At 41.0% G+C, this 72,089-nt stretch overlaps 2 protein-coding genes across 3 annotated transcripts; both read left to right on the plus strand.

The window, feature by feature from the left end:
• Positions 1-845: 845 nt before the first annotated feature.
• On the plus strand, positions 846-28,274 carry LOC143319773 (uncharacterized). 2 transcript variants are annotated; one of them, XM_076728984.1, is made up of 4 exons: positions 846-1,344; positions 10,150-10,226; positions 10,829-10,943; positions 25,249-28,274. In XM_076728984.1, exons 1-4 carry the CDS (start codon positions 1,068-1,070, stop codon positions 26,280-26,282), a joined length of 1,503 nt encoding a protein of 500 aa, XP_076585099.1. In that variant the 5' UTR covers positions 846-1,067; the 3' UTR covers positions 26,283-28,274. The 2 variants fall into 2 exon arrangements, with proteins under 2 accessions (XP_076585099.1, XP_076585100.1); XM_076728985.1 differs by having other exon boundaries at positions 875-1,344; positions 10,832-10,943; positions 25,249-28,268.
• Positions 28,275-36,397: 8,123 nt separating this feature from the next.
• On the plus strand, positions 36,398-58,887 carry LOC143319771 (uncharacterized). Its single transcript, XM_076728981.1, has 8 exons — positions 36,398-36,918; positions 38,648-38,751; positions 39,025-39,142; positions 43,470-43,645; positions 47,414-47,495; positions 49,489-49,604; positions 55,095-55,515; positions 58,149-58,887. The coding sequence occupies exons 1-8, from the start codon at positions 36,624-36,626 to the stop codon at positions 58,859-58,861; spliced, it is 2,025 nt and encodes a 674-aa protein (XP_076585096.1). The 5' UTR covers positions 36,398-36,623; the 3' UTR covers positions 58,862-58,887.
• The last annotated feature ends 13,202 nt before the right edge of the window (positions 58,888-72,089 follow it).

Raw genomic sequence — 72,089 nt, forward strand, 5'->3', positions numbered from 1 at the left:
TAATTTACATTTTGCAGTAAAAATTATTCCTTGTATATTTGGTACATTTACAGTGCAGTGCTCATCTTTTTTTCTTTTTTTTTTTCTTTTTTTAAATATTATTTACAACCTGTATACTCAAGTTAGAACACATATAATAATGTATCAATAGAAACAGAATAAATAAAATACATTTCTGATTAAAGTAGTTAGACAAGGTGATGGAATCTGTACTCCAGGTAGTTTAAGTAGAAGACAAAAAGTAAACTTAGTTTGCTTTGTAAGGTTTGCAATAAAAAAAAGTTGACTTTTTTTTTTCTTTTATCAATACAACTACCAAATAATTACTGATTCAATTTTTTAGCTTGAGTTCATTCTCAAGATGGATTTCTAGTTTCATCTGTGTTGTGACAGGAACAACATTTAAGCTTTATTAAACAATGACTGAATCAACCTGGTTATATTTTTTTCTATCTTATACTTTGAAACTAAACATTTGTAAGGGGAAGTTTTGTTCTGTCTATACCAATGTGCAAATTATTAAAAAAAAAAACTAAATATAGAGGGAGGTTTACCAATTGTTGCTCTCTGTATTATGTCCGTTATACGTAAACTGGTAGTTTTTGATTTTGGAATTGCGATGCGCAACTCGTGTGGCTGATGGATTGCAGATTATAATTGCAGATTCAATTTTGGTCTAAAAGAATGTTACACTCTTTTAGAATATGAAAAAAGTAAACATATGGATCATAAAATGGTTCTGGACACACTTCATCGTAAAAGTTTACAACATGAAGCCACCAGCACAAAGCTTTTCAACTACGGACATGTGATCCGCTGCCTGTGAAGTGATGCTGAACAACAAACTGACGTCATCAGGAGGCGACTTTCGCACCTCAAAGATCCACAACAGTCTCCAACACATTCAAGAAGACAGACAGTGTCAATTAGGCACTAAGCATTTTGCATGTCACCAGTTACATATCGGTGTGTTGATCTGTGGATCTGTTCACGCACGTGCACCGCAGCAGCAGCAGGCGTTGGCCGCGCGCATCTGTCTGTGCAGGAACAGACAGACAGACCTGGCGATGATGGCGGACAGTGTTGGCTTTCAAGCGCAAATCGCCTCTATTATAGAGATATTGGCCAATTCGGCAGTGACAGAGATCTGCAAACTGGTGGACGATAGCTACGCTGCACTGCGCTCCCAGATGGACCAGGAGCGGGAGCGGAGCGACAAGGAAAACGATGCCCTGCGGCAGAAACTGCGGGAAATGGACATGAAAATGCGGAGCTACGAGAGTAAAATGAGGAGACGGAGTCAGCGGGAGGATATGCACGCCGTTCATTTTAGGCTACCCGAAGGTAACCAGATGGAGATGGCAGAAGGCAGGGCTGCAGCTCACCTGCTGCGAGGCAGGAAACATTAAGTCATGACACTGACATATCCTCATACATACATCTTATTAATTATTTGATCAATATCAGACCATAGACTAGCTTGAAGTGGCTGTCATTCTGTTTCCAGACTGCTCTAACTTCTCCAGCGCTGCTGTGATGACTGAACACACACACTACTGCGCGCCAATGGTTCCTGCACTGCTATGGACCTCAGCATCATACAGGCACACATTGTCATGTATGTATGTCAATCAGTGCGCTATATGACAGGCTGGCCTTACCTAACGGTTACATTGAAGGAAAAGTTTGATGCCGACTAGCAACGTGGCATAGACTGGATTTGTGTCAGTTCAGGTCAAAAACAAACTTGCCTTGCAGATAGTTTTGATCTGTCCATGTTTGGAGATATCCAAATAGCCCTCTGCTGCTTCTACTAGCCCCTGTTCCTTCCGCTCTTTGCTAGGTATGTATAGTTTTTCTCGGCTGGAGTTCCTGTCCTCAGTTTGCCTTGTGGTAAATTGATTACACACATCCATTTAGGAATACAACAACAACAACAACAACAACAACAACAGCAACAATAATATGTTTTATTTAATTTTATTTTTATAGCACCTCTCATAGAAGAAATGCAGCTCAAAGTCAAAATCACAAGCACAATTAACACAAAACCAGGGATAGAACATGGATGTAAAGATGGAAAATAAAACCCAGTAGATCATAATATAGAAAAATGAATGAAAATAAAGACAGTACATAAGATGGAAAATAAAACCACTGAATAATAATACTAATAATAAAGGTAAAATTAATAAGAAGGTAAAATTCTATTCTATAATAATAATTCTATAATAAAAAGGTAAAATTCTATTTTTTAATAGAATCCATAAAACCAAGCAAAACATGTTTTAAAAAAGTGCAGCAGTGCATAAGTGCAAGGCAAACTGCAAAAGTTTCAGGCCTGTATTAGGAAAGTCATAGCTAGTTAAAGGCTAAAGTGAAAAGATAAGTCTTTAGCTTCAGAGAACTGGTTTCCCTGATATCTAATGTGTTCCAGAGCTTTTGGCCTAGTTGATAAAGGCTGCATCCCTGATTTTCTTTCAGCTGCTGCTGGAAACCTACAGTAAACCAGCAAGCAGATCATCGCAGTGTTCTTGAAGGCAAATAGTGGAAAAGGGTTTGTGTACAAGGAGGAAGACCTTAAAATCAACTTTGTTACAGGAAGCCAGTGTAGAGCAGCTAAAACTGGACTAATGTGCTCTCTGCTCGTTGTTCTGATTAATAGCTGAGCTGCAGAATTTTGAAGTTGAAGTCTCTCAGTGTTTTTTTTTTTTTTCGGAGGCCACTAAATAGTGCATTACAGTAATAGTAATTCTTGAAATAAAGGCATCAATCTGATTTTCAGCATCATTTTGATTTATAAATTGTCGTTCTTTAGCTATGTTTCTAAGTTTTTGTCACCTTGTTGATGTGGGATGTGAATCTTAGATCTGAATCTGGGACGACACCAAAACTTGTAACCTCAGATTTAATCCAGGGAGTTAATTTCCCTGGTTTGTTAAACAGCGTTTCTCTTTTTGTTTTAGGGCTGACTAGTAGGATTTCATTTTTGTCCTCATTTATCTTCAAGAAATTTTTGCTCATCCATTTATTTATTGCCAAAAGACAGTTAGTATTGGAGTCTATAGCTGCAGCGTCATTTGGTTCAGCACAGGTGTACAGATGTATGTCATCTGCACAACTATGGAAATATACATTGTTCCCTCTAATGCATCACTAAGTGGTAGCGTGTGTAGTGAGAACAGTAATGGACTGAGGCAGCTCCCTTGTGCAAGCCTGAAAGAGATGTCATGTTCTCGGACACATGATCTTCGAGTGTTATGATTCGTACATCAACGTATTTTTTAGAAAGACCCGAGAGGCAGATAATCAGCAAGAGAACCAAGGGAGCCGTTGAAACAAACGGTTTATGTAATAATAACAAAATAACCAAAACACTACAACAACCTGATAAGCAAACCAACACAAAATCAGCCCAAGAAAACAAAACATTTGCTACACTGTGGCAAGCAGATAGGAAGGAAAAACACATGACTAACGACAAAAACCAAACCTTGGACACTATACTATAGAAAACAAAACAAAGATTCGCACGCAGGCGACTATGGAAACGAGGCTAGGCATCACAGAAGCTATGGTTGCAGGACAAATGGCTGGAAAGTCTCGGCAAGTTGCTCTGACAATCTGGCAGCGCTGCTTAAATCATGAGATGAATCAGTAGGGATCAGCCTCAGGTGCTCCGCCTGCTCGTCGCACTGCCAGGCCACACCTCCACTGCAGACACGGAGAAAAAGGGTTAACAAAAACACAAACAACTAACACGGAAAGACAAAACCAAATCATAACACAGACTCTAACACCAAGACTGATGAAAAACTTTCTTTGATGTTTGTTTTGAATCAATTTAACACAGAGACAGAAAGACCAACCAACTGTTCAAGATGATTGATTAAGATGTCATGGTCAGTTGTATCAAATGCTACTCTTAGGTCTAAAAGGACAAGAATTCCAAATGATCATTTCCAGGGAAATGTTGAGTATACATTTTTTAATAATTCAAAATGCAAATTGTTTCTCAAAGTAATTTCAATGAAAGAAATGTAGGACAAAAATGTAGAAATTACTTTTAAAGTAACATGACCAGAGAGACTTAAACATATCGGATATCAACAGATTTTCCCAGTAAAAAAACAAAACACAAAAATGTGGTCATTAGACAACAGAAACTGGCAGTGTGACTCCCATCTGTCATGCAGTGCTTTCAGGTGTTTTTCTATAATCACATAATAATTTTCACAATCATATATATGATTTTTTTTACAGTTCGAATATGGATTTGAAAATATAAATATTGATCGGCTTTGGTGCTTTTCTAATTCTTCATAGCTGCTCTGTCAACTCCTTGAGACAGGATGAAATAACTAAGAACATTAAAAGTCTTTGAACTAGTGAAGTAGCTACCAGACATTATCTGTCAGTTTAGCTGCAGTCGGATGACAAAAGGTGGAAGAGGTGAAGCATTAAAAGTGGGCAGAGTGGATTAAGGTGAATTCCTTTAAAGGAGCCACAACACAATCATGTGCGTCAGTACTGATGGAAAAATAGATCAAGAATGCTCACACATCAGTGGAAAGTTGCATACTGCACAGAAGGTTTTTTTTTTTTTGCTACTCGACACTTTCAAATTTGCAGACAAGATGGAACCGGTATAGACAGCTACTACAGTGTCACGTGAAGGCTTTCATTACATAAGCATGGTACTGACATGGGTCACAAACAGAGAGTTAGAGAGATACAGTGGTTTTCAGAGAGTTTCTAATATTATTGTATCGCTATAGTACTGGGTTTGATAGATAATGATAGTGATGATGATAGATAATGGTAAAAGGTACAAGGTAAGAGGCAGTTAACTGAAGTTAAGGTGAAAAGATGAGTTTCAAGTTTGGATTTAAAGGCCTCAACAGAGGCAGGAAAGATATTCCACAGAAAGGAGGTGCAATAGGAAAAGGTTCTACAACCTGCTGACTTCTTTTTAAGCCTGGGGACAGACAATATCCCTGTATACTGACAGTGGATGGGATGGAATAAAGTATACGATACAATGAGATCAGACAGGTATGAAGGGGAAAGACTATTTACAATTTCATAAGTCATCAGATGTAGCTTAAAGTCTGATCTGACATGGATAGGGAGCCAATTAAGAGAAGCTAAGTTGGTGTAATGTTAATTTTCTCGTATTAGTTAAAATTCTAGCATCAGCATTCTGAACCATTTGAAGACTATTGGTACTAGCATTTTGCAAACCTGACAACATAACATTACATTAAGTCTGGAAGAGAAGTTCTAAAGTAGGGTCTCTGCTTTGGCCAAGGACAAGTCTTGGAACCCATCGGCTAGGAAAACTGATATCCGGGTCAAGACTTCCTCCTCCGTACGCAGTCATTATTTAAAGTCCAATTAATAATTTGACTTTCAAACTCAACAACTCAACATTTTGGCTAATCTCTATAAAAGTATCCACATATGAATAAGATTTTTTACAAAAGCTAAATAATTGCTGGTAGGTTCTGAGATTGCATTGTGGCCAATTCTGCCTCTTTTGTTCTGCACACAAACTGTTAAATGCATGCAGCCAAAACCTGCTCAGATGTGATTGCTCAGTACTCCTTGGATTAAAAACAGACTACAAACAGAAAACAGATTACTTCCAAGACCAAAATCTTGTCCCTTGCAGATATCTGTTTGTAGAAATTATGCAAGCACAGAAAGACCTAATTTTAATTTGCATAGGTTAAAAAAGGCATCTTAATGATTTCTCTCATTTGTAATATGTATTATTAATATGTAATTTTATAGGAAAAACACTGTGTTCCTTCACATAGGTCCAGTTTTAACCATGCAAGAGCCAGGCCAGAGACACCAAATTGATTTTCCACTCAGACATTCTGAATCAAGACTAGTCAAAGGATTTCCTGCCGAGATTCAGACCAGTGAACTATGCTTACCTCTCTCACACACTCACATTTAGATGTACATCTACTTCAACAGAACTTACTGTAATGCTAATGGAAGTTTCCATTTTTACCTTTTCTGTTATAGCAGGTATTACTGGTATTTGATTTATGTACATTTTATTAATTAGAACTTTTTACTTTTTGTACTGAAACATTCATTGCACCTTACTCAATACTACTTTTACTTCATTGTCTCTGTGCTTGTTTTGTCTTTTTTATTCTATTTATTCTTATTGTGTAAACTGAAGAGATACAATTTTGTTCCTCTGTAAACTGAATATTGGACAGAATAACAATGAATTCTACCTTGTACTTTTTACCTTACAGAAGAACACAACTTGATGACAACTGAGCGTGCACAGGCCATATGCTAAAAATGTGACTTAATTTAATTATTAATGTACAACACATGGTTACATAATGAAATCTAAGTTGTTGCCCCTTCATGCTACACACATATAGAACATACAGTATATACAATTATTCAAATTGGAATAGAATAAAACAATATATATAGTTAATTATATACATGTACTTTTGTATGTATATATACCTTGACACATCAACATCCTGAAAGTACGTACAGTATGTGCAAATGTAAATTTCCGTGTTATTTATGGTGGGATGTGGAGGATAAGTTGAGCAGTCTCACAGCCTGAGGAAAGAAGCTGCCCTGTAGTCTGGTTGTACAGCAGCAGGTACTTCTATGTCACTTGTCAGGTGGCAGCAGAGTGGACAGGCTGTGGCTGGGGCAGGTATTGTGTTTTAGTATCCTCTAGGCTCTGCGCAGACACCTCACCAGTATCGCTAATGCTGAGAAGATGGAATCAATCATGTTTTTGGTGGTTTTAATCACCCTCTGCAGAGGCTTCCCATCCTGGGCTGTGCACATCCCATGCCAGTTTGTTATTTTTTCCAATCAGGATGCTTTCTATTGCTCTTTTGTAAAAGTTAACAAGAACTTGACTCAGGAATTTGCTTTCCTAAGTTTCCATAAGAATCACAGTTTTTTTTTAACTTTATTCACCAGGGTGGAGATGTGTAACGACCACTACAGGTTCTCTGTGATGATGATTCCTGACAACCTAAAACTGTTAATCTGCTTCATCACTGTCTTTGTCTCTTTTTTCCCCCCAATATCAATGATCAAGTTATTGGTTTTGCTGTTGTTGAGCAGTACTTGTTTGGTGTGTGCCACCCTACAAGATCATTGATTTCCTCCCAGTATGAATTCTCATTGTTGTTTGAAATCCAGGCAATGATGCTGGTGTCCACAACGTGGCTCCATTTCTCAGCACTAGAGAGGAGGAGGAGTGACCACCAGTCTGAGCTGTCTCTGGTCTGTTTATGAGGAAGTCCAGTTTCCAGTTGTAGAGTGTGGTACTCAAGCCCTGAGTGCCAAGATTGCCAATCAGTTTCGTGGAAGGTATGTGGAGGGCAGTGAAGATGGCATCCTGTGTAGATTGGTGGGCTCCGAATGTAATCTTGTGAGGGGCCAGGCTGACTGGGATGTTGTTTTTAGCTGCAGAACCAGTTTCTCAAAACACTTTATGAGAATGGGGATGAGTACCACAGGGCGGTAGTCATTTAGACTTGACACTGCAGACGTTTTAGGTACAGGAAGGATGGTGGATGTCTTGAAGCAGGTGAGAACACTCTCTTGTGACTGATATGTTAAAAATGTGGATGTGATGTTCTTACATGTACTACCTAAATGGCCAGGTATGTTATCAGGCCCAGCAGCTTTGTTCACATTCCCTTTCAGCAGGGTTCCTCTCACATCTACTATAGATACTGACAGTGGCCAGTTCTCTGAAGGCGGAGTGGACTTCACCACTGACAGCTTTGCTGTACAGCAGCCACTGTGGCTGCAAGACCCAATAAGATAATGGTGTGATAAAAATGGAAATGCTAAATGTTGCATAACACTAGCACAAACAGAGACATAAAGTCAGCAAAGTGATTCACCAACATCAGTTCCTCAGCAGTATCACATTACATTAACCGCCATAAGGTACACATCATTTCAAAAGTCTGATGAAACATTGTATCAGAAAAACTTTTGAGAAAGGGTGCATTTTGTTGTTTATGAATTAAAGTTAGAGGAAGACTGTGTTCTTTCTTTTTGTAAAAGTTACACAGTAACTTTAGTTAACCTTTTCTGAGCTGACTGTGGAACTGCTGTTTCGTTTTAGGGCATAAAGGACCCAAAAAGCCACGCTCAGACAGAGGAGACAGGAGACTGATGAAAAGTTAACAGTTTAATGGGTATTCATGGAATGTGCAACAGGTGAATCCCGACAAGGCAGAGAATCCAGAGTAACTGAGTCCAGGAAGTGACAGGTCCAGTTTCTTAGGTGAGAGCAGGGTGTGGATGAAGACAGGTGGGGATTGGGTACCTGAGCACGGGCACACAAAAAAAGGAGAGCCAGGAAGACAGGTAGCAGACAAGGTGAAAGCTGACAAAAAGTGCTTTGTGATTTTCTTGGTCTTGGTCATTACCACGCAGGTATTCTGACGATTCAACGAGTACTGGCTGAAAACCTGATGCTCATATACTGTGTAGGCAGGTGCGTCTTGATTGCTTGATTGAGCGCAGTTGTGCTCAGAAAGAGAGGAGGCTGGGCCTAACCTGTCAGACAGGGGAGAGACAGACAGGAGACAAAAGGAGAGACAAAACTCAGCAGAAAAAGGGGAAGAGGGGGGACTGCACATATCCACAACTGCCCTGCTGCTCCGACTATTCATGCATTTTGAGTGGACAGGATAGCTCAGGGATATTGAAAAGGCTAAGTGTTTATGCATCTAGGAAACACTCAATATGGGATGAAATCTGATACATTCTCCCCATATGTTGAAAATGTGTAAATGCATCTATCTCTCCACAGCGCATACGTAAGCTTTACTCCCAAGTATAATGTGAGTAAGCATTCTCTGCAAGGCCTTTCCCCTGTGATAATTAGCTGAAATTACACTGAAATAAGTTAGTTTGTGAATATCAGACATTTAAATGCAACCATTTTCATATCTGATTTCTCAGCCAATCAGTAAGCCAGTGTTTATCTACAAGACACTGTGTTTCTTACCACGTTGTAAAGATACATTTTGTCTATGTTGTCTTTAAACTGCATTAAATGGTAATGCCTCATTGAATATTAGACAGAAAACTATTGCTGCGCTGCTGCAGCAGGTGCTTTGCCATCTCGGTAACTTTGTTTCACATTACCTCCTCCGTCAAATAAAAGCAAGAATGCCCAAAAATATAGTTAAAAAAAAAAAAGCGCAGTGGAGACATCCTGCTATTGCATCAGTGACAGGTGTGTGGCAGTTTCCTGCCCTCTGATAGTCAAGTTGCATTAATTCTTCAACATCATAAACTTTAGGACAATTTGTCAGCTTTGTAAGTGCTTAAGATTTGATTTTGGGGGAAGCTGATGGTTGAGTGTTATTCACAATTTTGTGTGGTGTGAAGTTTGGATGGATTTTCTCCAGGTGATTAACTTTTTTATTTGTCTAAACACACACAAATCAGCTGATTTTGATCTCTAGATCCTCTAAATTCTAGCAGATGGATCTACGTTGTTTTCCTTTATCCTTATCCATTGCTGGAATGTAAACAAATACAGGAGTTAGAGAATTGATTTTCTTTGTACCCATGGGCAGTTTTTAGGCACTTTTTCAAGCCGCTGGTTCCCTTTCTGCCCTTCTCAACTGATGGTTGTATGTATGCCAGCCACAGCCTATTCACCCTGCTGCCTTCTGGTCAGCGATACAAAAGTATCTGTTAGACTACAGACTACAGAACAGCTTGTTTCCCCTGGCTCTTCAATTCAGCTGTTGCACTCTACCAGAGATAATAGTTTGTTTTCCTGACTTATTAATTATTTATCCATTTATATATTTTTTGTGAGTAGCATAAGGGAACCACAACTTGCATTTCATTGTACAACCCTGTGTTGTAGAATGATGAATAAATTAACCTTGTACCTTGTAGTATGTTGTGTTTTTTTAATGCATCACTACATTTTCCCTCCCAGACTGCAAATCAGATGATATTATTACATAAGAATGGAGCATTCAAGATCAGAAATCAGATGGTACAATGTGATGATGACACAGCAAAAATCCCACATCTTTAACAGGCAGCATAACCTGTGGACAGTATTTGCTCAGTGTTTTGTGCGATTTTTTTCAGGATGTGAGGACCATCAGCCTCTGGTGCCACCTCTTCCTACCTCCTCTGAGGACAAACCCTTCCATTGCATTTCAAAGGTAAAGCTTTATCAGCAGAATATTTTTGAATGAAATCTTGACAGCACTTCACAGCTTTTTCAGGGCTACACTGTTTATAAGGCATCTTTTCTACCCTCTGAGCACATACAAATGAAGGCAGTACGGAAGACATACATACTCGCAGGTGACCTGGACACTGTAACCTCTCTGTTGTAATGTTTACTCAAGTAAACCAAACCACTAAATCCATATCAACACAAAGAACACACCAAGTTTATAAATGTGAAATCTTTATGACAGGGAGCAACAAGTGAGAGATGTCACAACATGAATGAAATCCTGACTTTCCCAGCCTCAGATGGTGTTGCCTGATCTATTTTTTCTAACTTGGAGGTTGAAATGTTCTTGAATTCCTTCCTGCTGCTTGCCACATAATGTTGCAAAGCGCAACGTGTAGTGGAAGATTTCTGAATTGACCCTCATTCCTGCTATGACATCTGCATTTCAGGTAGCCCAGATGTATGAACATGATCACAGATCTGAGTTCAAGGTTCATCCTGAACTGTGTGATGAATGATAAATGAACCTGATAAATGCAGATATATATTGTCATGTTCCGTCTGCTTTTCATTGTGTCACAGCAGGAGGAAATCAATTTGTTGCCAGTCGTGAAGCAGGAGAAAGTGGAGCGAGATGACTGCAACCTGGACCTCAAAGTGGAGGTCAACATCAGGGCAGAGTGTGGCCTGTCCACTGGTGAGTGTGGCTCTGTACATGATTGAATTAGTGTTTGACTGATTCTTCATGTGCTTTCAATGTTTACTCTGGCTTTAATACAAACAAAGCAGAATATGAAGATAAACTTGCAGGATAGCTGATTAAATGCTTACACCATATTTGGATTTCAGTCGACTCGTGAGTTGTTCTCTGTTGATAATCACCTTAGTCAGTGCAACATTATTGTGATAAAAGATTCTAAACTCAAGGGTCACCTAGTAGCTTTTTAGAAGCCATGCTCTTGATCAGGTGAACTTTGAGTTTAGAATATTTTGTCACAAATATGTCTTTCCAATGTCAACAATGCACCACTGTGCTCAAGCAAACATTGCCAAGCGCAGTGTAGTGACTAGTATCAGAAACAAAGCAGTCGCTGAAAGGCTGAGGCTAGGGTGTTTGCTAGTTGTCTGACACGCTGTACAAACAAAATATTTGCTGAGATCCAAAAAAATGTGTTTACGGTTTTTATTAAAGAAATAGAACCACTTATTATAACACGCACAAAATATGGAAAAATCAATCACAGCGATCAAAAGCAAAACGGCGGTCAACAAAAAAATCCGGCCTCCCAGCCCCTCACCCTCCTTTCTTCGTTACCCCCCGCCATGCCAGTGCACAGGTGATTATATTAACTAGATGTTACCGCCCATATCCCCGTGACCCAATTACTGTGATATCAAAAACATACAACAACCAAAATAACAAAATATAACAACCAAAATAACCCAAATATAAACCACAAAATTATCTATTTATGTTCATCATAATAAATCTGTACCAGCCGCTCCACATCCAGCATCGGCCTCCTGTAGCAGACTTTGGTTATAAGCCGGTCCAGGCAGCTACTCTTCATTTTGATGCGCACATGACGCACAAAGCCTATCTATTTATATTCATCATAATATATGCCTTCATGGCTCCTACACGCAGGTGTCACTAATACAATAATAACATTACGAGTTGTTTTATTGCATTGTAATAATGGATATTAACGTTCTCAGACACATGATCTCTAACACGGAAAGACAAAACCAAATCATAACACAGACTCTAACACCAAGACTGATGACAAACTTTCTCCCTTTGATGTATATCTTGACCAATTTAACACACAGACAGAAAGACCAACCAGCTGTTAAAGATGATTGATTAAGATATTATAGTCAGTTGTAGACCTTCTCCTAGGTCTAAGAGGACAAGAATTGAGACCTTATTTTCATCAGAATTTAGTCGCTAGTCACTGATTATTTTAGTAAGAGCAGTTTCAGTGCTCTAGTATGTTCTAAAACCGGCTTCCTCCACATTATTGTCTTCATTAAGAAAGGAGTTAATTTGTACTGAAACTATCTTTTCCCATATTTTACCAATGGATGGAAGGTTGGATATCGCCCTATGGTGTGTTAATACATTACCATCTAACTTGGGTTTCTTTAGTAGCTGATTTGAAGGCATCTGGGAAGGTGCCTGTTTACAGAGATGTATTTATAGTCTGAAGAACATGACTTGAAACATTGTGGAGGAACAGCTGCTTTAAAAATGCTGTGGGGACAGGGTCAACACATGAGGTGGAACATTTAGACTCTGTGACAGTCTTGCAGAGCACACTTAATGTAATACAGGTGAATTTTCCCTTGATCACATAATTTTTACATGTTTTTTTTTGAGGTCATCTGTAGTGATATTATTTTGTTGTTGAAGAATGATGCAAGTTCTTTGCAATTTGATGCAGAGAACTGCAGACCAGTGGGGCTAGTGTTTAGTAGCTGGTCAGTAGCAGAGAACAGTATTCTAGAATTCTCAGCATCCTCCATAACAATTGTGGTGAAATTGTGGTGGAAATTCTTGTGAGTTCAAGGAAGGAGTTCACCAGGAGACTTCAGTTGTGTTATGCAGTAGTATTTATTGCAGGCTTGATGCTTGATGATCAAGGAGAAGCTGATGAGCAACACAATGTCCACAAGCGAACCAAGGTAGTGCCACATCAAATTCTGAAGATGTCCCTTTAAAGGGGTGTATTATTCCGAATTTGGATATGCTATACCTACCTTCTACATTTGTGGTACTCTATTGGATAGTCAAAACCAAACAATAGCTCCTACCATACCAACGTATGCCCTGACATCCAACCCTCTTAACTGAGGACACTTTGACTTAATTCCTTTAAAATGTGAACTCGAGCAATCCTCCTAGAATTGGTCTGATCTGTGTCTGCACAGTTTATCTATTAGACCTTGGCTACCTCCGTAGTAAGAACAGGGGGAGAGACTTCCTATCTGCTGTCTGCTGGAATAGTCTCTAACTATTATGTTAATGTATCTCTGTCTGAGGTGTCTGTGTTGTCCAACCTTGAGACCTTTAGGTCTGTAACTGTACAGAAGGCCTGTGACAGAAAATTCCCTCACAACAATATTTGAAAAGGAATCCTTTATTTTCAGATGTTTTACTTTGTTATAGACTGTCATGACTTCTTTATGTATGTTACAGTGAACTGTGAGCCCAGTTTTCCTCCATTTTCTTTCAGCTGCTCGACAGATTCAGTTAAACTCGTTAACACAGCTACTGTTTAACCATTTGCAGCAACAGTATTTAAAACAGATGACAAGGTATTGTTGAAATTTTCAACCATGTCATTTAAAGAGCAGTCATACGTGTAGGACTCAAATGATCTCTATATACTACTCTAATATTACACAACTTTGCTTCAGCCTTGCCATCAAGGAATCTCTTTTGAACCAAAAATTCCCTTTTAGCCTTTATTAAGATTGCTGTCGTTATTACCAAGTCCAGAATGTTACCATGCTGGTGAGTGGCTTCATTTATACATTAGATGACTTCAAAGCTGTCCAGTAAATTCACAAGCTCGATGGCTTTGGAGTCACTCTTTTTGTCGATATAAATATTGTGATCCCTATTCAGGATTCATTTATTATAACTAGTGATACTAAGCTCTGAGAATTCCTGCATAAACAGTAATAAACGTCTGACACAGTGAAATGATGTGCACCAATAATTCTGCTTTGAGCTCAAGAGCCAGATATTCAAATGATGTAAAAATCACCCTGGTCAAACTGTGTCGTAAAATGGCTGCAATCCTTCCTCCTTTCCTGTTTTGTTTGGCTGATTGATTAAATTATAATTTGGAGGAGCAAACTTCTGTCAGTGTAGCTGCTGTTTAGCCAGGTCTCAACTAAAAACAGAAAATGGAAATTCTTTTCACTTATCAGCTGTAGGGATTCTGTGACACGAAAGGAGACTGGCCTGTGATTGCTACGATGTGTTTGACCATGCCACGAGCTGTTTAAGATCACCAGTATAAGGAAGTGGCATGATGTCTGTCTCATTTCTTATAGACACCTGAGTGACGTTTTGTTTTGTTTTGTTTTGCTTTATTCATTTGCACATAGGTTGACATAAAGATATTACACACAAAGTTAAAAGCTGGGCAGGAGAGGAAAGAAGCCTAGGAGGGCTTGTACAAGTTGTTGAAGAGATATTAAAACAATAAAACTAACAGTACAACAACAACTACTCAAAAAACAAACAAATACAAACAAACACACAAACAACAAACAAGAACAATAAAATATGTCCAGAGAGAAAAAAAAGAAAATAATCATGATAGAAATAATCAAGAAACAAATGATCAAAAAAGAAATTTGGAGACTTAATATGTGTGAAGTGAAATTGTGGCCAGTTATCTATTTAAATAGGAGATATTTTTTAAATGTGATTTGAAAGTTGTTAAAGAAGATGATGACTTCAACTGAATGAATTCCAGAGACAATGGCCTCTAAATTTGATGGAAAACTGATGATTTGAAGTGCGACAGTAAGGTAAATGAAAGTCCTTTGAAAGTCTGGTTGAATATGAATGGATGTGTGATGATGAAAAGAAGAAATTCTGAAATTTATCTGGAAAGTTATGCTAATGATACGTAAATTTAAACATAAACACACATGTGAAATTGATCGTTTTTTAATTTTAAAAAAAAAGGGCAAAAACCAGCACAAAAACCAGACAGACAGACACACAGAGTTGTAACGAATAGTGAGGAAAAAGAGTCTGAGGAAGCAAACGAAAATCAGCATGAAGACACCGGAGAGGGGACGAGCAGGCAAACGTCGGGTGTACCCAGTAAAAAACAAAAGGTACGAAGCATACAAGATGAGAGGCTCGGGTGTAGCAAAACTGGTCTGTAACTGACCCTCTTCTCACCTCTTTGCATTCCTCAGGAGAAGTGGAGTGATAAAACAATCATACTTTTAAGAGTTATTGACCATTTGGAAGGTTCACAGGAAGGTGTTAACTCAGGCAGAGACAAGATGTCTGGTTGTAGAACAACTCTTCACATTCTTTCAGGGCAACAAGAGTCACTGATAACACCTTCACTTCAAATTTACATCTGCTCAGGACATTCTCATGGAGGTGCTAACTCTTCCTTGATAGCCCATGGGAGTTAAGGACAATAAAACTGCCTGGATGGACAAATGCCATGTCTCAAAGGAATCTACAAACCAGATAATGCTGATGGGTTGTAAATTAGACATTCCTGAAGCAAACTGTGCTGTATGTCTGTGTGCCTTTTTCTTAACCTACCAGAGTAACTAATTTTCTGTTTGATTTAACTGTGGATGTTTTTACATCACTAAGCCCGCAATCTGTATAATAACAATGTTTTCCTGGTGTTTCTAACTTACAGGGTGACGAAACTGTGATTTTAACTATTTTAAAGATTTTCTCTGAGTTTCTACCATGGAACCATACCGCCATCTAGAGGTTCATAGCGGTTAGGTTGAATGTGTTTAGCGGGAGACATTTATTAATAAGTAACCATAATAGCGATAATCATTTTGGCAAATATAGTCTGCCCTTCTTTATTCCTTCATCATATTAAAGTAGTTATACCCTTAGTCATCATGTTTATTAGGATTAGTATCAGGAAATGTTACCATGTTTATTGTTGAATGTTGTCATTATTCATGTCTGATACATGCTGTGAACAATGTTGAAATGCCATTGAAAATTGATCATTTAAAATATATTCGATTGACCATAGTGAGAAGCAGATGAGCCCTTGTATGAATCATTAATTAATTCTCGCTCTGTGAAATGAAATCACGTTGCATGTCCGCGAACCATCCCACATGCGTGACGGCTTATCGATTAGACACGCCCTGGAGCGATGATAAAGTTAGCAGCGCGCAGCAGACTTAAGTTCAGTTGTGTTAAGTGTTTAGTAGTAATAGTTCGTGTGTTAGTTTTTGTAAGTTCGTGCATTGATATTTCTTCTGTCTCTTCCGCTGAGTTTCTTTAAGTCTTTGTCTTTAGTTTTCAAGTTAATTTTCCGCTCCGTCGTTTTCTCAGTCTTTTTGTTGCTGCTCACAACTACGCAGAGTGGCTTGATTTAATTCTGCAGAAAACGCACTTTTCTAATCTTCTTCTTGAAACTTTAATTTTTGCTCGCCACGCCAAGCCGCATAATTCCTATTTTTGTTGTTAAAGTCTAGTCACGTAATAATAACTTTGGAGACATTTTCGACCGGCCATCGAAGAGTTTCTCAATCTTATTATTAGCAGCCAAAAGCCTTGCCAAACGGTCGCCAACCAACTGACCGCACCGAAGACCTGCAGCCAGCTACTGACCCGTTGGTTCGGGTGAAATAACCATCAGAAGCCGTTCCTCGTCTGTAACCGACACCGAAGACCCTCAGCTCCTGAGACATACCTGTCCAACACCGGATCTCAACCGTGGTTTGCTTGATTCGTCCGGCAGACTGCTGCGCAGATCAGAGTGACGGACGGTAACGCGGAGCCTCTTCGTGTCAGTTTGGAGCAGACATCTACAGGAGCGTCGCTGACAAAGTAGGCATGCTTAAGCGGTTTTGAATAAGAGTTGGTCCGTGAGGTTGAGATACTGTCAACTTGTTTAAATTCTCTAAATTGTTCATTCAACAAATTAACTTTATATTCGCGTCCCCATTTTCCCTTTAAAGCCTACTTCTCACTATCGCCAAACTCATTTTACCATTCTCTTGCCATAAGTTCCTCTGTGCAGTGTTTGTGTTAATCCATATCATCCATATAATCTATCGTATTATCCATGATTCATATTCATTTCATTATTGTGTTTAATAAATAATCCTTTTCATACAAATCGTTGTCAGACAGTGTCCTTTTGAGCTGGGTATAAGCAATCCCTGTACTGAGAATTTATGCCTTAGATTATCAGACTGATCTACTGTTGATTCATTTGTTTTCACTACATCAGCATTACAAGACATGATATACAAAATCCTTCTTAGCTGAGGAAGGTTGGTGCCCCTGCTCTTACTAATGAATGCAACATTAATTTAGAGGTTTAAAACTAATTCCCCTACATGGGGTCTGCTCTCATATCTTATCTGTAATTCCTCCAGTGCCCTTTATGCTTCGTAATAACATGGTTGTAGGGCGAAACTGTGTCTAGTGCATACCATTTCCCATTACTTCTGGGCAGTTGAAATTCCCCCTGTAGTTCACCTCTGAACCTCAACACTTTGTCTCCTTCCTCCCTTGCTTCATTCAGGGGATACTGCCCATTCCTGAATATTCTCCTGGATATGGTGGTGGGTCTGGTCTAAATGTGTGGCTGACCTCTACCTCTTTTTGACTCATTCGACTCTTTCCCATTTTTCCAGAACTTGCTCCATGTGATTATGTTATGTTCCACTGTTACAGCTTGATTATTTCAATGTTGCTCCTCTACCCCTGTATTGTCCCTCTTTTCCTAATCAACACTATTATCCTTTCCCCCAGTGATTACAATGTTGTACCTCCTTTTGAGAAACTTTTACACTACTTTATTTTGCACTCCTTTCTTGTTTGACTTCCCCTTTGCACCCTTGTGACCTGTAGTGATACCTGAGCTACAGTCTACATCTCCTCTGTTCCTTTCTCCCACTAGAATGGGCAATCAAAAGATGGTTTTGTAGGTGAAATAGTCTCTCTTCTTAGGCCAGTGCAGAGGTGTGCCAATACCCACCTTGCTGATGTTCGCAATTCCACAGCTCTCAATAACGGACACTACTATATTCCTGGCAATTGTGTTTGTGCCTATCTCACCCATTTTCTTATTTGTCACAACCCAGGATGTGATCAAATCAGCACTTTAAGAATATTCTCTCTTACTTTTAGCTTGTTATATTAACCCCCACCAAGATTATGTACTAGCACCCCGAATCTTTACTTTCATGCACTGCACTGCAATGTCTGCCAATACTTGTGCCTCACCTTGACCACCTGGGACACACAGACACGTCTGTTTTATGTTTTTACTGTAGTTTCATCTTCTTGAGCATCATGCTGCTCACAACTATTTATAGTATATTACTTACAGCTCAGCATTGATATTTAACAAATGAACTATCTGCATTCCTTTCAACAGCGTTAACCCAGTATAGCATTACTTCTCCCTTTGGTAAAAACTCTCCTTTTTCCCTACCCTCTATTTAACCTTCTTTACGCACTCAGTCACCTACTACCCATGAGCTGTATGGTTTTCGTTACCCAAACTGTTGTCTTTGACAACTTTTAAGTATGCCAATCAACAGTACTGTTGCAGTTGTCCCCTGTGGGACCTTAACTACGCAACTCCCTTAACTTTAGATTATCCAAACATTCTAAGGTTGGCCCTCTCTTCAAATAATAATTTGATACTGGCCAAACAATATAATTTTATGCTCCAATTTTCTCAGTTTTATAGTAGCCAAACAATGTCAGTTCCACATCCTGTGCAGTGCAATCTGGTGCCAGAGACTTAGTGATTGCAGATTTGAATAGGTTCTGCTTACCTCTTGCATGTGGCCACCTGCCTAGGTCCCAAGGATGCTCCTGGTCACCTCCTGGTCGCCAATGAATGTTGTGGATAAGTCTTCAGATGGGCCAGTTGATCTCCACAACATATACCCTTTAAAATCTGTTTTTTTTTTTGTTTTTTTTTAACAAACACACGAAACAAAACAAGAATACCAGAGTCCTAGTGGGGGTCATTATCTATCTTTATGTAGTCCCAAAACCTGTCCCAAGGGGTCATCCCCTCCCCATCATCACTTAATCTATTAAGCACAGATTCATAGGATGCAGTTTCAGTCATAGCACAGACCCATTCTTTCACCTGTGGAATTTCTGGTGCCTTCCAATGTCTTAAAATGACTCGACAAGCTGTTGTTGTACCCACCGAAATTACAGAGAAGTTACATTTGGCTATATTGAGTAACTGAGATTTATCCTCTAGTAGGCAGACCTCTGGATTTGAGGAGATTTCTGCTCCGAGCCAGTTACTTAAAATATTTAGAATCTGAATCCAGAAAGATCTGATTAAAACACATTCCCACATACAGTGGAGGAAAGTTCCAGTTTCCTCTTTGCATTTCCAACACAAATCGTCACCCAGTAGTTTCATCCTATACAATCTAAATGGTGTGTAATAGTATTTATGTAATCAGAATTAGAATCAGAAATACTTTATTGATCCCCGAGGGGAAATTGTTTTCGTTACAGGTGCTCCTTATAAGAATCGAAGCGATAGAAGAGATTGATGTAGAACAAAATATATATATTATCAATACGTACATATATATATATATATTGAAAAAGTCCAAGGGCCATTCAGAGGGAGGAGTTGTACTGTTTGATGGCCACAGGCAGGAATGATTTCCTGTGGCGTTGAGTCGTGCATTTTGGTGGGATGAGTCTCACACTGAAAGTACTACCTAAGTAATACATTATATTGCGTAAGTTTACCCCTAGCCTCACTCACATATTTACCACATGCAGCCACAATTATTGCCCATCTATAACTTTCAATCTCTCCACCAAGGTCCCTCTGCCAAGTCATCTTTAACTGGTCAGAGTCATTGCTGAGAGAAGAATTAGCAATTTTGCAAAATTGTGAAGCTTTTACGAGTTTCATATGATCTATCACCATATTATCTGTAATATTGTATTGATTTGAGATAATGCAACTCCTTATTTGCAAAAATTTCCAAAAGTTATACAGCTTATCATATTATGAAAACACCCCATCCTCAAATAGTTTGTTAATGGTGCTTAAACCTCTAGAGTGCCACTGTTTCCAATACACAGATTTCTTCCCAATACAGACATCAGGATTATACCACAATGATGAGTATCTTTGTAGAGTGTGTGTAAGTTCAAACATTTTATGTACTCTGCTCCAGACATCCTTTGAATGTAGAAGTATTGGATTTGTGTTATTAGACCTTTTTTGTGATAAAACTTCCATAGGTTGGAAAGGCAAGCATATCTCCTTTTGTACCTACAATCAAGCTGCTTTATCCTCTGTAGCTTGCCAGTGCCTTACTATTTTGGCCATCTGAAAAGCTAAATAATACAATCTAAGATCTGGGAGGCCCAGCCCCGCCTTCTCTTTATGTGCACATAATTTTCTTAGTTTTATAAGTGGTCTTTTCCCACCCCATAGAAAATGTTTTATTACGTCATCCAGTTTTCTAAAAGTGGTGGATGTATCTTAATTGGTAGCATCATTGCTACATAACTGAACTGTGGGGCAATTATTGTTTTTACAACAATAATTTTCCCCCACAATGTGAGTTGTAATTTTCCCCACTTATCAAGGCTTTCTTTTATCTTTTGAAGTAAGGGGTTAAAGTTTAGTGCCACTATTTCGTCTATATCCTCAGAAAGTTTCATGCCAAGATATTTCATTCCCTCTTGTACCCACCTAAAATTAAACTTCTCCACCATAAATGAAATACATGACTTGAAGAGAGGCATTGCCTCAGATTTGCTCCAGTTGATGGAATAGCCTGAAAATTTTGAAAAGAATTGTAAAGTGTCCATCAGATGTGGCAGAGAAGTTAAAGGCTCAGCTACTACTGCTAAAATATTATCAGCATATAATAGTAATTTATGTTCATTATCTCCTCCCCTTACTCCTCTTATTCCAGGGTGTGTTCTAACAGACACTGCTAGAACCTCTGAAAAGATGATGAACAATAATGGGCTCAGTGAACGTCCTTGTCGAGTTTCTTGGGTCAGATCAAAGAAAGGGGAGATTTGTCATCACTGCTGCCTTAGGTTCTTTAGACAACATTTTTATCCATTTAATGAAGTTGGAGTCGAAGCCAAAATGAGCCACTTCACCCTATCAAAGGCCTTCTCTGCGGCCAAAGAAATGGCAGTTATAGGAACATTTTGGGATTGACTCAGGCACATTAAGTGTCGTAGGAGTCTAACATTATCAGTAAAGTTCTATTTTTCATGAAACCAACCTGATTGGGGTGGATGATACTCGGTAAAACCAATTGTAAACGTGTCGCCAAAATTTTTGTAAGAATCTTACAATCAAGATTAAGCAGACTTATAGGTCAAAAATTGGAGGGGTCTGCTGCGTCTGAGAGCTTCATTAAAAGTTGGAGCTACACGACCCTTATCAAATATCTGATAAACCCTCTGTAATACTGGCACAACGATATCTGCAAAGGCTTTATAATATTCCACTGGGAGAGATATGGAAAATGTGTCTAACTTTTCATAGTATTGTTGGAATATGCTATTTATATCTTTAGCAGCGAAGAATTGTGTATCCCCCTGTTTTATAACTGGTATGGTGTTAGCAAAGATGTTTTCTTTTAACTGTCTAGTTAATAATTTCCCCATTTTCTCTACGCCTTCATAAAAGCTTGTTTTTGATCTACAAAGTGCATATTCTGCTTTTTTATTATATATCTCATGTAGAGAGTATTTAAGCTTACAGAGTTCTTGATATTTCCTATCACAAAAGTGTTTCAACAGATCTAATTCCTTAACTTAGTTCTTTTTCCAGATCTTTAATCCTGGTAAGATTCTCTCTTTTCTTTTTAGCGGCTTTTGCTATAAATTTGCCTCTTATGTATGCCTTTGAGGCTTCCCACACAGTAGTTATTTCTTCAGTGCTACTAATGTTGATTTCAAAATAGGTTTTTAAATCGTCTTCTGTTGTCTTACTTAAAGTTGAGTCCGACATTAATCCAATGTTTAGTCTCCATCTACCTCTCCATTCAGCTTTTAGATTGGCCTTAATAATCAGCTCGACTGGTGTATGATCCGTAATGGTAATTGCTTTTATATTACAGTCAGTCGCAATGTCTGCCAGAGAAGTACTTATTAGAAAAAAGTCGGTAACACTTTAATGCATTATAACTATACTTACAATGAGTTATAATGAAAAATAAGAAAAAATACTCATCTTTTAATCTACGCAAGAACAACACAAAACATTGCAAAAGTTATTTTTATTAGCAAATGTGACTCCTTCAAAAAACTGTATGTTTGTTGTACTTTCTTATATCATGAGAAAGTATCTTAAAAAAAAGTAAAAGAAGAAAGTAAAAAAGAAAGTAATCTTGCAACAAAAAACGGCTAGCAAGGGACCAGCAATCGTGAAGTATTATAATACTTGACCTTATAAGTCATGATAAAATGCTTTATAGTGTGTTATGATTATTATTATTATAAAGCATTATGATCATTTATGAGTGTTTGTAGCCATAGTTATACAGTGCTATAACGTCATTATAACTCATTATAAGTGTAATGTAATGTATATATTATTATTTATAATGCCTTATGGAGATAGGCGTCAAATAAAGTGTTACCAAAAAATCTATCCTGGAAAACGTTTTATGGCAGTGGGAGAAGACAGTAAAATCCTTCACATTTGGGTTTGTCAGCTTCCAAATCTATTAGTCCTACATCTCTATTCAACATACGTAAGACCTCTCTCTCGTTAGTCATGAGAGGGGGTCTGAATGAACTCCTATCCAATACTGGATCCATAACTTCATTAAAATCCCCAGCTAGAACAATTTCACCCTCGGTGTCTCCTAGTATTTTATTTACCTCGTGGAAAAAATTGGGGTCTCCCTTATTAGGTACATACATGTTGCATAACACAAGAGGCACTCCCTTGACGACTGCTTCAACACAGGCAATCCTTCCCTCTGCATCTTTAGTTAGTTTTACCAAAATAAAACTTACATTCTTGTGAACCACAATCAAAACACCATTACGTTTGCTTGAGAATGAGCTATGGAATATATGTCCCACCCATCCCACTTTAAATTTCTCTGCCTCCAAACCTTGCATGTGGGTTTCCTGTATAAAAACAATATCTGCCTGATTATTTTTCAAAAATGATAGTATCTTCCTCCTTTTAATAGGGCTACCGCATCCATTTTTGTTCCAAGAAATAATATTTACTGGTCTAGTAGATCAGACTAGTAGTTTTTTCCAAATGAAAAATAAAAAATAAACATAATAATAATAATAGGAAATAAAAGGAGAAAGGAGGAAGATGAAACAAGTGCTCTGTGCTTTAAGTGTCTGTCTGCAACCATTTGTAATGAAGAATGTTAGCATTTTTGTTCCTTGTAATAATTACTTGCTACCATGTACCTGCCTGTTTTTGAACACATATAACAAAACCACAATATAACAATGCAAACTGAACTTAAAATGAAACAAAATGTGTCCGGCTGCAAAAACGCAACCAGTGTCTGAGTGCTGGACACTCCTCACTGTTAAAAAAAGAAAAAAGAAAAGAAAAGGGAAGAAAAGTCTCACACTGGGTATAGACAGCAGCTCACTTTATTCCATTCATCTCGATACAGTTCCTCCCTATCATGGCTCATTAATGACTTTCTCCATGGCTTCGGCAGTGTTGCAACTCATGTTTTTTCCTCTCCATTTGAAGTGTAGCGTTGCAGGGAAAGCCAATGTATATCTAATGTTAAGCATGTGTAGTTTACGCTTCACCGGTGTGAACGTGTTCCTCTTCTGCGCCAATTCTCTAGACGTGTCCAGGAACATAGATGGGCAACAGTTTTCCTAGACAAATCCTCTTTTTTTCTTGGCTGCATTGATCACCTTATCCCTCACCGATTGCCTCAAAAAACGAATCAGCACCAACCTTGGGGGCTGACCTGTGTTCGGCGTCGGTGCCAGTTGCCTGTGAACCATCTTAATCTCTAACTCCCCGCCAGTTTCAACACTGAGTCCCTCTGCAAGAATCTTTTGAACACAATCAAGCAGCGTCCCATTAGCACCAAAGGTCTCCTTTAGTCCCACCAACCTTACATTGTTTCGCCTGCTTTGGTTTTCAAGGGCTTGTACTCAGTTCCACACATTCAGCAGCTGCTCCGACGTCCCCTCCAGGTGTGCGATACGCGCCTCAGCCTCACCCAGCCTTGCCTGCATGGCCGTCACTGGCCATATTATTCAGCTCCACCGTTGCTGGTTTAATAGACAAGACATCAGTTGCAACACTCTGCAGCGTGTCGTTCATCTTTGAGATTTCCGTGAATAGCTTTTCAAGACTATCCGGCGTATTTAAGGACATTAGGGGAGCGGCAGCATGGTCATTCTCGTGCACCAGATTTTTCCAGGTAGACGTGCAAGAAGAATTCTTGAAGTATTTCGATGTCGCCATGTCTTCTAAGCCTTTTCTTGACCACAAGTATTTTGTTTGAGCAATTGAAGTACTAGAGTAGATGTTAAATTACTTAAATATATGCATTTTTATACTAATAACTCAAAAATAGCATGTGCAGCAAGGGACCTCCCCTAGCTTGTGGCCATCTTGGATGCTGCAGCCACATGAGTCTCTTAAATACTTTTTTTAATGTTTCCCAGTCACCTAATTAATTAACTCAGATGAGAATAAAAGAAGACAATGAGTCAGGCAGAATCTTGTCTGTAGAGATTTCGTCTCTAGGCCTCCCATAACCCACTGCATTGTCAATGGGGGGGTGTGACCCATTCTTCCTGCAAAAAGCTTATATTTCTATAAGATTCTTGCACTGTCTTGCAGACCCCTCAGCTTCACTTCTACTGTTCTTGTTAAGTGCCTTTTCTTGATTACGAAGTGAGGAACCAGCTACCTAAAAATGCTCTGCCGCCTTCAAATAGCCTTCTCCTGCTTTGTAGGTATCAAATATTTTAATTTTCAAGGAATGCAAGGCAGCTGCTTAGAGGAGCCCATGGCTGATTATTTTTAGGACAAGGTTTGAGTAGGATTTATAAAGCTTTAGTTTAGCTTTAGTTTTTGATTTCCCTACATTCACACTTTCCTGTCAATTCTCAATAGTCCTCTCAGTCTGGCTTTTTAAAATCTAACTGATTTGAGAGCAGAACAATACAGCAATATTTGATTCTCTTTGAAATTTCCCTTTTCTTCTTTAACTCTACTCATCCTGTTACCCTGTGCCTGTCTGTCCTTTTTCAGCCCTGGATCCTAGTGAAGAACCCCACTGTAATGATGTTCTTGACACCAGTGTCACCAGTGTTACCTCCTCCACCACCCAGTCCTCATCTTCCCCCACTGACACCACAATGGACCTGACCTGCAAGCCTCGAGCAAAACGCAAAGCCAGCAAGCTTCAGACAGGCAGCAGTGGGGGGGTCCCGGCCCCCAAAACCACTCGGAGAGACCTTGGAGGGAGCCAAACAGATGGTGCTCTGAAGCCAGAGATCCACACAGATGATACTTCACAAAATGAACTTCATCCTGCTCAGCTGTCAGCCCCTGTAGCCTCAGATGAGCCCAGCCCTGACCGCCTCAGCAGCCTGGGCCTGGACCTTGCCTGGATGCAGGAGAGGGTCAGTCATCTTGGTGCAGCATATGCAGTAGCTCAGCTGGGTTTGGGGAACACAGAAGCTGGTCATCCATCTGCCTCCTTCCCCTCACAGGGAGGAGGAGACAGTCTAGATGGCCCTCCAACCATGCTCTTCACAAGTGGCGCCCATGAAATGGCTGCTTTTGCTGCCTCCTTTGACATTGCTGCTGCCGCTGCTGCTGCTGCTGCTGTTGTAGCTGCACCACCTCCACCACCTCCTCCACCCCCTCCCCCTACAGCTCCTTCTGCCACCACCACAAGCCAGAGGCGGTCCTACAGGAGCAGCACTGCTGCAGCTAAAGAACCTGTGGTGTGTGCTGTGTGTGGGCGTGTCTTCCCAAGTGCAGCTGCCCTGGAGCTGCACCAACGGGTGCACACAGGGGAGAGACCCTTCACCTGTCCCCACTGTGGAAAGGGCTTTGCCCAGCCCAACAACCTGCGGGTCCACCTCCTCATCCATACTGGGGAGAGGCGTTATCGATGTACACTGTGTGGGAAGAGTTTCATCTCGTCCAGCCACCTGAAAAGGCACCGCACAGTCCACACGCAGGAGAAGCCCTACAGCTGTTCACGCTGTGGACAGTCCTTTAGCCAAATGTGTAGCGTTCGCAGACACCGGCAACAGTCCCAGTGTGGCCTGTAGACTGACTGCTGAAGGAAATGGATGGCATCTGGAAGTGAGCCTCATACAGTCTGGACTCTGAAAGGCAAATGATTGGAATCCCTTTGTATGGAAATTCTAGCATCTTGTGTCAGCACGAAAAAATGAGAAGCAAGGCTGTATCCTGTGATATCATAGCACGTAGAGTTGATATTTGTCTTAGAACATAGCAGTCATATGCATTTTCTGTTTTAATATTTTTTCCACTGTCTCAACCTTTTCTTACTCCCTATTTCAAACTGAGAGGATCACAGGGTGGATCATAAAAGAGTGCCTCAGACAGTTTTGATAACACTTCATCTATCCATTTGTCATTAAATGGTCTTGTTTTTGAAAGACTATGTGGTTTAAATAAGTAACCCATATGGGCTGATCCAGGAGGGAGAGGGTCATAGTTTATCTTGGGTCATTTTGGCTGATGATTGAACATAGCCATCATCACAGTGTAACTGAACTGACCACTGACCACCTGGTGAAACAGGATGAACTGAACTATATTTGTAACAACTGCCAGGTATAATATCTTAGTAATAAGCTGAGTTATGATAAAATGTACTTTTAAAATTCATCAGATGCTAAGCACCTGTTATTAATGAAAAACTATTCTTGCCTTATCCTACTGTGATTTCTAGCCAGATTCACATTTCTGGACACTTCCAGCATTTGTTGTTTGTTTTAGGACTGTTGGCACTCCAAGATTTAATTTCTCACATTGTAAAGTGTTGATATGGAAGTATGCCAGAGTCCCGATTGAAGTATTTATGTGTTTGGTGCGACTAACCATGTCCTGGACCTACCTCTGTACTGGACACTCAGAAATTATTTATTGTACATCTTCTTTTCTGACTGTCGGTAACACGACAAGTAAGCATATTCTGCAAAATTTCAGACTCTTCCTTTAAAGCACTTTATATGCTCCCATAGCTAATTCTTAAAGCAATGAGCAAAAGTCCAAATGAGGCAGTACTGATACACATTTATTTTTCCATGATTTATTTATCAAATATAGTCCAGTCTGTTACTCATATTGCTACAGTATCATTAATGATCGGCCCTCCTGAGGCAGGCTGTGTTGAATTGTAAATGTTGCCAGTTGAGTAAATCTTGTAGTGCAGGCCTGCAACTTCTTATGTATGATTTTGTTCATGATTACGTTTGTCCAAGATTGCCAATAAATTTATTTACTAGTCATTTCTCAAGAATAGAGAGGAAAATGTAATGTGCTGTTGTCCAAAGCATAGGTCAGTTTCCAGAATTGGGAAGGGAAATCAGAATATTTGATTTTTTAGGTACAAAGCCCAATTGATGTAGGCCTACAATGTTTTAATCCCCTTTTCTCAACTTTTCACAGGTTGAAGCCTGAGATGTAACAGTCTTTTTAATGTCAAGCATTCTTTGTTCTCAATTAAATTTCAAAGAACAAAGGAATGTAAAAAGATGTAAAGTTAAAACCATATATATCTTGAGTCTTGTTTGTATGTGTAGGTGTTTGGATGTAATTGGCACCAGCTATAGGTTGCACTGATAAAACAAATATTTTGCCTTTTAATATTCTTTCATGACATGTTCCAGTACTTAAAATGTATGGGTATCATTAAATATGTAAACAGTTTGCAATGAACTTGGCTGTGTTGTGGGCATCATTTGCCTGGAGGGAAAACAGTTATATGCTCAATTGTCAAGAGAAATGTTTTCACTTGTACCATATATAAATGGCAAGCAGCACTTGTTTTGAAACCCAGAACAGTTAACAAAAAAAAATGGTGAAAAAATTATGTGACATGCATTAAGTTGGGTCACTTTTTTCTTTTTTCTTTTCTTTTCTTTTTTTTTTTTTTTTTCCAAATTGTCTAGAAACAAAAATAAAGATGCTAAAAATGATGGACAACTTCAGTGTAAGTCACTACCATTCTTAAAGCAGGAAATATTTCATTTTTAGTTTGAAAATAAATATGACAATCCTGTTTTTCTTGTAAGGCATTGGTTCTCTTTTTCTCTTTACTTCTTTTTGCACCTGGACTCTTTTCATATTTTGATATAATCAGGTGTCTACGACCAAAGTAATTCCACACTACACCAACCAAACTACCCCAAAACATATTTCAGTGAGTTGCACAATTGAACTCAACTAGAGCTGCATCCTCTAAACAATTAGTTGTCAACTATTAAATTCATCACCAGCTGTTTTATTAATCAATTAATCTGTAACTCAACAAACTTTTAAAGAAAAAAAGATAAATATTTTTTGATTCCATTCTCTTAAATGTGGATATTTTCTGCTTTATTTACTCCTCTATCATAGTAAACTGAATATCTTTGGTTTATTGACAAAACAAGGATTTAAGACCATCATCTTGGACTTTGGGAAACACTGGTTGACATTTTTCAGCATTTTTAGACATTTTATAGACTAAACAACAAATCGATTAATCAAGAAATCTATCAGCAGATTAATGGTCTGTCATGTCAGAGTATGTGTCACTGCAGGGTGTGGTTGAGCCCAGCCTCGACTCCTGAACACAGCTGTGCTCAATCAAGCAATCAAGACTCACCTGCCTACACAGTCTATAATCACCAGTTTTTCAGCCAGTATTCGTCAAATCATCTGCCTTCCTGTGTGGTAACGACAAAGTCCAAGAAAATTGTTAAGTACCTTTTTATCAGTTTTGCCCAGTCTGCCTGCCTTCCTGACCTTCCTTTTTGTGAATCTGTGCTCAGGTGACAAATCCTCACCTGTCCAGTCTGCTCTCACTGAAGAAACTGGACCTGTCACTTCCTGGACTCTGTCACTCTTGATTCTCTGCCAAGTCTGGATTCATCCATTACACAGTCTTTGAATATCCATTAAATTGTTTTTTGGCCCTATATACTCTGAAACTTAGCAAACTGATTGAAGATCAGAAGCATGAGCTGCTAAGAACTGTTCATTCTCAGTTAAAGGTGAATGTCTTTTGTCAACAGTCAAGGAGCATACTGTAACCTTCTTTCCCACTTACACCAGGGGGCTGTTGCACAAAAGCAGAATTAAGAAATCCAGGCTAATTGAAAAAGTGAGACTTGACCTAGTCTAATCAGTGCATCCGGGCTTAATCCTTTGCACATTTGCCAAGCCAGGATGAGGAGGTCCGACTATGTCAAGCCAGGTATAAGTAATTCAGATAAGTGTGCATTCATGGCTTTCTTAAACAGACCACAAGGTTGATCACAGATTTACTGATGCAGAAATGGAAAAGACACATGCTGCATACTTCTCCCTAAGTGAGCAACAACTGATAATGGAAACTTATGAGGAGGTAAAACATAAGTAAAAAAGGCAATACAGCCCCTGTAATTAAACAGAGAGAAAAAGCCTGGCAGACAATAGCGGACTGACGTAAGCTTCCTTGTTGTTTTATCTTTCATAGGGGCTTTTGAACCGCTCTTAGTCTGACCCGTCACCTAGAACCTGTTTGCCTTGGGAGACCCTACCAGGACAACATAGCCTCTATCATTCAGGTACTCAAACTCCTCCACTACGGTAAGGTGTCGGTTCAAGGAGGAACACTGGACCAGCTCTATACCCTCCACAGGGTGCTTGAGGGTTCATGGGAGTTTGCCCAACCAGTCCACATGTGTTTTGTGGACTTGGAGAAGGCATTCGACCGTGTCCCTCGCGCCATTCTGTGGGAGGTGCTCCGAGAGAATGGGGTTGGAGGCCCTCTGCTGAGGGCTCTACAGTCCCTGTACAGGAGGAGCTTGGTCCGCATTGCCGGCAGTAAGTCAGACCTGTTCCCGGTGCATGTTGGACTCCGCCAGTGCTGCCCTTTGTCACCGGTTCTGTTCATTTGGTTCGGGAGCCGGCAGATTTCGTCTCTGCTTTTTGCGGATGATGTTGTCTTGTTGGCTCCCTCGAGCCAGGAGTGTGAAGCAGCTGGGATGAGAGTCAGCACCTCCAAGTCTGAGGCCATGGTTCTCGACCTGTAAAGGTGGCTTGCTCCCTCCGGGTTGGGGGAGAGTTCCTGCCTGAAGTGGAGGAGTTTAAGTATCTTGGGATCTTGTTCACGAATGAGGGAAGAATGGAGCGTGAGATGACAGGCGGATCGGTGCAGCGGCAACAGTAATGCGGTCGCTGTATTGGTCTGTCATGGTGAAGAAGAAGCTGAGCCGAAAGGTGAAGTTCTCAATTTACCAGTCAATCTACATTCCTACCCTCACCTATGGTCATGCACTTTGGGTCATGACCGAAAGAACGAGGTCCCAGATACAAGCGGCTGAAATGAGTTTCCTCCGCAGGGTGGCGGGGCACTCCCTTAGAGATAGGGTGAGGAGCTCTGTCACCCAGGAGGAGCTCAGAGTAGAGTCGCTGCTCCTCCACATCGAGAGGAGTCAGCTGAGGTGCCTCGGGCATCTCTATCGGATGCCCCCTGGACGCCTCCCTAGGGAGGTGTTCCAGGCATGCCCCACTGGGAGGAGGCCCCGAGGAAGACCCAGGACACACTGGAGTGACTATGTTGCTCGGCTGGCCTGGGAACGGCTTGGGATCCCCCCAGATGAGCTGGAGGAAGTGTCCAGGGAGAGGGAAGTTTGGGCATCCCTGCTCAGACTGCTGCCCCCGCGACCCGGCCCCGGATAAGCGGGAGAAAATGGATAGTTCACTATATAGTATACTATATAGTTATCGGTCCAGAGAAGCGAGACTATAATTTGGGAAGATTATACAATTATGAAACCTAACAACCAGAAACTGTGCTGCTGTTGCCAAATAAAGTACATGTACACAGGGAAGAGTGACATACACTATCCTTTATTGGTAAGGGATGGTTTCAACTAAAAGAAAAATCAACTGAAATAATTAACAATGTACTGGTCTCTGACCAGTAAACTGAGAAAAACTGAGCAAAACTGAGCAAAACTGAGCAAAACGGATTTTTAGGTAGCAGACGTCACATTATGCACCAGAACTTGCACCTGCGCCAAAAGTGCGACTTATGTTTACATTTTCATTTGGCTATGGTGATCATGAATGCATTCAGAGTAGCAGTCACCGTTATGTTGGCAAATGGCCTTTTTGAATGTTTGCATTTGCAAATAGAGCTGCTCTATTATATCGAGGACCAGAACTTCTCCCCCTCCAACATGAAGAACCATCCACGTCACCGGCAGCATCGACGGCATACATACACGGGTTAGTGTAAAAGAAAAGTTTTCTGAAAATGGACACGTGTGCATGATATTATTTTTGAAAATGGAGAGGGTGAAATGTCCGTTTATGAAAATAGCCGGCTACGTGTAAACGTAGTGTAAAATACACTGCAAATGGCTGCTGTGGTACTACCATACAAGCCATTCTGCAGACATTGCATTACATTTTCCAAAAAGCAGGAAGCAATCATAAACTGCAACAAGAAGATATTTCAGTTTTGGAATAGCTAAAATGTCTATAATGTCTTGTGATGTATTGCAAATTTAAAAACTGACATATTGGCATAGCAGAATGTTAGTTACGTACAGTAACTCTAGATTCTGTTGTAGCTGGTCTAGCCCTCTAAGAGCTGTCACTATTGGGTTTAACCCTGCACATATGCAGAGTCATGAAGATTTTCTTTCCTGTCACTGTACACATTTCAGTTGCCTCTTGGATTGTCATGTACAGTATACAACAGCATCGGGACTTGAGTTCTGCTCCCAAAAGCCAGTATTTTCTTCCTCCTTTTCTCCCTCTCTCTCAGAGTGATTGGGTTAAGGGCAAAGCTGATGAAGTCAATGTCTGCTGTGAGATCAAGGGACTAGGAGGCACTGGCTGTGCCCTAGATAACACTATCAGACCTGTGTGGGAAAAAATATGGTCTGGATTATTTACACTCCCTCCACACAGTCCTGCAGTTGCAGAAGGGTGGGACATTGATTACTTACTGTAATGGTCTCCATGCAGCCCACTAATCTGAGATGATGGGAGTAGAAGCATACCTTTTGGCATATATGTAGAAGAGCCAAATTTGACAATCCATCAACATGTGTAAAACTAAATGAATCAGGGAGGACACATTGTGTAGATAGAGACGGATGAGCAGGATGAAGCCCAGATGTCTGTCACTATCCCTTTCAGGAGGGCCATGGAGGGCTCATGCAGAGTGCAGCCAGAAGTCCACAGGCAGTGAGACAGACACTGTTTTGACAGAGCCTTCTGTAATGAATGAACGGCTGATGTGTCTGCCAGATGTTTGCTGTACGTAAAACAAACTAAGAGAAAGTTCACACTGGGCAGAGTCAGTGAGAGGCTTCTTCCACCTCAAAAAAAAAAAATATTTTTTTCCATTGCCATCAAGGCAGGATGAAATGGTGGCAACATACACTTTAACCGTATATGGAGACAAACTGTCACCTACCAATATTTCAAGGTAGGTTAAGACAGAGGGCAGAGGACATTATATGGGATCTGAGCCTCTCTCCACACCAGTGCAGGAAATTGGGACAGTCATTGGCCTATCACAGGGAGGTGAAAGATGGTTGCATCCAGCTGTGACAGCAAGTCTCTGTACCATGGCAGGGGGAAATGCATATAGGAGAGCTCTGGGCTGTGGCCAGTGAAAGAAGGCATCCACTCCCAGTGCAGTGCTGTCTCATGTATTCATGGAGAACCACAGTGCGGCTATCACCAGCAGCCAGGTGGTGCACACGCCTTCAGTTGAACACCGCTGCTATCATATCCTTAAGAGAAGCAGAGGATTCTCCCATCTTCCCCCCACCACCTGATAGTTGCACATCCCACCTCAGCCAGAAAGAGATGCAATTGTCTATACTGACACATGTGACTGTTGACGGATCATATGGAGTTTTCTAGTACATTAAGGTTCAAGGTTCAAGGTTCTTTAATTGTCATTTCAACATGTTTGACATGAAGGAACGAAATCTCTCAGGACCAGCAGCAAAACACAATAATAAAATTTAAAAACAACAACAACAACAACACAGAATAATAATTATATTCACAATAGATAATAAACCTAAATAAGTAATAAAAAAGAGTCACAAAGTGAGTCAAGAGTTCATGAACCTAACAGCCTCTGGGAAGAAGCTGCACTTGAGCCTTGTTGTTCTAGCTCTGAGGCTGCACAGCCTTCTGCCCAAGGGGAGGGGGGTGAACAGTTCATGAGCAGGGTGGGTTGGGTCCATCATGATGGAGGATGCTCTGCTCCTGCATCTGTTGATGTAAATATTCTGCAGGGAAGGGAAGCTGCTGTTTGATATCTTTTGAGCAGATCTCAGGACTGGAAGGACTTTCCAGGATGGGCAAATGTGGAGAAATAATTTCACTAAGCATGGCGTGTGTGCAGTCTCCCTCCTGTAACATGTGTGCTGTGATTAATAAAGTAAAAATCTTAAATCTTATCTTATCTTAATCTTAATGTACCTTTTGAACAGAGAGAAGTCCAAAATTGGCCTCACTGCAACTGTTTTCTTTGGTGTGAGAAAATGACGAAAAGCCCCTTGCTCTTCTCTGGGAGATCTGTTGACATAATTTGCAGCTAACTCAGCCAGCCTGAAATGATAGTTTGTTTTGTCACTGCCCATGGGAAGGCCGTCTTGAAAGAGACGCTGCTTGCAATGGTGCTGGAAAAGTATGACATTGTCTCTGTTCAGTGGGAGGCTGGTTATAATTCTTTACGGTCAGTAATTGAAGTTAAGGAAGGTTGTTCTGATTCTTAATGTGGACATTTTCCCTGCTGCATTGGTCTGAATGCATTTGCGAGGACCCCAATATTCTTTCACAGACTTAGAAGTTAATAATACACTTTGATGCGCACAACACACGTGCACAGAAGACTACACCTGGACCCATTTCAGTTTTGCATATCAGGCCAATCGGTCCACTGATGATGCTCTCTACTCAGCCCGTACCCACCTGAACACAAGAGACTCTTTTTAAAGACTTCAATTTGGCGTTGAACACCATCATCCCTGAGCAGTTAATATGGGAACTGAACCAGCTGGGCCTGAGAACCTCTCTTTGTAATTGGTTGCTGGATTTTCTCACTGTACCCATTGTGCTTTTTTCACAAGTACAATGGGTTGTCAACATCACATTGAACACTATCACACTGAGCTCGGGGGCCCCCCAGAGATGTGTGCTCAGTACCCCACTCTTGACCCGGTGGACCCAGTCCACATGCTGAAGTGCCCTTGGGCAAGATACTGAACCTCTAAAACTGCCTCCGATGCTGTGTCATCGGTGTGTGAATTCATATGTGCGTCGCTTGGGATAAAAGCGTCCGCCAAATGGCTAATTGTAATTGTAATTGTTTAAGGCAATTTAGACTGAAAGTCCACTCTGCAGTGACCAAAACTCTCATCAGCAGAAAGAATAAAAAAGGCTAGACTTGCCTTTGCTGAGGAGCATGCTGTGTGGACGGAGGAGAACTGGCCCAGCACTTCTGTGATGAGAATAAGTTCAATTTATTTGGGTCTAATGGGAAACATTATGTTCAGCATCGAACTGGGGAAAGACTGAACCTAAAGTGTGTAATGAAATCTGTTAAATTTGGAGGAGGAAGTGTCGTGGTTTGGGGGATGTTTTCTGCAGCAGGAGTTGCGCCTCTTGTACAGCTAAATGGCAGAGTGAATGCAAATGTTTATGTGAACCTCCTTCGGCAATATGCAATTCCTTCACTGCAATTGTCTCCCAATCAGCCCCCAATTTTCATGCAAGACAATGTCTGCTGTCACACTGCAAAACTGGTTAAGCAGTTCCTTGAAGCTAAGAATATTGAAACAATGAAATGACCAGCCTAGAGTCCAGATCTAAACCCCATAGAGAATCTCTGGAAAATCCTTGGCGACAAAGTAATGGCTAAGAAACTCACTCAATTACCGAACTGTGGAAGAGACTGCAGGAAGAATGAACCAAGATCAAACCAGAGCAGTGTGAGAAACTAGCGATGTCCTGTGGGCGCAAATGTGCTGAAGTCATTCAAAGCAAGGGCCTCTACACTTCCAATTAATTTTTGAATCCTATAGCCCTAAAAAAAAAAGAAAAAAGAAAAAAGAAAAAAAAAACATTGTTTAAATCTTCTCATCTGACACAATGGTTATTGTTCTCTAATTTAGCTCACTGTTTTTTATTTTTATTTTTTCCACAAAATACAGGTTTTTGTTGAAGTGCCTTAGCAGTTTTCGTAGGTGATCTATTTGATAGATGTATTAATGGAAGAACAATGGCTCAGCTTTCATCATTTTCTGTTATAGTTAGCCAGCTTATATATGTAGCTGCATTAATTGACATAACCCTCCAATAAGCACAATTTCACCATAAATTACACCAGCAACACCAGCAACATGAGGGAAGCTCAGTATGTTCAGAAGTCAGAGCAGGTGCAATTCAAATAATTTATTAACAACAACAACAACCACAACCACAACAACAACAACAACAACAACAACAACAAAAATCTATAACAAAAGTTCAAATCCAAAGAAGTAAGTCCAAACAGTAAAACTTCAATGTGCAATGTTTGTCTTTTGGCCGTAGCAGATGAAAAAGCTGTTTACACAGCACTGGCATATTATCACCCTATTAAGTTATTATAGTGAACTTGTTACAAACAGTTGCTTATTTACACATCCAGCAGACACAGAGAAACATGATCATTTATTTGGAGTTGTGTCCACCTGATGAATGCACATCCTGTGCATTCTTTCATCTCTGGTTTTGTCTCGACCAACTCCTGACATAAATGTCTGGCTCAATGCTCCTCTATGTTCCCCAGGTATTTTAATTGTGTCTGCCTGCTCTTAGCTGCTGAGCAAGTAGTACAGTGGGTTTATGAGAGCATTGTTGCAAACAGCCCACTGCTCATTCAAAACAGCTGCCTGATTAGGACAACTTCAATCAGACGGGGCCACAGCTGTTGGCCGAGGGGCCAGAACTTAACGACTACTGGTCCTGAAGAGTTGCTCACTCACATATTAAAGGCACATTGAAGTACACAATTGAACATGCCATATAAAGACTATTAGAAATTACATCTTAGGCATACCCTGTGAAGCACCAAAAAGTAGCATCTATGGAGCGGAATGTTATTGACCCATAATTAAATTCATATGAAGAAATACTGTGACGTTAGTACTTCGGGTGATGTTTCTATAACCGGAAATGACGCCATCCGTTCGCGGTCGTGGCTTGTGGACAGAGGAGAGGCCACGTTAGCATAGCCATCTTTTAATTGCTAAACACAAACGCTTAGAGTTTCCACAATTGCTGTAATGACTTGACTAAATCCTGCAGGAGGAGTTTAACGATATTTCCAAGGCGACGAAGCAGCCAGCAAGTCACCGACGGTAGGAACAATGTCCAGCCGTTTGGCCTTCCAGACCCAGCTGGCCTCCATCATGGAGGTCCTTGCTAATGCAGCTGTGGCGGAGATCTGCAAGCTGGTGGACGACGACTATGCGGTGGTAAGTTTACAGATGTCTCAATGCCAGAGAGAGAATAAAGCCCTGAAGAGGAAGCTGCATCTGCTGGAGCTGAAGATGGCCAGGGGAAACGCCGAAAGGAGGCTCCGTGAGAGCGCCATGAACAACAGCCGACCGAGGGTACAGATAAACACCACAGACAGGCTCCGGGAGTCCTCGCCTTCCACCGGTAAGATGACAGTAATAATAGAGAGTGGGTCACTTAGTCAAGTCTTAAACCATGTCAATCAATCAATCAAACAAACACACACACACACATAATTGCTGAGCCGACACACTGTAAGTTTCAGAGAGGCAAACTCAGTATTCATATGGGAGAGCGGAACTAACAACCTTCCTTCACGATGTAAAATGAATTCATACTGACAGCTATCCGTTACCCCACTGTGTTTTGGTGGAAGACGCTTGTTGCTTGTAATTAGTTAAACCAGCTGTTACACGGGAATAAAATGTAGCAAAAATATTTTTAATTCATATTTTACTAAATGCTTGATGGTAAATAATACCTTGTAATTTACAGTAGCTATCTGCTCAGTGCCCCACCCTCTTAAAAGCACGCTCAGCTCCAATGGTTAGGATCAACATTGGTCATGAATGTTTTTATCATGCATTACATGATACTACTCTTATATCTATGACAGCTTTGACAGCACTTAGCTTAGTTATATAGAATTATATGAATTTATATAAGGGTAAATTCAAAAATTTTAAGTTCAAGCTGTTGCCTCTCAAAATATTTGTGTACCAGAGCTGGACAAGTCCAAATATATTATCCTGTTGCTGATAAATCAGTATTGGTGTAAATGCCAGCTGATAAGTGAAAAGAAATTTCAATACAGAAATACTATACTAGGTTTGAAATTATGTAAATACAGTGCCACCATTACCGTGAATTCAGTACCAGGTCGGGCTTTAATGGTCAATTTTGTTTTTATGTGCTAAATCACAACAGAAATTGCCTCAGGACACTTTCCATATAGAGCAGGTCAGGATAAGTCCAAAGTACTGAGCCACTGAAAATGCTGGTTTATTCATTCACACTTCAATGACTTTTCACTACAGTGAGCGTGCTATGTGCATATTGATAATAACAAGAACAATAATAATGATGATAATAAATAGGACCAACTCCGCAGCTCAAAAGAACAGGAAGTGGTGGAGCTGGGGGCAATAGTAAGTTATCCAACAGTGGTATAATATAGTGCAAAAACAGTGAGTCCATAGTGCAAGAACAGATAGCAGCAGATTGTACTTTACAGTCTCATTATATAAAGTGGTTGGTGCTGGATATGGGTGTGTGTGTAATGAGGAGAGGTGGTGGGCAGTGGAGGGAATTCAGTCCAGTCTTTTTGGGTGCAGAAGGCAAAGGTGGGAGAGAGTTCAGCATCCTGAAAGTCTGGTGGATGAAGCAGTTATTCAGTCTGGTGGAGCTCGCACAGAACCTCCAGTATTTGCTCTCAGATAGTAGGAGGTTGGACGGGTTGTGTGAGGAATGGGTTGAGTCACCCGCAATGCTGATTGCTTTGCAGGTAAGGCAGGTGTTGTAGATATCCACTGCAGAAGGGAGTGAGGCATCAGTGATCTTTCCAGCTGTATTGACTGTGCCGCAGAGTCTTGTGGGTGGAGGCAGTGCAGCTCCCAGACCACACTGTGTTACTGTCAATGGTGCCTTGGTAGAAAGAAGTGTTTTGATTGATTGTAAAATACTGATTAATATTCCTTAGCAACAATACTGTATGCTTGGGTTTATTTGGACACAATTGTTTGATAGTGGGCAAGACACATTCTGTTTTGTATTTTTCCATATCTGCTTCCCCTGTAGTGACACTGTCAGCACTGGTCACTGAAATATACACTATCAATGATTCTAAATAAACATTTTTCTTGTTTTTGTGTAGATGGTGCGTTTGAGCAACAGATGGATGTGGCTCTGTGGTCTGGCAGAGATGCTGCAGGGGACACAACTAACAAGCTGATCCACTGTGACACCATTCAGCGTCAGGTAAGCACACCAAAAGGGAGTCAAGGTGACTGTGAGGGAATGGAGACATGATGCTTTGAGAATGGATGTTGAAAGTCAGAGCTCTGGGAGAACATCCCAGACAGAACAGGGGGGCTGCTGAGGGACGCCACATGGAAACCTAACCCTGAACTTGTCTGTAAACAGCAGAGGATTCTGTTTATACTGGGCAGCTGCCCTGAGTGAGTGCATGTAGCTGCATGAATATGAAACTGGTTTTTGCTGACCGAGTGACAAACCTTCCTTTTTGTGCAGTCTCCAGATGTGGAACTGGTGGAGCCAGACGCAGTGCTGGTGAAGGAGGAGAAGGTGGAGGCAAGCATGTCACAAGTTGAAGAAACAGAGGAAAATGTGTCGCTTATAGGAGATGATGGTAAGTAATTGTGGTAGTGTTAGTGGTGGTATTCATTTATGAAGTCGCTCAACAAATACAAGTCACGTTTTGGATTAGTTCACCTGAGATTCCGCTTTCACAACAGCAATTGATCCACGCATTGAATAGGCTTCTTGTTAATGACATGACGTATCAAAATCTGTCCTTTTGGAGGCCCTAACACTATGGTTATAAAATTGTTCTTAAAATGCTGTTTTCATTCATTGTTTTCTGTCACTTTCATTTGGCAGTTTCTTCCATCACCATTAATTTACTGTCACATTAATAGCCTACTGTCAGCTCAAATGACATAATCCCTCACATTCCTCTTAATTTGAAACACCAGTTTTATGGATGATAACGTGACAGTGATCGAAGAAGAAACATAAATGTAGAGGGGACAGGAGTTAATTAGTGAATGAGTGGTATTTGTGTTCAAGTTTTTGATTGCCCTATGCACAACAATTATGGTGAAGCAGTCATTGGAAATGAAATTCTTATATCTCAGGCTCCCTCCAACTGTGCTGTTACAGATATGTAATGTATGAAATGTAGAAATATGTATGGCAAAAAATCATACAAGTCAGATAAAATCCAATTAGACATCTAAGACATAAAATAAAGCAGCAGCTAAAGTATTTGAGTAAAGTATAAAATAAATTATAATACTATCAGATGCAACAGTGGTAGCCAGGCGAGTAGTAGTAAAATGTAGAAACTATAATATAAACATGTTGTAAACAGTAAGTAAGCAGTGCCTATAACTACAGCATAAATATGGCAGTAGCATAAAATGTAAAGTGACAACCATGTATCAATATTGTGTGAGTAACGTGACATAGTAGCAAGCTCAAAAGCTCAACATTTTTATGGACTGCCGGATGCAACTGTCCCTGAACCATGTGGTGTGGGACCAGATGCTGCAGTATTCTCTGCCAGAGGACAGCAGGCATAGCAGTTTGTGGCTGGTATTACTGGGGTCTCTAATTATCCTTTTGACCATCTCCCTGCACCACTGACTATAGAGGTCCTTTGTGGATGGAAGTTTTGTAGTGGGTCCAGTGATTCAGGGAGAGAGGGGGGATGAAGGTTTTGACTAACCGCTTCATACACTTTGTGATGGTAGACGTGCTGCTAGCTGGTAGTCATTTAAGAGGGTTTTAGTCTTTTTAGGGAAAGGGACAATGATGGTCTTTTTGAAACATGTGGGAACTACGGACTGGAGCAGTGAGATGTTGGCAGATCAATTGTCGGATGTCAGTCAAGTGAATTCAGATGTCAGTGAAGTGAAAATTCGGTACAGGTCTGCGTGTGTTTTGGAAGGAGTCACCTGCCTCATAATGTAGGTTAATTAGTAAATGTAATGTGATTCATTTGCAGAATTAGACAAGCAGTATTAGACATTGTTTATTTGGCAGAAAACCCAAACAATATTATATAAATTCAACAGTCCATATATCATGGGGCATGTCTATTAAATGCATTAACACAGACACACATACCAACATGGCACACAGCAGAGGGGGTTTCCCCATAACAATAAAGCCAGCTGAGCTTGTGTTGCAGTATGAAATGTGAAGATAATGTTAGATCTGGTTATGTGAGACTACACAAAAGCAACATGAACAGTTACCCACATCCAACATACTACTCTGGTTATTTCATTGGTGTCAAATGAGGCTTAGTGTCCACAGAGTTTTTCTTGACTATCTCTCACTCTTGAATACACCAACATTGCTCCGGTGTGTGGGTATACAGTATACTGTGTGCACAATTATTAGGCAAGTGAGTAACTTATCTTATATCCTTATCATCATTTTCTTGCGTATTTTCCAACTCCAAGCTATATAAACTTGAATGCTAATTGGATTTAAGCATTATCAGGTGATGTGTATTTGTGTAATGAGGGAGGGTGTGGCCTGAAGTGATCAACACCCTATATATCAAGGTGTGCATAATTATTAGGCAGCTTCTTTACCTCTGACAAAATGGGCCAAAAAAAAGATTTAACTCTCAAAAGTCAAAAATTGTAAAATGCCTTTCAGATGGATGCAGCGCTTTGAAGAAGCTAAGGTATTGAGGTGTGATCACCGAACAATGAAACATTTTGCTGCAAATAGTCAACAGGATCACAAGAAACGTGTAGAAAAAATGACGCAAATTAACTGCTAAAGACTTGAGAAGAATTAAACGTGAAGCTACCAGGAACCCATTAATCTCCAGTGCTGCTATATTCCAAAAATGCAACCTACCTGGAGTGTCCAGAAGCACAAGGTGTTTGGTGCTCAAGACATGGCCCAGGTAAGGAAGGCTGAAACACGACCACCACTGAACAAGACTCATAAACGTCAAGACTGCGTCAAGGGATATCTGAAGACAGATTTTTCAAAGGTTTTATGGACGAATGACATGAGAGTGACTCTTGACAGACCAGATGGATGGGCACGTGGCTGGATCGCTAATGGGCACAGAACTGGTATGGGCTGCTGTTATTAAGGATGAGCTAGTTTGACCTTTTTGGGTTGAAGATGGACCTTAATTCTTAAAAAACTCCCAAACCTACTGCCAGTTTTTAGAAGATACTTTCTTCAAGCAGTGGTACAGGAAAAGTCTACATCATCATTTTTATCCAGGACAATGCTCCGTCACATGCATCCAAGCACTCCACTGCATGGCTAGCCAGGAAAGGCTTGAAAGATGACATGACCCCCTTCCATCATGTGAGTCCTGGTGTGAATGGTTGTTGTGCTGCCTGGGGAGAGATCTCATGACTGCATTGCAGGTGGCTGATAAGTGGTGTGTTAGCCCACCTCCTCTGTTCAGTGATGGTCTTTCCAGTTTGACATGGATGGCTTCCTTCACTCCTCTTTTGAGCCATCGGTGTTCCCTGGCCAAAATATATACATTATTGTCCTCAAAGGAATGTCCCTTGTCCTTGAGATATAGGTGGACTGCTGAGTCTTGACCTGAGGTATTGGCTCTTCTGTGTTGTGCTATGCGCTTGTGAAGCGGTTGTCAAAGCATCCGCTTTACAAGCGCATGGCAGCACAACAACCATTCACACCAGGACTCACATGACCCTATTGTGCCAGCCACACCGTGACTCATGTGACTCTAAGGAGTCGCATGATGCTGGGTGGAGGTATGATCCTGCAAGAGGATAAATACCTGAGACTCCTAACCAGTCAGTTAGAACTGAAGAAGCCTTTTGGATAAGAGGTGAAACGTCTTCTAGAACCAGCCCAGTTGCCTTTGGAAGCACTTAGAACTTCCTCTGCTGTTCTTTCCCCATTGTATTGTTCTGTCCCAGCAGAATGAATGGAGTGCCCCTTTGGAACAATGGCTGGGAGTCTGGGATCAAAGGATTGAACCAAGTCTCTGTGAAAGCTGTATAAATTCAGTTCTTAGTGTCACGTTGTAAAGCCATCCTGCTCCTAATTTCATTCATCTTATCATCCAGTGACTGAACATTTTGTAAATATAATACTCGGTAGAGGAGGCCTGTTTGCACGGTTCGTCAGCCTGACCAGGACCCCATCCTGTGACTTTTATTTCCTTTGTAGCCTCCGTTTTGCAGGTGCAGTGTCAGGTAATCCAAGCCATGGATATTCCATAATGTTTGTTGATAATGGTGAGAAAGTGATCTGATATCCAAAAGCTGTTCTTGATCATATTGTATAATAATTTGCATGTTGTTTAAAAGACAAACATAAATAACAAAATAAAACAGCACCAACTTAAAGCTGAGGAGGAGCTTGAGACATAGCAGCTGTCCCCATCTTCTCAGAAGTTTTTCTGCATTTTTTTTTTCAGGTAAAAAGAGAAAGTGAGATCAACAGGGCACACTGTTGATTTAGTGTTTGAAAATGTAAAAATTATGATGGTATTTAATATTGCTAATGATATATTGATATTGATTAATTCAGTGGTTCTCAATTGGTCTGGCTTAAGAAACTACCATCACCCCTTAATGACAAGCAGCGACCCAAATGGGGGAAAAAGACGGCATTCCACTGCATAAAATCCCCCTCAAAATAAAAGCAAAGGATTTTTTTCCTAATTTTTTTTTTTGCCAGGCAAAGGCCCAACCCACTGAAAATGGGTCCATGACCCAGAAGTGGGTCATGACCCACCAGTTGAGAATCACCGGATGAATTAATCAATCAATGAAAAAATTTGCCAGATTAATTGATAACCAATTCTTGTTAGTTGCAGACTTAGTACCATATAAGACATGAATATTTAGTGTGTAAGAAATTTAGTTTGTGAGACTGAAATAATGATTCATTTTTTCCTTCATTCTTTGTCCCACATTGCCTCTGTAAAGGAGTGGTGGAGTGTGTCCCTTGTGGAGCAGGACAGAGACCCAGCATTGAACAGCAGGACACCCAGTCCACTTCCTGCCAGTCGCAGACCCCATCCCAGATCCAGAGCAGCAGGACGAGGCGTACCGGTGGTGGTAGCAGCAGCAGCAGCAGCAGCAGCAGCAGCAGAGGAGCGGAGGTCAGTGACTCCTCTCCTCTCCTTAAGTGTGATCTCAGTGCCTCTGAGGAGGGCAGAGACTCACTGCAGGGAACAATAAATCCACACCAGTATATCGAAGATGGCAGTAATGACTCACAGTTTCACGTGTTGTGTCACAATGATAAAAGCACTAATTCATTGGTTGAGGAGTTTTTTGATGAGCGATCGGAGGTTGAAGTGGAAGGAAGGAGGCCATCTTGTTCGTACTTGATGGCAGCAGCTGATTTCCCATCAGCCTCTTCCAGTGTTAACGGCTGGACTCGTTACGACCCCGGTTTCCCCCTCTCCCAACCCTTCAGTGACAGAGGCAAAGTGCACCATCGATCTGGCACCAAGGAAAGGCTGTTTGTTTGCAGTTACTGTGGCAAAGCTTTTAACCGGCCCAAGAAGGTAGAGATCCACCAACGTGTCCACACAGGGGAAAAGCCTTTCAGCTGCTCCACCTGTGGGAAGATGTTCTCTGAGGCTGGTAACCTGAGAAAACACCAGAGAGTTCACACTGGAGAGAAACCATACAGCTGTGGGATGTGCGGCAGGGGATTCGCCTGGATTAGAAACCTGAAAACACACCAGCAAAAGAGCCACCCTGAAATTTATACTGAAGTTGAGACCTGGGAACAGACCTGAACTGTCTTACCTGACGTCTACTGTAGAGTGTAATAACCCTGTAAAGACTCGATGTTGGCAGTAGAAACAACTCCTTGCTCAACAGAATGAAAGTAACTTGTGCACAGGACCTTCTTAAGAGCTTTGTAACTGATTTCTATATGTTTCACAAAGAAGTTAACATGTAAAAATGTTCTAAAATGTGTCATTTTCAAAGACAAATAGGAATAACATGAATTAAAATTACAGTATTTCTGCCACTAGTCTCTCAACCAAAATGCTGAGGTGAAGCAGCTTTTGGATGCTCATGATGAATTTTTAAGTCTTATTAAAATGTGTTTATGCAGTGTTCTGGTCAAGTGAAGGTTTCAGATTGAAAAGTGGGGACACATTTAGTGTATAGACCTGAAATGTCTTGTTTTGTATGTCTGTTTCCTATGCATATGCTTGGGTTGACCCAGCGAGGATGATACTGCACACAACTGCAGCTTTGCATTGTGAAAACAGGTTAGACTTCTGTCAGATGAGCCAAAAGGAGCTTTTCTTCTGGATACTCTGCCTTGGCATTATACTGTGTAGGAGGTTGTAAAATGTGTTTTGCTCAGTGATCTTTGTGTTAGCCCCATTTCCCAAATGCATTTTAAAGGAAAAGGCTATTAGTGTCAACAAATATTATGTGCAGGCTTCAAACCAACAGTGTGTTAGTGAATCTCCCAACACTCTCTGACCTCCCTACCCCATCTGTGGCTCTGAGCTTCAAGCCCATTGATTGTTCTTTAAAAACACCTCACAAATAGTCTTCAGAGAGGAAGAAATAGTGCTGGGGACTATTTTCAGTGGTGGATTCACCCATATTTGGGGCAGAAAGATTGTGTATGAGGGATTGAGTCCAAATAAACTACTGTGTATGTGTTCATGGTAATGATGGAACATGTCACCCAGTGCAGTAGTGTAGCTCATAACTGTTTGTTGTGCAAACAGTATAGTCAGTTTATCGAATGCCCATGGCCACAGTTGCAGTGTTCTGTATGGTACGTCTCTCAGCCACTCGGCCTCCAAAGACACCCCTGCTTTTCTGTTACATTAAAATGTTTACATGTAAGTAAGGCTGCTGTGCTGCTGTGCACGCTCAACCAAGGCGTAACAGAAAACAGCTTTTGGCTCAGTATTTGTTGTCACATAAAGATTGCCAGCACAGTTGCAAATTTATAGACAAATACAACATATATCACTCGATATATAGGTGAGGAGGAGCACTGACTGGTCTAAACATGGTGGAACATATAGTGGAACAACTGGTTCTGCTGCCACTATATGTAGGACGTTGTTACCCCAATTTCCCAAAAGCATCTTCAAGAGAAATGCAGTGCACACTCAAAACTCAGTACTTTTAGACTTCCTGTTTGTGACTTTCGGCTCCGAGCTCCTTGGTCTTCAGAAACACCTGACGAATATATAGTTAGTTTCATTTAAAAAAAAAAAAAAAAAAGTCTCTCATGTCCTAAAACAGCTGCTCACTGTAGTTTTTATCAAATGTCACTTGAATAGGAGGAAATGGTAAACTTGTTGAGGACCAATTTCAGTGGTGGATTAATCCACGTTTGGTGCTCTACTGAGTATTTGGGGCAAGCAGGATGGTGTTAGTGGGATTTAGTCCGAATAAATAACAGTGTGTTTTATACACAGTTATTTTTGTGGTTGGAATTAATAAGACCTAAGTAGTAAGTACTGGCCAGCATTTAGTCACTTGGTATGAAAATGGTATCCATGTACTCCTAGTAAACATTTAAGAGCATTGTTAAAGAGTGGACTGCCATTCTAAATGTAACACATTGTGTTTTATAGTTGAAATAGTTCACATTTTGTATGCAACATTTAATTTATGGAATAAAATGTGCTTAAACCACTGAAATGTCTTATTTCATGATCCTCTTTTTCAAAAAGTTGCCATGACTTTGACTCTCAGATGAATGTAATAGAGAGTTGCATTGATGTTATGAAGAAGGATTGACATTCAGGAGAGCAGAGTGGACATAATGAAATATGTTCTACTACATCCTAAAATACATCCTAAAGCCTTGAATGTGGTAATTGTGTTAATCCCAACATGTCACTTCATCTCTTATGTTAGTCTTTCCATAGCATGAAATGTACACACTGGCCTGTCTTTGGCCACAAATCAAACTGAGTCATGCAGTGAATATATATAAGGCATACTGTCACCATCAGGCACAATCCTCATCATGTCCAAAATGTCAACTAAAATGTGTTTAAAACAGGCCAAATTTATAGCTTTAAGACACTTTAAACATTCCCGATGGTCACATTTTGTTCTCCACTCATTGCTCCACTTGGTATGCAACAGTAAACTTGTTGCAACCTATTGACAGACAACACTGGAAGATGAATGACAGTGACAAATATGACAATCAAGACAATTCAGTGTAAACCTTCAGTGCTCTCAGTGTAAGGCAAGTTCAAATCAGTGATTTAATATTTCTTAACCAGTTCCTCTGAACCAGTGCGAATGGTACTCTATGAATATCTGAAGACTAGACTTTGACTTAAATTCTCCAACGGAACATTAGAACAGGTGCCCCAACATTTTAATCATATGGGTCATAATGGGTTTCAAATAAATGTGTCAAGGGTTGGAATGACATAATGTTTGCTGTTAATTCTGGTGCACGCAGCTCTTTGTGGCTTTGGAGCTCTGCATTGATTAGAGCTCAGTACTGGATTATTGAGGCCAATGTTGATATTTGAGAGGTTAAAAAAATGCCGATAATGGTATAGCAACCAGTATTTTTATTTTTTACATAAACGCTAAGGAATCCTTATCAATTCTAAAAATCTTATTTGGTTATTAAAGCTGTACTAATCAGTATTTTTGTATTAAGAATGAATGGAATGTGTAATAAAGAGAATTATTACCTCACTGTGCAGTCCCACATGGCGTACATGCCAGGGCTGATATGTCTGTAATAAGCTAATATCACCTCTAATTTGGATTAATCGCCACTCTGGTCATTAAATCTTATGATGTCTCTCCTGATTATGTTCTTGTAATGAAATTGCTTCCATGCTATGTGTCTGTGGCGCTGTAATATCTGACATTCCCTGTCTTTGTCGTATATGCAGAAGGAGGAGGAGCCAGATGTGGTGCTAGTGAAGGTGGAGGAGATGGAGACTCAGAGCCAGACAGGCCTCAGCATACAGGAGGGTGAGTGGACACATCCATCTGTAATTTGAAGCAGTGATCACACTATTAGGTATTGATTAGCAGAAGTCTCTGCCATCAGCCGTATGATACATATTTACATATTCAAGATTAATTCACAGGTGCAGCCTTATCACCTTCAAATTTGCATTTTTTTTTTTTTTACCTCAAAACAGGTCATCTGCTCATTACTGTAAGTGCAATAAAACCTTTGTGAGCAAAATGCCAGTAAGAATATTTTATAAAACAGGTATGGTGTAGAAAGTGATATTTTCATCTCCGATACATTTTACAAAAGCACAGTGCACTTGTTTGCAGTTTTGTTAACAGGCTAAAGTGAAAAGCTGTCCATATGTAGTCTAAGTAAATTGGCAAATTCTTGTAAACTTAATTACTGCCCCCCCCCCCCCCCCCCCCCATTTTAGCAGTAGACAGTGGGTCACATCAGCAACAGGGGCAGGAGGACAGAGGACAGAGGGAAGGACTTATATTGACTGATTGGCTGCATTCTTAAGTCTTTCTAAACTTCTCTCATTATTTTGATGTCAGGAATATTATTCATTTTATTGACATTTTAGACTTTACTAACAGAATTGTGTTACTTGAACAGAGTTCCTATAGAATAATGCTAATGCTGCATCCATCATGGGAAGGGGCCATGGACACAACGCATTTTCTTCATTTTCAGACAAAAAATGTCACTTTTTTCGGCCATCACCAGTGTGCACCCCAGTCATTTGTTTGTCATTCAAAAACACAGACTTGCATAGCTGTAGTCCTGTTATGTTCCACAAGAAATACTATGATGGAGTGTGGAGGATGAACTGAGGAGTCTCACATCCTGAGGAAAGGAGCTGCTCTGTAGTCTGGTGGTATAGTAGGAGATACTTCTGTATCGCCAGCAAGACAGCAGCACAGTGACTGTGGCTGGAGTGGGTATTGTCTTTAAGTATCCTCTGGGGTCTGCACAGTCCCCTCCTCTCACTAATATCACTGATACTTGGTAGATGCATACCAATGATGTTCTGCATCTTTTTAATCACCCGCTGCCTGTCCTGGGCCGTGCACATCCTCCACGTTTCCTCAGTAAAATTGTGTGGCATCTTAAGTTTCTTTAAGAAATCCACCCATTCACTTGCAACTCTCTCTCTCTTAAGAACTGCTGTTAAACTTTGTACTACATATGTACTTAGTTATATTATATTATATTATATTATATTATATTATATTATATTATATTATATTCTAATACATATTACACAACTATATACTTAATTATTCTTAGATTTTTTGAGAACATTCTTTTTTCTTAGTTTTATTCTCATCCTTATTCTTCTTTATTGTATATATTTTGTGTTTAACTTGCTGCTGCAACAAAAGAATTTCCCAAATTGCGATCAATAAAGTACAAGTCTAAGTCTAAGTAATTTCTGAGCTTTTTTTTTTTTTTAGCCAGGGTGGAGATGTGTGAGGTCTATGACAGGTTCTCTGTGATCCAGATTCCCAGCAGCCTAAAACTGTTCACCTGCTCCACCTCAGCCTCACTGATGTAAACAGCCTGTATAGTTATCTCATGCCCAGCATTGCCATTTGGAAGTGTTTATCAATTTCAAAATAAAATGTCTGCTTCCTGTGCAGTGGTGAAGTATATTAAACACTGGAAAGCAGCAAGAACTGCAACTTGGTCACAACATCAGTAATAAGATAACAGTTTATCAGATTTGTTCATGTATTTATCATATAAAAATGAGATGTTGCACTCAAGGCAAAAAGATGCTGAAAAATGTAGAAAAAAACCAAAACAAAAACTTTGACATACTAAAAGATGGAGAAGTGCCGAATGCCTCTTTTTCATGTTTCTCAGCCATTGCTTTCAATTTTTGTTGAATAGTCCAGAAGTTCCTGTGGAAAGCTTGAAAATGCTACATTTAGTCCTGTCCAACAGATACAGAGTTTGACAGAGAAAATCACTCAGTATCTCTCTTCTTGTACCCAGGGTTGGTGGAGTCGAGCACCGATGACCACAGAGCAGTCCTGCAATTTGATGAAACCACACAAATCTCCTCCAATCAGCTGTCTGACCTGCAGGAGTCTGGGCGGGGCTTCTCAGAGGTCAGCTATGGCCATTCTTCGCTGTGGAATGAGCGAGGGGGTAGTTATTGTCATGATGACAGCCTCCCAGGGCCATCCTCACACTGTGTCCCCCTCTCATACCTGCCCACCACATTCATTGGAGCTGAGCCTGGAGGCTCTGTGAGAGGATTGGCTGTTGAGAATTCAGCAGGAAGGGGATTGGATGTTGAAAATTCAGCAGGAAGAGGATTGGCTGTTGAAAGCTCTAGAGGCCTCCACACCTCCAAATCCTTTCAGCAGCAGCCTCTTGTTATCGAACTGTCAGAAGGGTCCAGTCCAATTCAGGTTTTAGGTCAAATACAGGGTTCTCAACAGTTAATGAGCCGTAGTCAAAGTCAGAGTCAGGGAAGTTATTGCAGTGCTGATATGCAGCAGAAAATCCCCAGGAAGAGGGTTTGCCTGTGTAGGTTCTGCAGTAAAGCATTCAGCTCCACAGCAAATTTAGAATCCCATCTCAGGACTCACACAGGAGAGAGGCCATATGGCTGTAGCACTTGTGGCAAAAAATTCTCCCAGTTCTGGAACCTGAAGATCCACAAGAACATCCACACAGGAGAGAGACCGTACCAGTGCTTGCTCTGCCCCGAGAGGTTTTCTGACCCCAGCAACCTGAAAAAACACCAAAAAAGACACCATCCACAGTTGTAGCTGAAGAACTAACATGCTCTGTCATTGTGTCAAAAACCCCTAAGGAGTCATAAATGACAAGCCTTATCGAATCACCATTGGAGATGATGACCACAGTGCCCAACAATCCAAATATCTATATTTCTCAAAATTACACAAAATTCTGAAATATAAAAATGGCAAATAATAGCCAGTGCAAACAAATAAAGGTTGGTTCTTATTAAACATTATTAATTAGGAGTGGTATTACACACTGTAATGACTCAATTGGCTCACAATGTCCACACAATTGTCACACCATTCAGTCCATCAGTACAGTCATGCAATACTCACCATTCTGCTGAGAATGCTTTCTCTTTCCTACAGAAGTACAATTTTTATTCAAGAATTAATTCTGGTAGCTTCAAGTTGGGCTTTATTGTCACATACACATTATCAAGCCAATGGCAGTGAAATGTGTTCCTGCTGGGCTCCATAATATAGACACACAGTATAAATGTGATATAAAATAAAAACTTAAAAGACATAATAAACAAGACTTAGACAATGCATCCTAAAATATACCTTGTGTAGAATAACTCACTGAACAGTGTTTTTAAAAGTAATCAAAGTGGATGTGATTGGAAATAAAATGTGAAGAAAACAATATTTGAGTTAGAAACTCAGAGCAGCAGAGTGGTGAGTATGACCGGATACTGCTGATGTACAGGTATGTTGCATATGACAAGACAATAACAAATATACTAATATACTTATATTATACTTATAATAAAAGACCCAGGCAGTAATTCAAAGGTTACAGGGCCAGGGCTGTATTTGAATTATTTGAAGGTTGTCATAGATACTGATGTACAAAACAAGCCAAACAACAAAATCTCAGTCACAATGAGAAACTGCAGAGCAGAATGGTGAGTTTAAACACTGTTTGGGGAAATGTTCAGTCAGTAATAATGTGTGCATTTTAGTACATTTTAATCAGTGTTCTTCCAGAGGAAATGTTTTCAGTTTGCTCTCATTAATACAGGAACTCCATATTTTGTCTGTGCTTTATCTACAAGAATAATTCTCTTCTTTTAAAGTGTAAATTATGTAAAAGCCATTGTAGCATAAACATATCTTGTAAATGCAATGCTATCTTTTCTATTGTGTCACAATTTTGTAAACTACAACTCAATGTTTACAGTTTGCAATGTAAATCATTAAAAATCACTGTATAAAAACTCAACATGTGATTTTGTGTTTTATTTTAAACCACACATTACAAAATTGTGACACAATATTATTGTCAAATCTGTAACTTTTGCAGTTCATTGTTCTAGTTCATAATGACCATATGTGCAAATTCCCTTGAAAGTCTGTATGCTTCCAAGTAGAATTAGATTTCAACAAATTTCACAGAATGACCCCTTTCTGCTTTAGACACTGAACATTTATGTACTGCCACACTCAAGATGAACCTTCAGACAATATTGTGGGGTGTAATGTAAGCCATCATCTGGCCTTTGCAAAAAAAAAACAAAAAAAAAACATTGGAGTAACCACTTTATTACTTAACCACCTAACCCCTTAAATCTCACAGTCAGAAGGATTAGAACACATTAAAGGAATAGTTCAACATTTTGAAAAAAATGTACTTTCTGAGTGAAATGTGCAGATTGATATAAATCTCATACCTATGGGATGAGTACAGAGATGGTTAGCTTAGCTTGTCCAAGGAGGGTTGAATAAAACAGCAACTGGACTCTGTAGAAACTTGAAAACGCTTCGCCTCTTATCCAAGGGGCTTCCTCAGTTCTAACTGGCTGGTGGGGAGTTCCAGGTATTTAACCTCCTTAGGGTCATTCTAATAGGCGTTCAAATCACTTGAGTGTGGCTGGCTGTGTGAACAACAGTCACTAAGGTTGTCACATGAGGCCAACTGTGAAAAGTTGTTAAATCTCCAAGGAAGAGATGAAAGGACAATATTGTAGGAGGGTGATAAGTGGTGTAGTAGACCTGAGGAATGGTTGTGTGTGTGTGTGTGTGTGTGTGTGTGTGTGTGTGTGTGTGTGTGTGTGTGTGTGTGTGTGTGTGTGTGTGTGTGTATGTATGTATGTATGTATGTATGTATGTGTATATATATATATGTATATATATGTGTGTGTGTGTGTGTGTATACACACACACACACACACACAATATGTTGTCCTCAAGTGAGTGTTCCATATCTTTCAGGTGGAGGTAAACTGCTGAGTCTTGATCTGAGGAGTTGGCTGTCTTGTGCTGTGCCATGCATTTGTTTAATGGTTGTTTAGTTTCCCTGATGTACAAGTCTGTGCATTGCTCCTCCCTGGCTTTGGTTGTGCAGTGTCTTGAGTGTAACAGTTTCTGTCTTAGTGTGTTGCTAGGATTGAAAAACACATGTATGCAATCCTCTTGTGTTGCTGAGATACACTGGACGTGACAATGACAATGTTTGTTCTTTTCTTCACCACCTGCAGTGTTGATGTTCTTCCTGAATCTTGTAGAATCCAGTTAGGGTATCCACAAGCTGTAAGTGTGTCCCTCGGATGTTTGTACTCCTTTTGTTGGGCTTGGGCACCTGGGTATACTATCAGCTCAGTGTTACAGAGTTCTGACAACTCCTAATCTAGGCTCCAGTGGGTGGTGAGAGTCAAAGAGTAAGTATTCGTCTGTGTGTCTGGGTTTTCGGTTTACTCCAATATGGAGGCTCCTGTACGACACATTCCAAAAGGCCAAGCTGTTTCTGACATCCTCTTGTGTAAACTTGGTGTTACTGTCCACTGAATTTATGTTTTCTGTGAAGGTTTGCACCTCGTTGATTTTGATTTTGACCCATGTGTTGTCCACATGTCTAAGCCAGTGCCTCTGTGCTGTTCCTCTGAAGAACTTCAGAGCTCTGCCTTCTACTTCTTTCATGTGGAGGTTGGCCACAGTGGGAGATACTGGTGATCCCATGGGACAGCCATGCTTTTGTCTGCAAAACCTCCCATTGTACTGAAAGTAGTTGGTGTTCAAACAGAGGAGCAGCATTTGGCAAATCTGGTCTGGGCTGAGGTTAGCCTGTTGTTGTCTTGAAGCAGTCTTTTCCTTACAGTTTCCACCACTTCCTCAGTTGGGATGCATATGAACAATGAGGTGACATCATAGGACACCATGGTTTTATCTGGGTCCACTTTCAGTCCTCAAATCTTGTTCACAAAGTCCATGGACTTTTGAATATGGTGAGGCATGTTTCTGACCAATGGTGGAAGATATATGGTTGGAAATGTTGTAAGCAGCTGAGTTGATGCTGAGTTAATGCTGCTGACAATACCCTAGTATATACATGCATGGGATGGCTTCTCCAGGATACAGACAGTGATATTGTTCACAATTGTTTTCTCCTTCTGTAGCTGTTGATGACCTGGCTTTTTTCTTGTATCCACTGGTGGGATCTTGTTTCAGAATTTCGTATCTATTAGTGTCTCTGAATAGTGTGGAGACCCTGGTATGGTAGTTCACTGTGTGTAGGATCACGGTGCACCTTTCTTCATCAACCGGTAGGATGGTTATGTTTTGGTCCTTGCTCAGTGATATCCTAGTCTTCCTCTCCTGAATAAGGTTGAAAGGGCATGTCTTTGCATTGGAGAAGGCTGCCCATACCTTCAGCCTAATCTGTTAAATCCCATCCCTTCCCTGGAGATTTAACAACTTTTTGCAGTTGGCTTTATGCGACAACCTTAACAACTGTCGTTTACACACAGCCAGCCACACCGAAGTAGTTTCAGTGACCTTGATACAACACCACGGACGTTAAATACCTGGGACTGCCCACCAGTCAGAACTGAAAAGACCCCTTGGATGGGAGGTGAAATGTTTTCATGTTTCTACAACCAAAACCAGTCGCCCTTGATTCAACCCTCCTTAGATGACCATCACCTGGATGACTGAGAATCTTCACAGACATATTAGCTTAGCTTATCTTAGCGGAAAGTCTTCAGCCATGAAGAAGCAAGCCTGACTTTGTCCAAAGTGAAAATATACACCTTCCAACACCTCTGAAGCTCACTAATTAACATGTTATCTCTTGTGAGATTAATCAGTAAAAATGACTGGTTGTGGCTGGGTTGCAGGGGGACTCCATGGTGATAACAATCCTCCATGAAGTCACTGCATCCAGCCAAAAATAGTTAGAGCATGTACAGTGGTGTTGCTAGGGTCTCTTGGGGCTCAAGCAAGAAATCCCTGGGGCCCCCACCCTTGCACACTGCAATAATTTGATTTTGCATACATAAATGCACAATTTCTGGGACATTTGAGATGAATACTGAAAAAAAGATTTGTGGTTCTCACAGTGAGGTCCAGGGACCAACAGAGGCCCCTGAAAGCCCAGGCCTATCAATAATCGTTGTTGTAAATAAGTGGCCAGGGGCTCCAAGCAACTGCCTGGCTTGCCTGCCCACAAGCCCCGCCCCTGACCATGTAACTCTTTAGTGAAAACACAACTTGTCATGATACTGTACAGGATAAACAAACAAGATACATGTTCATTAGTAAAATCTACAAGTGGGTGTGTTTTTTGCTGCTACATAAATTCTACATGGTATTTCCACATGCACTATTTGTGTGCACTGACAGATGATTTCTAAGTGCTTCCCAAGGAAACAAGACTTGCTTGTGGTTCTGAAAGACGTTTCACTTCTCATCCAAAAGGCTTCTTCAGTTCTAACTGACAGGTGGGAAGTCCCAGGCATTTATCCTCTTGCATGTTCACAGCTCTGCCCAGCTATCATGCGAGTCGCTAGTCTCAATAGGTGTTAATATTAACGTTATTTTAATACATCTCTTGTCTGCCCCCAGTCAGCACACCGGTCAACCTCTGTAACATCACAAGACCCCAGCAGTGTAGTGGCAGTCCAGCTGACGGTACCAGACACCAACACACCAGCCAGCCCCAATGCACAACAGCAGAGATCCAGTAACAACAACCCTCTCACCTCCGAATATTCTCTGTTTGAACTGGAGACATTCTTCACCCGCTGGGCTCCTGATAATGACTCTGTATCAGCTTCCAGTGGCCCATCGTGTTCTTTTACCACTGATGACTCAGCAGGGTGTGACCAGGATGGAGTTATTATTGTAGAGACTGAACCACAACCTCAACATGTACTTCAGACACAACAAGGCTCAGTTTCCTCAGCAATGAGGATGAGTGGAGGGCAGAGTTTTTCCTCTGCATCTGACCGCTCCAGAGTTCACAACCAGCCATCAGTGTCACAAGGTAAGAGATCATCTGTTTTCCTTTGTAGAGGCTTCCTGTGTGACTGTTTTTGTGTTTGTGTTTTTTGTTTTTTTGTAGAAATGATCATATCAGGTACTGACAACTGCTGCAACAAAAGCATAAATAAAGATAATGATATTGAGGATATTCAAGGTAGGGATAGAAACAGAGACATTTTTAATGACTTGATTAGATGAATGCTTCCTCAGACCACATCTACACTAAGCTGGCTACATTTGAAAATCCATCAGTTTGCCTGTTTTGGCTCCTGATTGCACTAAGGGTGTTTTTCCCAAAATGGGTCTTCTTGATCCAAATGTTCAGGCACTGTATCATGAACAGTAAGGACCAAGCTTTTCAAAGAGATAACTCTGGTGGCATCTGCAGTTGGCAAACAACACATACTATATTAAAATGTCACTAGTAATGTGTGTTTTTGAAACACAGTGTGTAAAGTATAGAATTTAGATGTTTTCCATTTCTCATACATATAAGTGGACTTTGAAGTTTTTACAGATCAGAAAAAATAGAAATGCAGGTGTGGTGGAACAGGTAACAGTTAGAAGATAGATTACAGAACAAAACATTTCAGTTTGAAGGCGTATTACTCACAAAGATACACAGCAGTTTTTACTCCCTTGAGGCAGCATTTTACAGCTCTGGGAAGTTATGGCAGCCATAATAATCCTCCATCTTGACTTTTTTATGGTAAACAGTAGATTTAACATATTGAACACACTACCATGTGGATGTATTTGAATGTGTTGACAGATGACGGACTGCTGTGACACAAGTTGAGCCAGGATCAGCTTTCAGGACTACTTTGCATCATGTCCTGTCGGGTGTAGATCTGTGTGTGTTCATTTCTGTGTCTTTTTATGGATTTTTATTAGTTTTGTTTATGGAATGCAAGGCATCAGCAGTGTGTAAGTACTTAAGTATCCTTCTGCTCAATCCACATCTGATCAGCCTCAGAAGTAGCAACACAGCTAATCTCAGTCTCAGGCAGACTAATATCTCAAAGTACCATCAAAACCACTGATTTGTTCAGTGGAGAAAATAGTTTTCATGTGAACTTCATGAGAAGTAAACAGGAAGAGTGCATGTGTTATTTTCATGGACCTGTGCGGCCAACCAAAACTATGCCCACAGTGAAGCCCCGCAGCTCATAGTTTACCAGGGGATCACCATGATCAATCATGAAACGTATAAATGGCAGGTGATTTGTGTGATTTGAGCAGCTGATTATGGAGATGATGCTGCAGCGCCCCTGACCATACTAAATTAATAAACACATTATCACACTAGCCTCTGCGATGGCTGGAACTGCTTCTCTTTGGTGAACATTTGATGTCAGATGGTAGTGATGAAGATGGATTCCACTTGCAGCTGATGTACCATGACTGATGTACTCATGTTTTGGTCAGTCATGAGTAGTAGCCAAGTCTCAGCAAGACAGTTTTGAAAATAACTGCCCAGAGTAGAAGATTGTTGCTTTTCAGCTCAATGGTTTTCATGCTGTGATTGTCAGGCTGATCAGCTGGTTCCATATTAAATGATTTAGCAAATATGTTCATTTTCTGATGTTTACTTTTCATGTCCTGAAACCTCTCACCAAATGCCTGAAGGGGTTTTTCACACTCTCTAGCATATTCAGATGTCATAGCAGGGTTGTGTTCTTTCAGAGTATGAAAATGCACTATTACCCATCTCCACTTGCACCTGCCGCAGCTTTAGTTTTGCTTCAAATGATTTTGAAAGCAGAGAGCTGAGAAGCTGGCTGGAGCTTGAGGTTCAGCTCGCCAAATCGCAAAGCCACTTGCTATCACTGAGTTTCCACATCAGGTTTTCCTTCATCTCCATAAATTTTTCCAGACAAACTGACATTTCAGAACAATTTTACTTTGCCTGGTGCTGGCAGCTCCACTGAAATAGTTAGGCACTCCTTCACAAATTCTCCTTCTTAATGAGGTTTCAGCTTGTTAGCTATTAGCTTGCTCACTACAGAACTTGCCTGCATTACACTCCCTCTGTTATATTGTCTATTTTCTTCATTGCTGAAAAAAGTGATTGCTTTTTGTGCTTATAAATTGCTTAGCGGGCAGGATCAAATAGTTGCCAAGGAGACTAGAGGTTCCCACCCCTTGCTTTATACAGTAGTGTGTTTCACAAAATGGTGAACCCCACCCCATTCTTGACAGCCTTTCGATGATGCACCTTTCATACCCAATCATGACACCCATGACCAATTATGTTTTTGTTTACCTGTGGAATATTACAAACAGGTGTTTTTTTGAGCATTCCACATGTTTCCCAGTCTTTTGTTGCTCTTGTCCCAACTTGTTTGAAACATGTTGCTGGCATCAAATTCAGAATAATTGTATATTTACTACAATCAATGAAGTTGATCAGTTAAAACTTTCAACATGTTGTCTTTGTACTATTTTCAATTGAGCATATGCCAGGATTAGCATATTATCACATTTTGTTTAATTTAAATGTTACAAAACATCCAAACTTTTTTGGATTTGGGGTCATAGAATGTGGACAGAAAAGCCCAGTGTAATGTCTCAGTCATTCAGAGAGAATGGTGTCATGAATGTGTGCTTACTCCTTGTTTTTTCTGCTCCCAGCCCTGTCAGCAGGGAATTCTGTATCCATACCTTTGAGGATGCTGGACCCATCTTCCCAGCCTCCATGGAGTAGAACAACAGCCATGATAAGAAGTGCACAGGGTCAGCTGCTGCAGCAGCATCGCAGCAGCAACAGGATCTCTCAGCAACAACTCACCATTCCCTCTGCACAGAGCAAACTGTCCTCCACAACAGCTGCTGTCAGTAACACAGACAGTGCTGATAAAACAAGTATCTCCGGCATCAGCTCAACCAGCAAGACTATGAGCTCCACAATGACTCTACAGTCAGCTTTATCTGTCAGGGGAACTGCAGCAGCATTGTCCAGCATTGATTTCGCTATTGCTGCACAGCATCAAGCCAGCCTTCTGGCTCGCCACAATAAAAGCCAGGCTGCCAGCATTGTGCCCAGTGAGCGCCGCAGGAAGAGCTATGTATGCCAAGCCTGTGGCAAGGCCTTTTCTGGTTTGTCTAATCTGGAGGCCCATGAGAGAGTCCACACAGGGGAGAAACCCTTCTGCTGCGACACCTGCGGTAAACGCTTCTCAGAGGCCGGAAACCTGAAGAAGCACCAGAGAGTTCACACTGGGGAGAAACCCTTCCGCTGTGACCAGTGTGGCAAGAGGTTCGCTTGGATCTGCAACCTGAGGACACACCAGCAGTCAGCCACAGGCTGTGCCCCACAGGCCAGGGGAGGGTTAGGTCTAGGCTGAGCACACAGAATAGACTGTAGATGACAGGACTGTTACAGCAAGCGGTATCTCATCCCCCCCGCAAACACACAGAGCCATTTCTTTATTCTTAAATAGTGGTACAGCAGCAATAAAAAGTGTGAAACATATTTACATATTTTGTCTTTTGTACTTTCAAGGTGTTTTCTGCATTTGATGAAATGCTGTACAAGTATTATTAGTATTTAACTTAGAGGACCCTGCTTCATGCTTTAGCTTATTTGCTACAAATCATGTGTAACTTACATTACTACTAACTGTTTACCAAGGTAGGTTAAGCTGTTTTAAAGTTTTGAATGTGTTGTTCCAGGCAGTCACTGCTGTCATGTAAGCTTGAATGCAGACTGATTTGAAAGTCAGCACTACAGTACCATTCAACACTGCTCACTGTGATTCTTTTTTCTTTCAAGGGCCTGCAAGTTGATCTGATAGATGTCAGAGAAAGTGCATTAAAAATTCCAGCAGACTATGTTGTGTTTTGGAAAATTGTTGATAGTAATGTCATTTATACTTGACTTGAATGGGGTAAAATGTTGCCTGGTCTTCCTCCAACTTTTTGGCGTAACCTGCCAGCTGGAAACAGACAACATTAGTTTGATAAAATGTACTGCACATGTTTAAATAACACAGGCAATATGACTGTTCAGGAAGTTTTTGCAGATGATTAAATAGAAAGAACATTAACATGCCACTGAAAAAGGTGTTCTGATTTCATTGTGATCTATTTTCATTATTGTAATTAATTAATAATTTTGAGACTTCAATACAGTTACTGTAAACAAATGACATCAATCTAGCTGTTCCAATTCTCTGCATAGATTCAGCATAACTCAATTATGCCCTTCCAAATTACAATTACAATTATAATTAGTCATTTGGCAGATGCTTTTATCCAAAGCGATGTATATATGATTTCACACATGGCACAGCACAATGGCACAGCATCAAGGCAGTTTTGGGGTTCAGTAACTTGCCCAAGGATACTTCAGCATGTGGACTGCCAAGGCCAGGGATCGAAACACAAACCACCGGATAGATGGACGACTGCTCTACCTCCTGAGCCATAGCCACCCACAAATCAAACGAAAGATTCCAGAATGTTGCTCTTAGGTTTGATGGAAAATGTGGTGTTTTGAAGACAACAGCACTAATAATTCCACAGGCATGAAAGTTATTATGCTGTTGTTAACAGTAGTTATACTATGTGGTCACAATCCAACAGTGATGAACTGATGTCTTCAAGGTGCTACTTCATCTTTTGCTTTCTTTATGCGTCCTACCACACCACATTTCTCAAGTTTAGGAACCATGGTTGGCTGTAAACACATCAATTATATTTTGTGTCCAATAAACATTTTATGAGACATAATGAAAGGATTTCAATCCTCATCCTTGTTAGTTGAGTTCTGCTATCTTAAAGCGTTGAGTTGGTCCTATATCAGTAATGGACACAATGATAAACTAAAGGACTTCATCTCATCTCGTATATATCCATAAAAAGCACAGCATATGTGTTTATCTTGAGCATTATCTGGCACACATGAGTGTGGTTTTGCAGATCAGTAAACTTCCAGCCCTCCTTAGAGATCAACTAAAAATTGTAGCACAACAGTGTTGCACTCCATCATGATGGACATATAGTATCCTTGGTTTCACCTTGATGCTACCAGTGAGCAATTAGGGTTCAAGCCTTGAAGGAGTAGAGCCCTACTGTGTTTGTGTGAGTTTATTGTTATTATTCTAAGACTTAGACTTTATTGATCCCAATTGGGAATCTGATTATGGAGATGATGCTTTATTAAATGTTCCAGAAAAACAGGAAAAGGAATTTAAAAACAGAGGAATTAAAAAAAGGACAGTATTATAGTTGTATCAGGGTGGCCTTGGCAGCACCCCTGGTCATGCTAAATTAATGAACACATTATCACACTAACCTCTGTGATGGCTGGAAATGTTTCTCTACCTTTATTGCTATTATTGTTAGACTTAGACTACTTTATTGATAGTATTAGTATTACTTTTAGCATTAGTTTTAGTATTTTTAGGGTTCAAGCCCCTATGGCCTGTGTAATTATTATTTTTATTTCTTTTTCTGCCCCAGTGGCTGAAATTGCAATGAGCTGTATGTTTTTCTCATATTTGCTCTAACTCAAGATGCCTTTGAGCAATCCCAATTAAACTTACTGGGGGCATCCCATGCTATCTCCTGAACATACATACCATGTGTTCTTCCAATCTAATGAAGGGGGGACAAATGGTGGAACTTTGAGTGTACAATTACTGAACTGATTGGTCTTAAAGAAAATTAAAGTAGCTGAAGCAAGAAGTGAGTGGGCTGCTTCCTTCTGTTGCAAGCAAAAGGGCTTGAATCTGCGAATTGCAGAAAACACAGTATATCCAGTTGTCCCAGCTGTCATTACGTTTTTAGTATCAAGTTTGAATTATGTGTGCTTGTTTGTGCTAGGTTCTGAAAAAGTGAGATAGATTTAGTCATTTGTATGGATATTTATTACTTACAAAAAATGATGAATAATCCACACAGATGACGTCTGATCTGATTTGGACATTATTGTAATTTACGCTCATCCAACACAGCCCAATGTTCTACACACTGCTCATCCATGACTGATTTTCTCCCCAGTTTTGGTTCACTAACAAGACCACACCAGAAAGATACAGATTTCCAATTGTTTAATATGTTTTGGGATGAAGGAGAGCAGGGATGATGAAGAAGGATGAACTAGTATGTGGGGACGAAAGGAGGGATGAAAGGATAAGGGTTGAGGGGTGAACGGATGGAGAGGTGAGGGTCGAGGAGTGAGGGGATGAGGGTCGAGGGATGAGGGATGGTAGGATGAAGGGTGAGGCTAAAGAGGATGAAAGGGGAAGGGAAAGAAAAGAGGGGACAAACAAATGGATGGCAAACTCTGGGTCTTGGATGAACGGGGTGTGACCTTTGATCGGAGTTGGCTGCTGGTTTGGTGACGACAGGAAACCGGGGAAGGACTCAGGGTGGGGCAGCTGTCTCTTCTGATGTCCTTGGGTTTGAGTGAAGCCCCAAAGGATCCTCGAGATGAGAGCTGTGCGTGGGCATTTCTGATGTCCCTCGAATATGCGAGGTATGAAGGTGAAGACCAACGGCCAAGAATTTTATGATGTGGTTGCAAATTCCCTGCTGGGAAGCAGTAGAGATGGCACCACCAAGATGGCACCACCAAGATGGCGGAAATGATGGTGAAACCTGAAGCAAGTGGCTATGTGGCCCGTTTCTGAATAAACAAACGATCTTGGCGTGAAGCTTGATTGGCTAGTCTTAAGTAGTTGCGGATGGGTTCATATGGACTTAGAAATTAATTTGATCTTAGAAGTGAATGGGTTGAGGCAGACCAGACTGGTTGGTCTTACGGCACTTGAAGTGGAAGACGAGAGTCGGACAAGAGGATGAAAATACCGGAAATGACTGTGCGCAGGGATAGTTGGTAGTCTAAATTAGTGGCCGTGAATTCAGAACAGCGTATGAAGCAGAAGAAAGTGAGTAAGAACATGGTTTCTACTGCCTTCTCTCAGAATGAAGACTGACCGCAGGGTAACTATGCAACGGGCCTGAAGGTCAGAGGTGAGAGGCAAACATTTAGGATTAGAGGGAAGTTCGGTCTTGCCAAGACCTCCGATAGACACGCTGACATGGGAGTGGGATAAGGCGGGGCAAGGTGCTCCTGTTGATAATTTAATGAATAAGTCCATACCGCTGATATACGCTTGTAAAGTGGAAGATTTAATGTTAATGATCGAGTGAGCGAATGTGATGAAGCTAGAGAAGGTTAGAATGTGGTGAGACGGGAAAGGAAGGCTGAAGGAGGCGTGGAAATCTTTAAAGCGGTTCCAGTGTTAAGGATGGCATCTTGCAAAGTGATCCGTAAGCTTTCTCGCTCTGGGCTTGTTGAACGGGGATGATGCGAGTGGCATAATTCTCTGAAAATCTGGAAATTAAGGTATTACAGACGATATCAATCATAGCATGAATAAGTAAAAGGACACATAAGGGGGAATAAAAATACGAGATATGAAATAAAATATCAAGTAAGTGTATGTACGTTTTGTGCAAAAAAAGGGGGTATAAAAAGGGGTATAAAAATGATATTGCCGATGGAATTGGCAAGATATGGATAATTAAGTACAGTGTTTTGTACTGTAGCACAATACTGTAGAGTACGGAGTAATATGGTGCGAGTATAAATGTGAATGTAGCATTTGTGTTTATAGACGAGATGAAAATGAACCTCAAGAAATGTTTGGATGGCGAACTGTCAGAATGCTATGAGATTTGGCTGAAGGCCCCACTGTGTAGTGCTATTGAGGGAGTGATCTGACTGAAGGATGATGGATGAGGGATGTGGGATGAGGGACAAAGGATGAGGGGTGAGGGATGAAGGTTGGGGGTGGGGGATGAGGGATGAGAGACGAAGGTTGGGGGGTGAGGGATGAGGGATGAGGGTTGGGGTGAGGGATGAGGGTGAGGGATGATGGTTGGGGGGTGAGGAATGAGATTTGGACTTAGACTGTTACTTTATTGATCCCAATTTGGGAAATTATTCCATTGCAGCAGCAGTTTAAACATACAGACAAACACAAAATATATACAACAAATAAGAATAAGGATGAGAATGAAAAACTACGAGAAATAGAATGTTCTCAAAGAATATCACTAAACATATAAACATGGAATAACAGCAATTCTTAAAATATAACTAAGTACATAAACATAGGATAATAGCAGTTGTGAAAAATATAACTACGTATAACTGAATATATAGTTATATAATGTGTATTATAATATGTAATACATATTATATAATATTATACTAATATAAAAGTTCCTAAGAGAGAGGGTGAACCAGCGCTATAAACTATATACCAGAAAAAATATGTGCAAGTTGCAGATGATAAATAAATGTAAACAATAAACAGTATGTGCAATATTGCAGTAGTGCAAATAATATGTAACACTGAAAAAACTGGGTTTGTGGAGTTGGTAAAGATAAACTGTTTAAGTTACTATTGTACAGTGTAATGTTGTGGCAGGAATGATTTCCTGAAGCGGTCCTTGTGACAGCGGAGCTGGAGCAGTCTATTGGAGAAGGAGCTCTGCTGTCTGTCCACGAGGTGGTGAAGAGGATGTTCAGGGTTATCCAGGATGGATAACAGTCTGTCCAGTGTCCTCCTCTCCACCACCTCCTTAAAAGTGTCTAATTTGCAGCCTATAATGGAACCGGCCTTCCTGATCAGTTGAAAGATCTGAGCCTCCTCAGGAAATAGAGTTTGCTCATCCCCAGCGTTGATGTTTGTTTTCCTTTTCAGTCTGTTCTCGAGGTGCACTCCGAGGTATTTGTAATCCTCCACCACTGTGACATTCTCCCCCAGAAAACACAGTGGTTGTGTGGTTGTCCTGTTCCTTCTGAAATCATTAACCATCTTCTTGGTCTTGGCCACGTTAAGCAGCAGGTGATTTCTACCAGACCATTCCACAAAATCGTCTACCACTGCTCTGTATTCTTCCTCTTGTCCATCTTTTACACACCCAACCACTGTTGAGTTGTCTGAGAACATCATCATCATCAGAGTGCAACACAGAGACAACGAAATGCAGTTTAGCATCTGATCAGAAGTGCAAATAGTCATGATATCCAAATATATACAGTGCTTAACAAATTTATTAGACCACCACCCAAAGTAAGGTTTATGCCACAGCTGCCCTAACAGCATTGGTAATTACCAAAATCATTTTTTATGTTTCTGTAATGGTTAATACACCAATATGTAGAAGCCCTTTAACCGTAATGATATTTTTAATGCTAAAATGTAATTATTATTGTTATCCATGAATTTTCAAATTTACTGATTTACAAATTTATGTCAAATTATAGTTATTTACTTGCATTCCTGAACAGAAAAAAAAAAAGTTTTAGTGGTTGAATGTTATGCTTGATGAATTTCTGACTCAGAGAAGCCCAGTGAGCTGGTTCAAATTTGAGTATAAAAGGGTGAATTCAGTTTGAAATTCGTCATTCCTGTTCAAAATGGTAAAATGAAATGACAATGAAAATGAAAGAGTCTGCATTAAAGCAGTTCATGATGCTGGATGGTCTCTGAGACAAATAGGGAAAGACATAAAGTGTTCTCACAGTGTGGTCAAGTATGCTTTGGAGTCAATTGCCAATACTGGTACTTACAAAATGTGCCAAGGAAGAGGCAGGAAATGAAAGTTAACTGAAGCAGATGTCAGACACCTCGAGATTTTAAGTACTAGAGACAGAAGGAAGACCACTGCTGATCTTCAGGCAGAGATGAATGCTTCTAGATCAGAGTCTGAGAAAGTCTCCAGAATGACCATAAGCAGACGATTGATGGAACAAGGCTTAAAGGGAAGAATAGTTGCTATGAAGCCATTATTGAGGCCTGCAAACATCCAGAAACGCCTCAGATTTTCCAGAGAGCACAAACACTGGACTGCTGATGACTGGAAGAAGGTACTCTGGACGGACGAGTCCAAGTTTGAACTCTTCGGCCAGCATCATCATGTTTATGTCCGCAGAAAAGCTGGAGAACGTTTTGATGCCAGATGCATTGCGCACACAGTGAAACACGGTGGAGATTCCACTATGGTATGGGGTTCCATTTGTGGAAATGGCGTGGGCAAATGACCAGCTTGGAGATTACCGCTCCAAGTGCCCCGATCACTACTGGGACCACTTTTTGCCACATCTTCTCCAGCTCCTCCTTTCTCCAGCTTCTCGCGCTCTTTCTTCCTGGTGTTGCTGCTCCTGGGATCGCTACATCCACCACTATGTCTGATTGGTTCGCCATCACCAGTTTGTCTGGAACTGGAAGTCCCACAGGATCTTGGCTCGGTTGTTCTGGATAACCTTTGGAGGCATCTTCCACCTTGATCCTGGGACCTCCAGCCCATACTCGGCCATGCTCAGCACAGATGTTCCTGTGTACAATGCTAGCCACCTGGTTATGCCTCTCCATGTATGCCTTCCCTGCCAGCATCTTACACCCCACTGTTATGTGCTGGATTGCCTCAGGGGCATCTTTGCACAGCCTGCATCTCGGGTCCTGTCTGGTGTGGTAGATCCCGGCCTCTATTGACCTTGTGTTTAAGGCTTGCTCTTGTGCGGCCGTGATCAGTGCCTCTGTGCTGTCTTTCAGTCCAACCTTTTCCAGCCACTGGTATGTTTTTGCAACCCCACTCCCCCGTGTGTCAGTCAGTAGCCTAAACCACTGAGCTATCCAGTCAGTCATGTATATGATCTATCCATATTATCATATATGTATATATGTATATGATATGTATATGATAATATGTATATAATATTATGTGTGTGTGCGTGTGTGTGTGTATATATACACACACACACGTATATGTGTGTGTGTGTGTGTGTGTGTGTGTGTGTATATATATATATATATATATATAGAGGTCTGACGTGACTGGGCGTTCTGGAGGTAGAGTGGTGGCTAGAGAGAAACTGTTAGGTAGAGGGAGAGGGAGAAACTGTTAGGTAGAGGGAGGAGGAAGCGGGGAGGGCACTACGGTCTGCTTCTTGCGGAGCTGTGGGAGGAAAAAGTGCATTAAATGAGAGATGAGAAACACTGAAAACATGGGGGTTATGGGGAGTGGGATAAAGATGAAATGAAAAAAATGAAATGTTAGGCTAATAATGGCATTGTTGGTCACTGTTGGGAGGGTGGATAGAGCGACAGAGCTGGCTTGTAATACAGTTTGTTGTGGCTGATGAAGATGTAATAGTAAACGTTGAGACACTGGAAGAAGAAACAATGCAGGGATGAAGGAACGTGTGTGCTTGGGTTGGTTGTGAGGTTTGGGGGGAAAGGGGTAGAGGATGAGAAAGCTCAAAAAATGAGGTGAGCTTGAGTAGTGTTTGATATGACCTGGCCCTGTGGAAGGGCTGATGAAGAAGGCTAAGTTTCTTCGGTGTACATGTGACATCATCGGCTTTGGCTTTGGCATGGTGCTGGGAACCTTGAAGTGCTTGGGAAGCTCGGGAAGAAGGAGAGGTAGTTTTCGAGACTTGTTGGGCAGTTTGAAGAGTTTTGCTGTCCTGCTAGAGTTGTGGAAGTGGATGTTTTGCTGCCTGAGAGCGTGTTTCAGACGAGCTACTGCTGGGGAGCTGGCGTTTTGTCTATGTGCATGTGTATGGCAGAGGCTTCTCCTGTCACTCATGTACTTGGACCTTGAGCAGCTGGGAGAGAGGTGTCTGGCGGGGACGATGCTTCTTGGATGACGGAGACAAGGTCTTCTCCTGGAGCTTGTGGTGCACGACGGGCCGGCTACATGGGAATTGTCGGGGATTGTGAGCTGCGATTGTTGGGGGAAGTGGATTTCTGAGCGCAGCTGGATTTGGATTGCGGAGAATGAGACCGTGCAGAAAATGAGGAGAAGGGGAAATGAATGAATCAGGAGCACTTAAATACGTTGGTGAAGAAATTGGGTGTGTTTGGGGCCTGGTCTTGTTCCTGAAGTTCATAATTAAATTTCATATATTAAACAGCTCCAATAAAGATTGGATGGACTCCATCCAATCTTTATTCAGTCCATCCATCCAAGAAGTCTCCTACCTCCTCCCTTTCACTTTCCCCTACCCCTCTGTGTCATGTCAGGTTCTCCCTGAGTTTGTCCTTGTGTTTGTGTGTATCTGGACTGGGCATTCCCTCCAATCTTGGCTCACCTACACCTGCTCTCAGTGCCAATCATCCACCATAGCTGCAGCCAATCCACACTCATCAACCACAGGATAAAAACCTGGATCTCCTCACCAATCTTCATTAGATTGTTGTTCTCACTAGCCTGGTAACAAGTGCTTTTGAGGTTGCCTCATCTGTGTCGATGGATTGTGTTTGTGCCTCAGCATCATCTCCTCATGTTTCAAATCTGCTACCTCTGCCCAGCTCCAGTCCACCACCTGAAGAAAGCACTGATTCTGATACCTGCCCACTCCTCAATTGGGTTGCCTGGGTTCATCTCTCTGTGAACATTATCCAAATTTTTGTGACAATGAATCCCTTTTACACCTTCAGTACTGTCTGTTTTCTGCATTTGGAGTTCAGTCAGTTATATCAATTTGTATCAGAATAACACTGGCCAATATGGACTCTGCAGACCCAGACCCAGAGAATCACAAGATCCGAAATGCTTTGTCAATCCAGGGAGCTCAAATTGACAGACAAAAACAAATTCTTCATTCTTTGCCCGACAATAACCGGACCATGTCAGCCCAACTCCTTCAGCTTACCCACAAAATACAGCAGGGAAAATAAGTATTGAGCGCGTCAACATTTTTGTCAGTAAACACATTTCTAATGGGGCTATTGAAATGAATTTTTCACCAGATATCAGTAACAACCTAAGAAATCCACAAATACAAAGAAATCAAAAGAAAAGAACTTAAAGACAAAATAGAGAGAGTAGAACTACAAAGCAGTAAGTTAAATCTGCGTGTGCTTGGTCTGAAAAGTGATATTGAGAAGAGTGACCCCACTGCTTTCATGACAAACTTTTTTAAGTAGGTGTTTGTGATAGTGTGTGTTCGAATGGGGTGAATATATGTTTATTTTTAGCTCTCAAATTGAAAGGAATTGAAAACAAAAACATTGTATTGATCTTAACACAGTTGCCAAGGAAAGGGTTAAAATTGGCACATATAAATATTTGTAGTTTAAGAAATAAAATGATTGAGATAACAGAAATATTAGCTGATACAGTTTGTGATCTTTATTTATACAGGATGTTAACAATATATGTTGGGATTATGTATTAGAGAAGGATTACCCAGATGATGCCCTTGAGGTCTTTAATGTGTTATTATTAGAAAGCAGACAGTCAGGAATTTGAGATCACCATGGATAGACAAGGAACTGAAGGAACAAATGAAACAAAGAGATGATGCAAAAAATATAGCCATTACATCAAATTATGAGTCAGATTGGCTGATTTATAAAAGGTTACGGAATTATGTAACAGCATCAAACAAAAAGAAGAAGCAATTGTATTATGGAAATAAAATTAAGGATGTAAAAAATGATAAGAAAACATTGTGGAGTTTAGTAAATGGCATGATGGCCCAAATCCTGCCCTGCATATCTTGAAGTTGAGGGAAACTTCTTGACAAAACCAGCACTAATTGCTAATTATTTCATTTATTATTTTCATGATTTAAATATAGATTATCAACATGCTTATTGGCCTGGTCATTCCATTTCCACAGCTCTGACACAAATGGTAGATGATTGGCAAAGTGAGAAAGATAACAAGAATTTAGTGGGTGTAGTGTTATTTGATATCAGTTCAGCTTTTGATGTGATAGATCATTCTTTGTCGTTAGATAAATTAAAATATTATGGCTTTGATTTTGCTGCATTAAGATGGATGAGCGCTACCTGACAAATAGGAGGCAGACAGTATTCTTTAATGGTAGCTTGTCAAAGGTCAGACAGGTTGACTGTGGAGTACCTCAAGGTAGCTGCTTAGGGCTGTTATTGTTTTCTGTTTTTGTAAATGATCTGCCTTTAGCTCTTGAAAAGGCTCAAATTGCAATCTGCGCAGATGACTCGACAATATATGCAGCTGCGACATCAATTGATGTCAATCTGAAATCAGAAATCAGAAATCAGAAATCAGAAAAAGCTTTATTGCCAAGTACGCTTTTACACATACGAGGAATTTTTTCTGGTGAAATTGGTGCATGACACATCTACTAAAATAAGAGCATGAAATATAACAGTTTAAATATATATACACAAGTCTGTTTTTTGTTGTTGCTATTTACCGGAAACACAGTCTGTTTTTCAGAAAGAAGTCCAAGTTGAGCGTTAATGTAACGCATAGAGTTATATTTATATCAATCAATGTGACAGAATGAATCCGAGGTGGAATGTGAAGAGTGTCAGGGGGGGTTCCGGGCCTTTTTGGTAAGGCTGACAGCAGACGGGAAAAAACTGTTCTTGTGGCGTGAGGTTTTGGTCCTGATGGACCGCTGTCTCCTGCCAGAGGGGAGTGACTCAAAGAGTTTGTGTCCGAGGTGAGAGGGATCAGCCACAATCTTCTCTGCACGCCTCAGGGTCCTGGAGGCGTACAGGTCCTGAAGAGATGGGAGATTGCAGCCAATCACCTTCTCTGCAGACTGAATGACATGCTGCAGTCTGCCCTTGTTCTTGGCGGTGGCAGCAGCGTACCAGACAGTGATGGAGGAGGTGAGGATGGACTCAATGATGGCTGTGTAGAAGTGCACCATCATTGTCTTTGGCAGGCTGAATTTCTTCAGCTGCCGTAGGAAGTACATCCTCTGCTGTGCTTTCCTGATGAGGGAGCTGATGTTCGGCTCCCACTTGAGGTCCTGGGAGATGATAGTTCCCAGGAAGCGGAAAGACTCCACAGTGTCAATAGTGGAGTCACAGAGGGTGATGGGGGCGGGTGAGGCTGAGTTCTTCCTGTAGTCCACAACCATCTCCACTGTCTTTAGAGCATTGAGCTCCAGGTTGTTTTGATTGCACCAGGTCACCAGGTGGTCAACCTCCCACCTGTAGGCGGACTCGTCGCCATCAGAGATGAGTCCGATGAGGGTGGTGTCGTCCGCAAACTTCAGGAGCTTGACAGAGTGGTGACTGGAGGTGCAGCTGTTCGTGTACAGGGAGAAGAGCAGAGGAGAAAGAACACAGCCCTGGGGGGATCCGGTGCTGATGGTCTTAGCGTCGGAGACGTGTTTCCCCAGCTTCACGCACTGTTTCCTGTCAGACAGGAAGTCTGTAATCCACCTGCAGGTGGAGTCAGGCACGCTCATCTGGGAGTACTTCTCCTGAAGCAGAGTTGGGACGATGGTGTTGAAGGCAGAGCTGAAATCCACAAACAGGATCCTAGCGTAGGTTCCTGCGGAGTCCAGGTGCTGGAGGATGAAGTGGAGGGCCAAGTTGACTGCATCGTCTACAGACCTGTTGGCTCTGTAGGCAAACTGCAGGGGGTCCAGGAGAGGGTCAGTGATGTCTCTGAGGTGTCCTTTAAGGTGGGCATTGGTGGAGGTGACTGGAGCTGGAGCTGTTCAGAGGTGTCGTGGGGGATGGTTGCTGGACTGTCCCTTTGTCTTTCCAAGCGGCAGTAGAACTGGTTCAGGTCGTTGGCTAGGCGTCGATCGTTGATGGAGTGGGGGGCTTTAGGCTTGTAGTTAGTGATCTGCCTGAGCCCTTTCCAGACAGACGCAGAGTCATTAGCTGAGAATTGGTGTTGGAACTTCTCAGAGTACAGCCGTTTAGCCTCTTTCACCGCCTTGCTAAACTTGTACTTTGACTCTTTGTATCTGTCTTTGTCCCCACTCCTGAAGGCCTCTTCCTTTGCCAACCTTAGCTGCCTGAGTTGGGCTGTGAACCAGGGTTTGTCATTGTTGTAACTCACCCTGGTGCATGATGGAATACAGCAGTCCTCACAGAAGCTGATGTGGGACGTCACAGTCTCCGTGTACTCATCCAGACTGTTGGTAGCAGTCCTGAACACATCCCAGTCAGTAGAGTCCAAACACGCCTGGAGATCCTCCACAGCCTCGCTGGTCCACTTCCTTGATGTCCTCACTACAGGTTTGCAGAGCTTTAGTTTCTGCCTGTATGCAGGAATCAGGTGTACCATGACGTGGTCAGAGTGGCCCAGTGCAGCACGGGGGACGGCGTGATAAGCATCCCTGACGGTGGTGTAACAGTGATCCAGAATGTTCTCCTCTCTGGTCGGGCATTTGATAAACTGTCTGTATTTAGGGAGTTCGTGGGTGAGGTTACCTTTGTCAAAGTCGCCAAGGACAATAACTAAAGAGTCCGGGTTGGTCCGGTCCACACGCAGTATCTGGTCCCCGAGCATACTCTGTGCGTCCTGCACGTTGGCTTGCGACAGGATGTAAACGCCGACCAGAATGAATGAAGCGAACTCATGGGGTGAATAAAAAGGCTTACAGTTAATGGTGAAAGATTCCAGGTCAGGAGAACAGTGCTGCTGGATCACTGTCACGTCGTTGCACCAACCACTGTTGATGTAGAAACAGATTCCTCCACCTTTAATTTTGCCGGAAAGTTCCGTGTCTCTGTCTGCACGGTGGAGTTGGAAGCCAGCCAACTGCAGCGCAGAGTCCGGTATTAATCCACAGAGCCATGT

This window comes from Chaetodon auriga, chromosome 4 (assembly GCF_051107435.1).
Source record: "Chaetodon auriga isolate fChaAug3 chromosome 4, fChaAug3.hap1, whole genome shotgun sequence".
Taxonomy (NCBI): Eukaryota; Metazoa; Chordata; class Actinopteri; order Chaetodontiformes; family Chaetodontidae; genus Chaetodon; species Chaetodon auriga.

Coding starts and splice junctions, on each gene's coding strand:
- LOC143319773 (XM_076728984.1), top strand. CDS start 1,068: ATGATGGCGGACAGTGTTGGCTTTCAAGCGCAAATCGCCTCTATTATA. Junction 1,345..10,149: donor TCATTTTAGGCTACCCGAAG/GTAACCAGATGG, acceptor GATTTTTTTCAG/GATGTGAGGACCATCAGCCT. Junction 10,944..25,248: donor AGAGTGTGGCCTGTCCACTG/GTGAGTGTGGCT, acceptor GTCCTTTTTCAG/CCCTGGATCCTAGTGAAGAA.
- LOC143319771 (XM_076728981.1), top strand. CDS start 36,624: ATGTCCAGCCGTTTGGCCTTCCAGACCCAGCTGGCCTCCATCATGGAG. Junction 38,752..39,024: donor GTGACACCATTCAGCGTCAG/GTAAGCACACCA, acceptor CTTTTTGTGCAG/TCTCCAGATGTGGAACTGGT. Junction 39,143..43,469: donor GTCGCTTATAGGAGATGATG/GTAAGTAATTGT, acceptor GCCTCTGTAAAG/GAGTGGTGGAGTGTGTCCCT.